This window comes from Meriones unguiculatus, chromosome 1 (assembly GCF_030254825.1).
Source record: "Meriones unguiculatus strain TT.TT164.6M chromosome 1, Bangor_MerUng_6.1, whole genome shotgun sequence".
Lineage (NCBI taxonomy): Eukaryota > Metazoa > Chordata > Mammalia > Rodentia > Muridae > Meriones > Meriones unguiculatus.
This window is the reverse complement of record NC_083349.1, coordinates 175,685,754-175,757,842: the sequence shown is the minus strand read 5'-3', so window position 1 is coordinate 175,757,842 and position 72,089 is coordinate 175,685,754. Positions and strand designations below refer to the sequence as shown.

The 72,089-nt window shown below is 39.2% G+C and overlaps 5 protein-coding genes and 1 pseudogene across 5 annotated transcripts; 4 read left to right on the top strand and 2 right to left on the bottom strand.

Annotated features, from left to right (window-relative positions):
* Nucleotides 1–2,980: 2,980 nt before the first annotated feature.
* LOC110542905 (olfactory receptor 10D3-like) lies at nucleotides 2,981–4,325 on the top strand (annotated as a pseudogene).
* Nucleotides 4,326–14,802: 10,477 nt separating this feature from the next.
* LOC110542907 (olfactory receptor 10D3-like) lies at nucleotides 14,803–15,759 on the top strand. Its single transcript, XM_021629388.1, has one exon. It carries the CDS (start codon nucleotides 14,824–14,826, stop codon nucleotides 15,757–15,759), a length of 936 nt encoding a protein of 311 aa, XP_021485063.1. The 5' UTR covers nucleotides 14,803–14,823.
* A 9,565-nt stretch (nucleotides 15,760–25,324) lies between these two features.
* Nucleotides 25,325–26,284, top strand: LOC110542816 (olfactory receptor 10D1B-like). The gene has a single exon (XM_021629315.1). The coding sequence runs from the start codon at nucleotides 25,340–25,342 to the stop codon at nucleotides 26,282–26,284; it is 945 nt and encodes a 314-aa protein (XP_021484990.1). The 5' UTR covers nucleotides 25,325–25,339.
* Nucleotides 26,285–31,848: 5,564 nt separating this feature from the next.
* Nucleotides 31,849–32,781, top strand: LOC110542817 (olfactory receptor 10D3-like). The gene has a single exon (XM_021629316.1). It carries the CDS (start codon nucleotides 31,849–31,851, stop codon nucleotides 32,779–32,781), a length of 933 nt encoding a protein of 310 aa, XP_021484991.1.
* A 16,239-nt stretch (nucleotides 32,782–49,020) lies between these two features.
* Nucleotides 49,021–49,962, bottom strand: LOC110562678 (olfactory receptor 8D1-like). Its single transcript, XM_021659509.2, has one exon. The coding sequence runs from the start codon at nucleotides 49,960–49,962 to the stop codon at nucleotides 49,021–49,023; it is 942 nt and encodes a 313-aa protein (XP_021515184.1).
* Nucleotides 49,963–70,068: 20,106 nt separating this feature from the next.
* On the bottom strand, nucleotides 70,069–70,992 carry LOC110562669 (putative olfactory receptor 8G3). The gene has a single exon (XM_021659498.1). The coding sequence runs from the start codon at nucleotides 70,990–70,992 to the stop codon at nucleotides 70,069–70,071; it is 924 nt and encodes a 307-aa protein (XP_021515173.1).
* Between the last annotated feature and the right edge of the window lie 1,097 nt (nucleotides 70,993–72,089).

The window sequence follows — 72,089 nt, the reverse complement described above, 5'->3', positions numbered from 1 at the left end:
TTGAATCTAAGACCCAGACCACACACTCATCCCTGTTATACTTCCAGCATAATTTAAATGGTTAGTAATTTTCAAAACTATGAATGAGTATGAGGGGTAAATTAAAAAGGTTCATAAACAGTTTCCAAGAACAGGTTTAGAATTTGATTGAATGGAGCATCTAGTTCTCCATCTTTGCCAAAGAATGGCTTAAACTCACAAAGATCCTCTTGCTTCTGCCCTGTAAGCATTGAGATTAAAGGCATGGCCTTAGATGCTTTCTTGAAAAGAGCTGTGCATTGAGGGGCTAAGCAGAGGATCTTGAAAGTGTAGTTAGGTGATTTGTGCATTTGACTTGGCCCAGAGCAGAGTGCAGTAAACAACTTTGCCATTTATCATTGTGCATTTATTCAGAAATAGAAAAGTACAAATTAAAGGAAGAGTTTAGGAACTGGTACTTTACAAAGAAACAAAACAATACCAAACAAAACAACTTGTGGTGTATTAAAATAAAACACTGTTTAGAGTCCAAATAACACTTTTTTAAACCTGTGTGAATTACCCTGTTCTCTAACAGTCTCACAGATCTTTAAATTTCTTTTCTAATTTTGTAGTGACCCCATCTGCAACATTTATTACCACTGTATTATCACCCCTACTTCTGACTTAGATGCAGGAGGTTTGTTTTTAGACTGCAAACAACACTGACAGGATCTCGTTGTATTACGACAGCCCTTCCACCAAGGACAGGGATGGAATTCAGAATTCATGCTTCCTTCCCTCTTCCATCTTGCCAGTAATTGTACCAAGATTTTTATTCAATGTAAAGGCTGTTTACCCAGGTCAAAGTGTGATAAAGCAGGAAATGATCAGAGTAACCATTTATAATACAGCATGGATAAATTTATCACTTTTTTTCCTGTAGAAAAATATGATTAGAGATAAGGAAAGTCAGTTATGTATTGTAGCACCACACGAAGGATCAAGATCAGATGTGATGCAAAACTTGAGAAGTTGGGGATCAGAAATCATAATTCAGTTTATGCATTAGTATTATTTAATATGTTGGTTACTACATTTAAGTAACATTAATGCTACTGCAATTTGCTGTTAATGAGTTGTACAACTTCCAAACAAAACCTCACATAGAATGTCTGGTGGTGTCAAAGTTACTTCTATCCTTGTGAACAACACTCCTCCTAGACTCCATTCTCTTTTGGTATCTGAGTGGGAGGATTATAAGTAAAAATTGACAATTTGCATGCCTTTCTATTAAATGTAAATGGAGATGAAGGAAATAGTGTGAAAAGCAATTATACATATATTTATATAAATGTATTATATTTTAAAATTACACAGATAATTTCTAATTAGGTTCAACTTCCTGTTTCTGAGGACCTGCTTAATCACGAACAAATGTGAGTTGTCTGATAATTTGCTGGGGGCCTTCCCGGGGTGGGGAAGCTGCTCTGGCACGGGAGAGGAGTCTTTGCTGACAGGGCAGGCCTCAGAGGAGATGAGGAGTCGGCCAGGCGTGGGAGTGAGCCAGGTGCAATGGACAGGGGAATCTCGCTCGCAGCTGTGTGTTTGGCAATCAGGCCACTTCTGTTCTGTGGCTCTGACGTCTAGCAATCAGGCTGTTTCTGTGGCTCTGATTAACTAGTAATCAGGTGCTTCTTTATTTATACAAGTTTCACAGAACAGAGACTTATGATTATCCACATGGTACAGAGAATGTGTTAGATTTTTTCATTACAAGTACAGGGTCACAAGTTCAGTTACAATTAGAAAATACAAACAGTACAGATCTTCTTCTTCTTCTTCGTCTTGTTATTATTATTATTATCCCTATAACTCCCACGTAAAGAATATAAAGTATATGTCCTCCAAAGCAAAAACATTTAATATATGACAGCTTACTTTGTAATATGAGAGCATTCCAGACGAACAGAAAATATTTGAAGTAATCTTTTAATGAATAGCAGATACTAATACTTACCTTCTCTTACTATATGTATCATCATCTATGCTATAAAGTAGGAAAAGTTTATTTTAGTCAATCTATCTTACTTACTGAGTTTTATTCCTTCAGGAGGGTACCCTGTGCCACCCCTCTTATCTTTAAACCACACATTTAGAGACCTTTAAGCCTATAATAAAAAGAGGCCTTAAATCTGTGACCTATTCTCCTGGCCAGTCAGGGTCTGTCAATTGTCTCTGTGTACCCTGCACCAAAATACTGCTTGAGTTAGCTCAGGGGCAGATACTTCCAGAAGATCCCTCAAGTAATGGACTCATCTAGCCGTGTGCTTATCTGTGCTTAATGATCTCCAGGGCATAAGGAAGACTTCCAAATAGTGGCCAGATAAAGGTAATTTTAGGATTTTCCTAAAAAACAAACAAACAAACAACAACAACAACAACAACAACAACAAAACAGACATTTTTTCTCAGGAAAAGATATAAATTGGATCACAGTGCAGAAAATCCCCAATAATGCAACATGCAGAGACCAGAACACAAAAGTCAGAGATAGAAGGACAGCGATTGTATCAGTCTGCTTAGCTTTGCTGGAACTGCGTCAAGCAGCTGTGACTCTGACCATTTCCAGGGGATATGGCAGTGCCATTTACAGATGGAAGGAAAGTGTTTGTAGCAATCCTCTCAGCCTTGCTGGAACTGTGTCAAGCAGCTGTGCTGGCTTCATGACTCTTGCCACTTCCAGTGAATACGGCTGTGCCAATATTAAATTTAGTTGTCACCTGACCAAAAATAATCATGGATATCAAATAGCCAGCATAATTACTGGTTAGCCAGATTTAGGAAAACTGGATCTGTGATAACAGGTGGTTACTGTAACGTATTTACCAACTACAAACTACTCTGTTATCTAGCTTACTGTTTGAGGAAACTGAGGCTGAATGTGAAGCAGTATTTGAAGTAGATTCATCACTGGTCCCCTTTCCGTCATTGGCTTTATTTTGTTCTCAGTTACTAATGGATGCCCTTGCCTTCCTTCTCCAGAGCTGCCTGTGCCATGAGCATGAGGAACTACTCCTCGGTAGCAGAGTTCATCCTGCTGGGAATCTCTCACAGTGAAGGACTAGAAAGCATGCTGTTTGTCCTGTTCCTGGTCTTCTATGTCTTCGCCTTGCTGGGGAACCTGCTCATCTTCCTCACCATCCTGGCTTCCCCCAACCTCCACACCCCCATGTATTTCTTCCTGGGGAACCTGGCAGTGTTTGACATATTCTTCCCTTCTGTGAACTTCCCTAAGATGATGGACTACCTAGTAGGGCAGAGACGCACCATCTCATACCGGGGCGTACCTCCCAGGTCGTTTTTTTTAATATCACAGATGCTCTTTTCCTTCAATGTTTATTTTTTCTTGGCTTTCTTTAAGGGCTTTATTTATTTCTTCCGTTATTTTTTGTTTGTCCCCACCCCCCATTTTTCCTGGATTTCTTTAAGGGATTCATTCACTTCCTTTAAAAAGACCTTTATTATCTTCATAAAGTTTGTTTTAAGGTCTTTTTCTTAGGCTTCAGCTGTGTTGGGATATTCAGGGCCTTCTGTAGTAGGATAGCTGGGCTCTATTGATGACATATTGCTCTGTCTGTTGTTGAGTTAGTTCTTATGTTGGCGTTTAGGCGTCTGGGTTTGGGTGAGTATAGGTCGAGGTGCTGATTTGTGGGGTTGTCTAGGTTGGATGGGTGTTTTGTTCCTTGGTTTCTTCTTCCTCTCTCCCTTCTGGCCTGGGGGGCCTGGGGTCGAACAGGGCTCTCCACCTGAGTTGGAGACTGGCCTTCTTGTGGCCAGGGTGGTCTCTTTTCGAGCAGGGGATCTCTGCCTAAGTTGGGCGCTGGAGTTCTGGTGGGCTGTGTGGCCTCTGATCCAGGACGGCGTCTCCATCTGAGTTGGAGGCTGCTATAGGGTGATGAAGCGGGAAGAGGGGATTGGGGATAGGGGGACACCAGGAGCGCCTACATGAAGTTCTGGTGGTTGGGCTGGAGGATGTAATATTGAGAAGAGGAGGGGAGAGGGGATTGGACACTGAGTGTTTACTGTATACAGTGGTTGTCCGTGACTGGAGAGTCCTTATTTGTCACCCTATGAGGACACAATCATCACTTAACCGCAGGTGTGCACCTGCTGCACAGCAGGCACTTGGCTGGGGGGCTTTGTACGTGGGAGCATCCTCGCGTTTCTTATTTTTAAGGTACCTTGCTGTGACCCCAGTGAGGTGGACAGTTTTTTTCTGTAACATTCCTGTGGTGCTGTCTCTGCCTTGTGCACACATCTCCTTCGCACAGATTGTTGTTTTACCATCACATCAGGATACATGAAACTCGGTATTGTCTTAAAATGTAATAGTTAGCAGTTAAAGATACCTTATTTTAATGTTAAGATGAATCTTGACAATGTTATGCTAATTTCAAAGGCTATGTTCAACTGGTTGTATACTACGTCAAATGTCTAAAAGAGACATATCTGTGCTGACCTTAGAAGAGCTGTTGCTTTCTAGGGAAGAGTCCAGGAGTCAGAACTGACTGTTCATAGTTTCAGAAATCCTGATGATGTTGTAAATATTCTGGGTCTGAGCAGTGTTTGTAGGAAACTATAAATATTCTGAATATGATTTATTTTTTATTTTAAATAGGTAAATTTTATGGCTTATAAATTATTTTTTGAGAAAATATTGACAAGAAAAAGCAAGTGAGTCCTGGACAGAGTGTACATCATTATTGTTCCAGACATTATTGTTCTAGATTCATGATAACAGGGATATTCCCCCTCCACCTTTTATTGAAAATAGATTCTTTTCTTAAACATATATCCTGACTACAAATTTCCTCCCTCTACTCCGCCCAGTTCCTCCGATCTCCCCTTCCATTTGGGTCCCCTCCTTTTCTGTTTCTCATTAGAAAAGAAGAGTCTCCTAAGAGACAACAACAAAACATATCTATATGTATGTATATAGATATACATATGTATAGGACATATAGATATACATATATATAGGACAAAAAAAATCATGACACTGAAATTAGACAAGGCAAACCTTGTCAAACAGAAGGAAAAGGCCCAAGAGAAGGCCCAGGAATCAGAGACCCACTCATTCACACACTCAGGAGTCCCACTAAAACACTAAACTGAAAGCTGTAACATATGTGCAGAGGACCTGGCGCAGGCCCATGCAGGCCCAGTGCTTGCTGCCTCATAGAAAGTGTACTAAGATGTTGAAGGAAAGTGAGTCAGAAAGGGAATATTTAAATGTAATAATTAATTTCATCTTGCCTTAACTTTATACTCTCAAAGAAGCCTCCTTGGGGTGGGTTTTACATTTTATGTTTACTTAGAATAAATTATGGGTACTCACTAATGTGTGTGTGCTTGTGAGTATAGTGGCATGTCCATCTTTGTCTTTTATTATTGTTTTCAATCTATATATGCACAAATAACACAATCATAAATTCTTAACATGAATTACACATAGGTCTTGGTAAGCAATGTTCCATGACTCAATTTCATTCTGGCTGTCTGACAAATAAAACATTTAGAGAGGAAACTTGCTTAATGCATGAAGGATCTGAGACTGAGAAATGAAATTGTAACAAATGATACCATTTCCATCTGTTGTGTCACATTACTTAATGGCTCAGAGTTTTGCCAAGAATTCCAATTCCAGAAAAGTAATAAGACAAAACAGATAAGCTCGTTGCTCTCTCTCTCTCTCTCTCTCTCTCTCTGTATGTATGTATGTGTGTGCAATCACAAGTATGTGTTAGTGGTAGTAATTACTAGATCTGAGTTAGTTTCTTAGAATTACTTAAAGGACAATTACAAAATATAATTTATAATAAGAGCAACTGAAAAAGAGATGATTATAAATTATATTAGTGTTGGGTTGATTTTTCCTAACTCACGGTTGCTTTTTATAGTGAGCCAGTAGGAAGAAATTAAGATAATTAGCTTGAACTGGATAATTATTGATAAACATGTTAATTTCTACAATCACTTATGTAACTATTTAATATATAATACAACAATCTAAAATAACTAGTTTTTGACTAGATGTTGATAATGATTTTGAAATCAGAAAAGTGTTGTAAGTTTGTATCAAGGGGCATAGGAGGAGAAGAGGGAGGGAGGAAATGGGGGAAGGAATTGGGAGGAGACGCAGGAGAGAGCCACAGCCAGGATACAGAATGAATAAATAGTAATAAATAATTAATAAAACATTAAAAAAATAAGTTTGTACCAAGAATCCCCTAGGGACCTATACATGAAATTACAGTGTTAGCATATGGTTTAGGAAATAAAAATGCTCTTGCACTATGAAGAGCAAAACAAAATACTGGTTCTATATACGCAAAAATAAGGTTTAAAAAAAAGTCAGCTCAAGCTGCAGGTGGTGGGGCATGCTTTTAATCCCAGCCCTCAGGGAGGCAGAGGCAGGCAGATCAATGTGAGTTTGAAGCCAGCCTGGTCTACCAAGTGAGTCCAGGATATCCACGGATACCCAGAGAAACCCTGTCTCAAAACAAACAAATGAACAAACAAACAAGCAAACAGTCAGCTCAGAGCAGTGCACATTTTATAATGCCACAGAAAATAATTCCCTGATAATGCAAGTATGTAGAGGTGGGGAATGAGCTGATAATTCCCTGAAGCTGGCGGTATGAAGGACTGTAAAAAGGAGTGAGTTTTGTCAGTGTGAAGGAAATAGTTTTTCCAGCAATATTGTGTAGATTTATAAGTTCAGTGCTGTGAATTCTACATTTTTCTTCTTTCCATGTGTCTGTGTGTATGATGTACACACATATGTGTTTTCATGTGGAACTCCATGTTGCTGTTGAGAATCTTTCTTGATGGGTCTTAACCTTTTCACTGAGGTAGGGTCTCCCAATCAAACCCATAGTCTACTGATAAAGCAACCATATCTTTCAATCCTCATTTCTATGTTTAAAATGGATTAGTTTTACAGTACTGTAAATTATGTTAGAAATGCTTTTTTAAATACTTGTAATTATTTCTATTTAAAAAGATGTTTTTAAGAGAAATAGTATTATAAGAGATTTCACTCATATGGGACATTCACACACACATACATAAGTAAATAAAATACATAAATAAAAAAATAAAATTAAAAACCCAGTGCCCGGAATGGGTTGTGAGTTTCCATAGAACCTAAACAATACAGGCTATTATCAATGCTAAAGATTGCCTTCAAAGTGGTCAGTAAGACTCTTTTGCTGCAGACAACACACACTTCAATCATAGAACACAGGAAAATCAATCGAGCTGGTACTGACCTGGAATCTCCATCTTTACTGATTAGCTTTCATAGTGCTGGAAGGTGCTATGTATGGGAGTAATAATAATTTTACATGGCTATGAACTCTGTGAACTACAAAAATAACTGCCCTGAAAACACATGCTCAGTAGGGCAATTGTGGAATAAACATTGTGAGAGTAACCAATTACTGATTAGATTTAAATAATACCCCACAAGATGAAATCCATACCTTGAACTATTTTTCAGGACAGGAACCTATGGCTAGGCAGGTCTTAGCCCCTAGAAAAAAACCCTACTATTATTTTTCTAAATATAAATAGCATTAAGCATAATCCCTATTTAAAAAAATAAATAATAATAAAATGAATAAGAATTAATAACCAAGCATGTTACTACTTTCAGAGTTAAGTCTGAAAAGGTTTTCTATTTCCTTAGACTTGAGCATGAGTTTTAAACTCATGTAGGCTAAAATTCAAATCCAATTACTAGGACTTACTTTTGAAACAAACATTTAAATTAATTATTTCTATTTTTGAAAGCTGTCTGCTGTTTAAAAACAAAATCAATGGAGCGCCAAGATGGCAGCATCAACTACGCAGGGAATCTGAACAGCAGTGCATCAGTGAGAGCAGGGTTAGTGGCAGGCTGTACTGTGGATCCCAAACCCCAGCATCTGTGTTTCTCAGGTGAGAGAAGAATCCACGGGGATATTCAAATGTCCATCTTTAGGCCACCCAGAAAATACCGGGAAAAATTCCCAGTGAAAATGGCTGTCCTGCCAAAAGCAATCTACAGATTCAATGCAATTCCCAAATTCCCATCAAATAACAACCCTTTTTTTTTTTTTTTACAGACCTTGAAAGAATAATTCTCAATTTCTTATGGAAAGACAAAAAATCCAGAATACCTAACACAATCCTGTACAATATAAGATCTTCTGGCGGTACCTCCATCCCTGATCTCAAGCTGTACTATAGAGCAAAAGCAATAAAAACAGCATGGTACTGGCATAGAAACTGACTGGTGGATCAATGGAATTGAATTGAAGACCCAGAAATAAACCCACACACCTATGGTAACTTAATTTTTGACAAAGAAGCCAAAACCATACAATGGAAAAAAATATAGCATCTTCAACAAATGGTGCTGGTCTAACTGGATGTCCACATGTATAAAAATGAAAACAGATCCATATTTATCACCCCTCTCAAGAGTAAAGTCCAAGTGGATCAAAGGCCTCAACATAAAACCAGACACACTATATCAGTAGGAAGAAAAAGTGGGGAAGAGCCTTGACGTCATTGACATAGGGGACAACTTCCTGAACCAACAGCACAGTCTCTAAGCTCAACAATCAATAAATGGGACCTCATGAAACTGATAAGCAAAGGGCACTGTCATCAGAACAAAATGAAGCTTACAGATTGCGAAAAGATCTTCATCAACCCTACATCTGACAGAGGGCTAATATCCAGAATATATAAAGAACTAAAGAAGTTAAATACCAACCAACCAAGTAATCATCTTATGAAAGAAGGGGGAGATAGAAATACCTGGAAGGGTCTGGAGCTCCACAAGAACAACAGAACCAAATATCTTGGCCCAGGGGTCTTTTCTGAGACTGATATTCTAACCAAAGACTATTCATCTAGGTAACCTGGAACCTCTGCACATAGTTAGCCCTTGGCAGCTCAGTCTTCAAATGGGTTCCCTAATAAGGGGACCACGGGCTGTCTCTGACATAAACTCAATGGCTGGCTTTTGATCACCTATCTCTGAGGAGCCTGACCAGGCCACAGAGGAAGACTATGAAAGACAGTCCTGATGAGACCTCATATGCTGGGGTCAGATGGAAGGGGAGGAGGTTCTCCACTATCAGTGGACTGGGGAAGGGGTATGGGAGGGGATGAGGGAGGGAAGGAGGGCAGAATTGGGAGGGAATGAGGGTGGGGCTACAGCTGGGATACAAAGTGAATAAATTGTAATAAATAAAAAGTTATATTAAAAATAATAAAATACATTTTCCCAGCAAAGAAAAAAAATAAAAAAATGAGGTACATATCTAAACAGAGAACTCTCAACAGAGGAATATCCAATGACAGAGAAGCACTTAAAGAAAAGCTCAAAGTCATTAGTCATACAAAAAATTCAAATCTAAACAACCCTGAGATTTCACCTCACAACATCAGAATGTCTAAGATCAAAAACTCAAGGGATGATGCATGCTGGAGAGGTTGTGGAGAAAGGGGAACCCTCCTCCACAACAAGGAGGACCCTAGGGAAGAGGCTGAAACCTCATTCAGAAGGGCAAACAGGATAGATAGCAGAAGTAGAAGACAAGGAATAAGACAGGAGCCTTCCACAGGGGGCCTCTGAAAGACCCTTTCCATCAGGGTATTGAAGGAGATACTGAGACTCATAACCAAGCTTTGAGCAGAGTACAGGAAACCTTATGGAAGAAGAGGGAGACAAAAAGATCTGGAGGGGACAGGAACCTCACAAGGAGACCAACAGAGCCAAAGAACCTGAGCCCAGAGGGGCCTGCAGAGACTGATACTCCAAATAAGGATCATGCATGGAGAGAACCTAGACCCCCTGCTCAGTTTCCAAGTGGGTTCTTTAGTAAGGGGGGCAGGGGCTGTTTCTGATATGAACTCAGTGGCCTGTTCTTTGTTCAGCTTTCCCTGGGGGGTGCAGCTTTACCAGGCCAGAGAGGAAGACAATGCAGCCAGTCCTGATGAGATCTGATAAGTTAGGGTCAGATAGAAGGATGGGGAGGTCCTCCCTTATCAGTGGACTAGGGAAGGGGCATAGGGGGATAAGGGGGAGGGTGAGTGGGACTGGGAGGAAATGAAGGGGGCTACAGACTGGATATAAAGTGAATAAATAAATAAATAAATGAATAAATAAATACAAAATCAATATTGAATAAAGGTGTAAGTAAGAAGTGAAAGTGTCTATAACTATGTGATTAGAGGAAGGTTATTGAAATATGATAATTATTATTTCAAACTGGGGACATTAAGGTCTATTCTGTATCTTTTTCTTCCCCTAACCAAGACAACGATAATAAAATGTTGTTAAGATTATTTTAAATCTGTTGTCCTTGTCACATTTTATACCTGCAATATTCAAAAGGCAGGACAGCCAAGAGTTTTCATGTGCCTATGAGCATGCTGTGTGAACATCTGTAAAAAGTGTTTATATAGACCTACTAGAGTTATTTTTATGAATTGTGAGCAAATTCTAAGCCTTTAAAAAATGTTTGTAACTGATAAACAAAACCACAAAATTATAATGTTAATGGAATACTATGCAATGTTTTGATGTATGCATGCATTATATAAGCTTAACCCAGGTGAACATACCTATTTGTGGTGAAAACTTTCATATTAGTTTTTCTTAGCCTTTTGAAATGTTAAGCAATTAATTTTGTTAGTCAGTCATCTTACTTTGCTGCATAGCATGCCTACTTTGCGCACACAGACTGTCTTACTCTATCTAACTCTAACTTAGACTTCACCGATCACTCTTTCCTCATACCTTCTCCTGTCTCTGGCTTCTTGCAAACAACATTGAACTCTTTGAGGCTGATATCTGTAGGCCTTACCTACAAGTGATCCCATGCAGTACTTGTCTCTTAGTCCCTGGCTTATTTCACCTAACAGAAGGATCTTCACTTCTATCTCTGTTGTTACATAAAACAGACTATTTTTTTTTTTTTTGTTTTTTTTTTTTTTTTTTTTTTTTTTCAATGCAGTTTATTCAGGAACATTGAACAATCCTCGGACCCCGGGGAAAGCCAGCCCACAGCTTAAATAGCCTCTGGGTAGCCAACCCAGGCGTGCCACGGGGGCAATGCAGATAGGTCCACATACATGGAAGCAAGCCAGATCCTCGGCCTTAGCCAAATGTGGAGTTGTTCGTGACAGAGCGCACTTACCATCGGGAAGGTGGGAGGCGGAAACCAGCTCCATCTTTAAGGCATAGCATTCCGCAGCTCTCTACAGTTCCCCCTTTTTGTTTTAGACACATCAGGCAAGAGTAGAGGTCTGATCTCTGATATTAGAAATAAATTGGGACTTTGTACAGATGTTCATTTAGGTGTCATCCACCCAAAGAGCATCAGACCGTCCGATACCTTTTTCTCAGAGGCGGGACCTGGGGCATCAACCCGCATGCAATCAGACATGCTCTTCTCTGGGTCCAAAGCGGCTGACCCTGAGTGCAGTGCTTAGCCTCGCATCCTGAGCGTATCATTTTAGCTTTTTATGGTATCCAACCATGCTTGGGGAGAATGTCCTGCTTCAATGGCTGTAAAGGCCTGAATGATCATGGCTGCATCACACTGTTGTGAGACTCTAATCTTGCATATATACCACAGGCAAACCAAGGAGACCAACACCAGAAGGCCTGCTAACACTCCCATGCCCGCCCATTCCTTCAGATGATTCATGGCTGCAGCAATCCATGTTGATAATCCTCTGGCTAGTCCTGCGTCCACTCTGGTAGAATTTACTGTGACAATGGCCACTCTCAGCTGCTCCATCATAGTATCGAATTCTCCAGTCCAATTACCTAAAATATAGCTCGACAATTGTTTAGACAGATTTGCAGCGCAGGAAAAATTCTCATGTTGTATGCTAGTGACACAAAGTCCAGTGGCGCAATCGGTTAGCGCGCGGTACTTATACAGACTATTTTTTTAATCAATGAGAACTAGTTTATTGTGTATGTCTACCACATTTCCTTTATCTACTCATTAATTGATGATGTTTCTATTGTGACTAGTTCTATAATGGACATGGGAGGGCAGATATATCTTTGACATAGACTTCTTTGTATATATACTGATGAATATACATTCATCAGTATATATACAAATGCTAGATCATATGGTAGTTCTATTTTTAACTTTAGATAAACTTACAAGCTGACTGTTGTAACAGCTGTACTAATTTATATTTCTAGCAATGCACAGAATTTCTCATTTTTTACATCTTTGCTCATACCTGTTACCCTTAGTCTATTTAATAATAGTCATTCTTAATAGTAAAAGTTGACAGTAGGTACTGAAGTAGAACTAGATCAGTTTTGCTGTACTATTGATGGTAGGATGACTACAGATAATAATTGCATATTTCTATAAAAGGATAATAACATATTTTCATAATATTTCCATGATTAATAGATTATAACATTATAAAAATGGTAATGGAGACATTATATAGCAAGAGATGAAAGCCTATAATTATACTCTCTGTTCCTTCATGTTTCTTTCATCTAGGGATGGATCCCTTGGGGACATTGTCTCAAAATAAATCATGTACAACAACACTCTCCAGCTCAAACATATTATAAAGTCATACATTTGAGGCCATACTAGAAGTAAAGTTGTATATAATCAATGCCTTGGATTCAAGAGGAGAAGATGCAATGTTTTGCATTTCCATCCATCCAATCTTATTCAAAATAAAATTTTGGATTAGAAACATATCCTTCTACCCTAAAGACTTTACGAAAAACTTTACGTGTTTTCAATCAGCTGGTATGTGGTTGGGGTTCTTCCTGTTTCTGATTGTTACTGGTTGCTCTCCTTATATGGCTCTTCTCCTCTACACTATAGAAACATAGCTGCTGTCTGGTCATTTGATCTGAGTAAGCAATGGAAGGAGGAGAAATCAGAGGACTGCAGAGAACTCTTACCTGTGGCCAGATTTTCTGATATATTATGAAGCCCTTACCATAGAAGGCAGACATGTTGGGAATAAAGTGGTGTTGTATACATAGAATGGCTACTAGAGAAAGGTGGGAGACAAAGAAGGAGGTAAGGCAGAATCTTTGGTTAGAAATCTTAGTTTTCAATTATAAAATTAGAAGTATTTTTTCTTGTTCATTCTTCTATTCATGTTATGTACATGAATATGATCATAGGCATCAGGCACCAAACAATTATCAGTGAATAGGGTGATAGTGAAACCTTGCAAGCGGAAGTCAGAGTTTTTACCCTCTTTGTACAAAAATGGCAACCACTTTTGTGTCCCTGAGACAGTCTAGTAGTTTGAACCATCTGAGATGGATATTCACTACTTTCTCAAGTGACTCACTCATGTTGACAAAGAGCTGGTCTGGGATGTTTTTCCACTGGGGGAATGTCAGAGTCTTTTTTTCTTGAGAAGGGTGTGCATGAAACTGCAATACTGAGTCAGACTACAGGAGGTGAGGATTTAGTGAGGAGATTGAGTTGTCTGCACTTGGCTCCATGAAATATGTAGGAGAAACTTGTCATTTGATCTGAGTAAGCAACTGAAGGAAGAGAATCAGAGGACTGTAGAGAACTTTTACATGTTAGATGCTATGATATGTTACCAAGCCCTTAGCATAGAAAGCACACATTTTGGGAAATAAAGGTATGGGTGTGTGCATGTGTGTTTGTGTGCATGCATGTAGCATGGCTAGTAGGGGAAGGTGGGAGATGTTCACCATTGCTTATCTGCTTCTTGACCTAGAAACATAAAGATGCAGATTAAAGAGAGAGCTTACCATGTTTTAGCATACACAATGGCCTTTTATTTCTGCTGGCGTAATCATAGCAGATGTTAAGAGTCTGAGGGAAATAGCACTTTCCTGACATGTGTGCCTTACTCAATGATCTTCAATAGCAATCAGACCCCACAAACACACAGTTTTTGACATGCCAGTCAAAAACTACATAAGTAGACTGGGTTCCTATGTAGCACATGCTACCCATGTAGCAAATGTCTATTACCCCAGCTACTGGGGAGGCCGATGTAGAGCTTTGAATAAAGGGAAAGGCTCGAGGACCCAGCAAGACCTCTTTGGAAAATCAGACTGATGAACTAACACCCCTACATAAACAAAAAACAAACAAACAAATAAGTTTTAAAAGCTATAAACACTGTAGCATCCATTTCTAATTGCATTGTTATAGAATATGAAGTTTTTCTGTTTTTACCGTGTCGTCACTTAGTGTTATATGCACAAGATGCAGTTGTTAAAAGTAGCCTTATTGTGTTTGTGCTCATTTGTGAGAAAGGCTAATGGAAGCATCTTACCCTCAACCAGTCTTCTCAAAGAAGCTTATAGTTTTTTTAAAAAAATATATTTTTTAACCCCAGGAAGGTGCTTAAAGTTCCAGAGGAAGCAGACACCTTTCAGGTCAAGGTTGGATGGTAATTGAGAGGTTTGTCTGACAAAATTTTCACGGGAAAGATAGTAACATCTGAATTATACCTGATGTTAGGCCAGGATGGAAGAGAGTAAACAGAATTAGTGATCAGTGTTGATCACTGTAAGACATTTGAAACTATGAAGAAGAGCTATTCCGTCATATAATTTAACACATGAGTCTAATGAGGCCAGATGTGGCACATCAGTTTACTGAATGCAAAGGGCAGATTCATCACTTGTTCCTTTTCCGGCATTGGCTTTGCAGCCATTACATAAGATAGGAGTGAGTAGCTGTTCTCAGTTACTAATGGACACCCTTGCCTTTCTTCTCCAGAGGTGCCTGTGCCACAAACATGAGGAACTACTCCTCAGTGACAGAGTTCATTCTGCTGGGAATCTCTCACAGTGAAGGACTAGGGAGCATGCTGTTCGTCCTGTTCCTGGTCTTCTATGTCTTCGCCTTGCTGGGGAACCTGCTCATCTTCCTCACCATCCTGGCTTCCCCCAACCTCCACACCCCCATGTATTTCTTCCTGGGGAACCTGGCAGTGTTTGACATATTCTTCCCTTCTGTCAACTCCCCTAAGATGATGGACTACCTAGTAGGGCAGAGACACACCATCTCATACCAGGGCTGTGCCTCCCAGGTCTTCTTTTACCACACCCTGGGTGGTACTGAGTGTTTCCTGTATGCAGTGATGGCTTATGACCGCTTTGTGGCTATTTGTTATCCCATGAGATACACGATCATCATGAACCACAAGGTCTGTACCTGCCTCACAGTGGGCACTTGGCTGTGGGGCTTTGCACATGGGAGCATCCTCACATTTCTCATCTTCAGGTTGACCTACTGTGGCCCCAATGAGGTGGACAGTTTCTTCTGTGACATTCCTGTGGTGTTGTCCCTGGCGTGTGCTGACACTTCTCTGGCACGGACTGTGAGTTTTACTAACATTGGTGTTGTTGCACTTGTGTGTTTTCTTCTCATTCTCATGTCTTACACTCGTATTGTTATCTCCATCTTGAAAATCCGTTCCTCAGAAGGCAGGTGTAGAGCCTTCTCCACCTGCAGTGCCCACCTGACATCCATCATCTTGGTCTACGGTCCCGTGATTCTTGTTTATCTCAGACCTGCTTCTAGTCCTTGGCTGGATTCTGTTGTCCAGGTGTTTAATAATGTTGTCACTCCCTCCTTCAATCCTCTGATTTACACCTTGAGAAACAAGGAAGTGAAGTTAGCCCTGAAGAAGATGCTAACTCAAGTGGCCCACCCAGCCTCTCAGGTATAAGGACTAGGAGAAATTCCTCTCTGAGGTTTCTTGGAGCTGCTTCTGGCCCACTGTCTTTACCACTCTTTCTTCCAAAAAGTCTTACCAGTTATGTCATTGAAATTGTGTGGATGGCCGGGTTTCAGACTTATAACTTTGGCAATGCTCTCTAGATTATGCCTTAAGTTTCTCCATTTTTAGTTTGCTAAATTTATATATCTTATCTGCTCCATGTACCATTTCAAGTGATTATCATGAAACTGTTTCTACTTCATGTATTGCATGGGGCCTTCATGTTGTGTTTCTTTTTTTCTTTCTAGTTCCATCCCCTTCTTTCCTTTGCATGAAGAAAAACTGTGTTTTGTACTTGGTACTTTATCTTTCAAGAGAGGAAGTAGCCATTGAGTTGTGTTTCAACATGTCAGAATAGAGACTGTAAATTCATAAATTCATAAAGACAGAATTTTCTACCCATTGCAGGCGTTCTTTATTCTGGAAAATGTAATATGTGCAACTAATTAAAATTAAAGCAGGAACAGTATTTATTCTTTATTTGGGGTTGCTTTATCATTTGGGGTTTCTCATTACAGTATTTTTAAAACTATAGCTCTTATATTGAGATCCATCTACTCAAATACTTAGAATAATTAACATTGAATTCCCCATTGATTTGTACATGACAGTGTTTGAAATATTTTACATTTATTGACTATAAATCATGATATAAGTGATATAAATCAAACAAGTACAAGTCACCTTGCTTATGTTACTACATTGTCTGTCATTGGTAGCTTAATACTCATCATTTGGAAGTTCTTGGGTTCTCCACTTTATCTATAGTATGGTATTTGATGCTTACTTTACTCCAACAATTTAGTGTAAAAGTTGGCAGTTTAGAACCGAATTGTTTTAGATTGTCAAAGGTGGCCAAGAACATGGGGTGGGGGATAGACAGGGTTCTTATGTCAAGATCTGATAGGGAGTCACTGTCACATTGTCAGCTGGGCGGTAGTCCTCTAATGTAGCTTTTCATTGCATAGTAGCTCAATGCAAGCCCATTGTCAGGAGGCCTCTGTCCTTCACTCACGTGGGCACTTCCATTTACCCACATATATGTGTTCACACTCACATGTGAGAGTGTGTGGATCCTGTCTGTAAGCATAGCAGAGTATCGTTAATTGTGTCACAGGTTGGCTCTCTCCCGTGGGATGGGTCTAAATTTGGGATAGTCATTGGTTCAACATCTCCTCATTCTCTGTTCCATTCTTATTCCTGCACTTCTTGTAGGCAAAACAATTTGGGGTTGAAGGTTTTATGGGTGGGTTAGTGTCCCCCTCCCTCCACTGGAAGTTCCACCTGGCTAAAAGAGGTGGCCACTTCAGGCCCCATCCCCTGCTGCTAGGATGTCTCAACTAGCGTCACCTCAATAGACTCCCAGGAGCTTCCATTTTTCTATGTGTTCAGTGTTTAAAATCTTTGCTTTAAAATCTCATTATGAGAATGGAAAGAGTCAAACAAGGACAACAATCATTTTAAATAATTTTTGTCTAGATTTTCAACTCAGAATGTTGAACTATTATTTCAAGAGGATATCTTAGTACACGCTGAGTTTTCCCTAGTGATTAGTGTAACTAATGTGCCTGCATGTTATTTTTCTGGCTCATTCCCTTGGTGGTAATAGAAACTCACAGTGTAAAAGAAATGCTGAACCCTTAGAAAACACACAAATTGCCCTTATACCGATGGGATGTTTCTACTGACTTTCAAATTCCACGAAGAGGAAAATTCATATTAGTATGTTCACTGTGCCTTAGATGAGGAGACCAGAACAATTGGAAATGTCATTTGCCCATTCAGCACAGTGTAAAAAGCCCTGGTTTAGGAATCCACATAGCCTCAGGGTTTCATCTGTGGCCCTCCTTACATGGCAGTATCTGCCTGAATAAGCTGTTTTACCAGTAGGGTAAAACAGTAGGGGTTTGGTTCCTCACACCAAACATGAAGATGAAAAATTTGTTGCAAGTTTTTTTTTTATTTGTTTGTTTGTTTTGTTTTTGTTTTTTTTTTTCAGTATAATCATTGCAAATACTTTGAAAAGATTTTACTTTTAATTTAATTTAAAAAAATGGAGTTAGTGAGACAGGTCTATGATGAGTTGTCCAGGAGGATCTGAAATAGTTGTGGTAGGTATTGATGAAGCTGATACTGATGATGACAACGGTAATGATGGTGATGATGGTGAAGGTGATGATGACGATGGTGATGACTGCGATGGTGATGCTGTGGGAGTGATCAACGATGCCCCTGGTATCTACAGGCAACTTTGTCCAACATCTTTCCAAGGAACAGTCTACATTGTCTGGAGATGGTTGCTGGCTACAGAACCCAGTATGATGTTTGAAGAGTGCCTGAGGACAGCTTTACACTGCGGCTCTGGTCTACTTCAGCATACCCTCTCTTTATTCCTCTAGGCAGGAAAAAAGTTGAAGATTTGTTTTTTTTTCTTTCCTTTTTCCTTCTTTCCTTCCTTTCTTCCTTTCTTCCTTCCTTCCTTCCTCTCTCTTTTTCTCCTCCCCATCTGATGAAAATAACTTGCTTTCTTTATCAAGAAGCCCCAGGGATAATTTTAGTTTAAGAAATTTTGCAGTGTAAGTTTTAGACTCAACAACAACAAAACAGGTTTTCTTGCTTCCAAATATTAGGGCTGTTTCTTGACATCAGTGTTGACAAGGCATTTTAGTTTGATGTGAATACATAAATCTCATTTATGAAACCCTCTTACCTCCTATGTTTAGAGACACTCTACACTGCACTGGAAGTTACATCTTTGTGGTTTCCTTACTTTCCTTGCTCTTTCATCTTTGAGTTCCATTTACTAGTTTTTTATTTTCCAAACTAGAAACAATACTCTCTTGAAATGCTAATTTAGGAAGTTAGCTCCTATTTAATATTTTCAAACTATTTTATTATTAATCTTTAAATTTTAAATTCCCATTCTTAAATTCCCATCTTCTTTACATAAACTTATGGCTGCTCCTCTTTTTAGATTATATAGGCGTGAAATATTTATATAATGATGTGGGTCTTTTTAAGCACCCATTATGGCCGTTCTTTCTCATAACTGCATTTATTGCTACTCATCTGTTTGTTGTTCTGAGATTGGTAAGATCATTCATGTGAATGAAGAAACAGAACCTTTCCTTAATCAAAACAGATCAACAGTGACATTTGTTGCATTTTTGTCTTTGTTAAGAATAAGGAAAAATATTCATGCCTCTTGCCGGAGTAAATGTTGCAACTTAGCTAAAGGACTTACTAATCATTGAAACATTTTTGGCTATTCGCTAGACATTTTGTATAGATGAACACATTGTCTAAAAATCCATTTTACTTCTTTTAAAAATATTTCTTTTACTTTTTAAAATACTTCATTGTTTTATGCAGAAAAATTTCAACATTAGTAGAAAAGAGTTGTTAACTTGGTTCCTAATTCTAGATAGTAAATAACCAGGTTATTATCAGTCAATATAACATTAGCTTGTGGGATTTTTTTGGTCTTGTTTTGTTTTTGACATTTGGGCATGACTCCATTTATCCTTAGTTAGCCAAAATTCTTGGCTAACTAAATTTGTCAAATTGGTTTTAGGCATGAATCAAGATGGTCATGTATTTTCCTTATTAAATTTTCTATGCTACAGGAATCATGCTACTGGAATTTTAAATGTTGCAGCCAATTTACATGCTAAGAATCACTCTTATTTTATCACCATGTAAGACATTTTTCATGAGTATTGGATTCTACTTCATACACTTTTTAAGTATAATTTTATTATTATATTAATTACAGTTTATTCACTTTACATCCCAGCTCTAGCCCCTCCCACATTCCCTCCCAAACCCACCCTCCCTCCCTCATTTCCTTCCACTCCCCTTTCCAAGTACACTTATAGGGGAGGTCCTTCTCCCTGTCCATCTGACCGTACCCTATCAGATCTCATCAGGGCTGGCTGCATTGTCCTCCTCTGTGGCCTAGCAAGGCTGCTCCCCCATTAGGGAGAGACAGTCAAAGCCACTGAATTCATGTCAGAGACAGTTCCTGTTCCCCTTCCTAGAAAACCTACTTGGATACTGAGCTGCCATGGGCTATATCTGAGCAGGGGTTCTAGGTTATCTCCATGAATGGTCCTTGGTTGGAGTATGTCCAGATATTTCTGTTCTGTTGCTCTCTTTGTGGAGCTCCTGTCCTCTCCAGGTCTTACTATCTCCCCCTTCTTTTGTAAGATTCCTTGCACTCTGCCCAAAGTGTATATATATATATGAGTCTCAGTATCTGCTTTGATACACTGCTGGGTAGAGTCTTTCAGAGGCCCTCTGTGGTAGGCTCCTGTCATGTTTCCTGTTTTCTCCTTCTTCCAATGTCTGTCCAGTTTGTCTTTCTGAGTGAGGATTGGTCATCTTACCCATGGAGTTTTTGTATATTTATTTATAAATAATATAAGTCATGAGCTCTTTACCTATAATGTTTTGTATAATATTTCAAAATACACATTTTTATATTTTGGTGGACTTTTGTATGTATTTAGAGGAGGCAAGGTAGATAAATCCAGTCCCTGTTGTTGTACCATGAACTTGGATGAAAATATCTCTATATCAGCTATTTTTTTAATTTATTTATTTACTTTATTAATTACAGTTTATTCACTTTGTACCCCAGCTGTAGCCCGCTCCCTTTTCCTCTTTTTTTAAAAAATTTTTTATTTAACTTTTATTAATTACACTTTATTCCTTTTGTATCACCCCATAGGACCCTCCCTCCTTCCCTCCCGGTCCCACCCTCCCCCCCTTTCTGCATGCATGCCTCTCCCCAAGTCCACTGATAGGGGAGGTCCTCCTCTCCTTCTTTCTGATCTTTTTTTTTGTTTGTTTGTTCTTCTCAATGCAGTTTATTCAGGAACTTTGAACAATCTTCTGACCCTGGGGAAAGCCAGCCCACAGCTTAAAATAGCCTCTGGGTAGCCAACCCCAGCGTACCTTGTGGGCAATGCAGATAGGTCCACATACATGGAAGCAAGCCAGATCCTCAGCCTTAGCCAAATATGGAGTTGCTTGTGACAGAGAGCACTCATCATCGGGAAGGTGGAAGGCGGAAACCAGCTCCATCTTTAAGGTGTGGCATTACGCAGCTCTCTACAGTTCCCCCTTTTTGTTTTAGATGCATCAGGCAAGAGTAGAGGTCTGATCTCTGATATTAGAAATAAATTGGGACTTTGTACCAATGTTCATTTAGGTGTCATCCACCCAAAGAGCATCAGACCCGTCTGATACCTTTTTCTCAGAGGCGGGACCTGGGGCATCAACCTGCATGCAATCAGACATGCTCTTCTCTGGGTCCAAAGCGGCTGACCCTGAGTGCAGTGCTTAGCTTCGCATCCATTTTAGCTTTTTATGGTATCCAACCATGCTTTGGGAGACTGTCCTGCTTCAATGGCTGTAAAGGCCTGAATGATCATGGCTGCTTTTATTTTAGTCATTTTCTTGTGTTGTGTAACTTCAAATAGTGTTTAGTAATAAACATATTATAGAAAATTAATGTAAACCAAATAATTATGCTGCCATCACTCACATTAAGAAATAAATCTTTGCCAGCTAGATTTGATCTCTCTCAACTCTTACTGTAAATGTGTTATTCTCCCATATACTATCATAAAATTAGTTCATTTATCTGTTTATCTATTTTATTGAAACTACTTCTGTTTTTGTTTCTACAAAGAAAATAATGAACAGTAATTTTATATATAGTTAACTACAGATAACTAACAATGAATATTAAAAATACTTTGTTTTCATTGTATTATGAAACCTAATATTTGCTTTTACAGGCACTATAATTTGACAGTTGACTTCAAAATTGTAGTACTCATTAATTTTATAGAATTTCTACTTTGGAAAAGTCATCTTTAATATAGTCTTAAGAGTAGACAACTAATAGGCTAGGGTCAGATAGAAGGGGAGGAGTTCCTCCTCTATCAGTGGACTAGGGGAAGGAAATGGGGGAGAAGAGGGAGGGAGATAAGGAAGGGGGATACAGCTGGGATAAAAAATGAATAAATTGTAATAAATAATAGTTAAATAAAAATTTTAAATGAAAATAAAAATAAATACATAAATAGATTAATTAAATTTTAAAAAATAAAGAGATTCTGTATTATATACTTCTTTAGCTGAAATGAAGACATGAGCTAGCTCAAAATGCATGGAAATTGTAGGCTACTCTAAGTATTTTAAACCTGAGTAAAAATATGTCATATGGAAAAAAGTTAATTTGAATAGAATTTGCTTTATCACTCTGATATTTCTTAATCAATAAAATTAATTTTATTCATTAAAAATGTGAATTAAAAACTAGGTTAAGCAAAAGAAAAACAACTACTCATGTATCCAGCGTGACTAATAATACTTAAGAATAGATCAGAATTGTGGTAGGGTGGTTGGGAAAATGACCCCAGGGTCTCAAAATTGATTAGAAAAAGAAAACACAGTTTTATGTATTTCCCAGATAAGTTACAAATTGTCATGTTACTTCCATAGTGTGTATAGTAATGAGAGAGGGATTAGGAAAGGGTAGAATGTATAAGGAAAGAAATAAAAACCTTTAATTATTCCCTGTGCTTATTCATTTGTCATGGGTCTGGTGACTGGGTCTGTAGGGATATTGTCCCAAAAGAAAACAGGTTATTGAACACTTTCTGGTTTAAAAACATTATAAATTCATTGCTTCAAGGTCAGACTAACAGCAGAACTGGCTGTCAGATCTACATCGTAGATTCAAGAGGGAATGAGGGACATCTTGTCTCTGTGCCAAGACAGCTCGCACAATACATTTTTTTTTTTAGAAACACATTCTTTCTGACTAGAAACTTCAAAAACATCTGTCTGCACACACACCTTAGATGTGTTTCCCAGCTGTGGGTATGTGTATAAAGCTCTGACTGCTTCTCTTTACTCTTGGTTATGCATTGCTCTCTTCTGTTCTTCTTCTTGTGTGTTGGTCAGATCGTCTCTGAAAACAAGAGAGAGAGAATTATAAAATCATAGCACTGAAGAGAAAGGTTTTTTTGTTTGTTTGTCTGTTTGTTTTGTTTTTGAGAAGTTTATGTTACTGAGCTTGGTTTGTAACGTGTGAAGTCAAGCAACCTTTCCATTTCACCTCCATAGTGCTAAAGCTGCTGCTCATTACAAATATCTGAGGTCACTGATCTATTATTAAAGTGACAAGGAAAATGAATGGGAGAAGAATGGATCGTTTATATGCTCATGTGTGTATGTGTATCTTATTTTCATTTATCATAGGTACTAGAAATTACCTTTATTTATCTTTATCTATCCATATGCTACATTTCCTTACCTTATCCATGGGTACTTCCTTTAATGAGCATATGTTTATTTGGTCACATGATTTATTTATTTATTTTTACTGACCCCTAAATATAAGTGAAGGTAGTGATTGTGAGATTGGGATATTCAAAAAAGTTAGTGTGAAATACTAGAATTTGCTGTTTGTTGAAACAAAGATCAAATTTTTTAAAAAATATTTATTTATTTTTATCAACTACAGTTTATTCACTTTGTATCCCAATGGTAGCCCCTTCCCTCACCCCCTCCTAATTTTACACTCGTCTCAGAAGAGTGATTTTTCTCTTCTGTTTTCCTGAGAGGCGAGCATATAGGTTCTAACTTGAGATCTATCGTAGGAACTTAAGTGACACGTAGTTCCAGACAGCTTTCCTGATATCAGATCCTTTCTTAGGATGTTCATACATGACGTTTGGCATTGAAATCTGACTGCAGAAAGCCGGGGATCAAGATTCTGAACATGTGTCTAAAACAGCTGTGAGCTTTGTAAGTTGCCTGTGGCAGGTCAGGGCCAGACAAGTTGTGTTGTTCTGCAGTGTGGATCTGGCTACAGAGTTACACACTCTCTAAATAAGAGAGCACCTGAACACTGCTAACCTCCTAACACTTTTTAAGTGAGACGAAAATAATGTTTCCCACGTCATTGTACCTTGTTTTGCCTTAAATCACAGCTCCATAAATATGTATGGGAAAATAAATAAACAAAGAGAATAGTAATAAAATACTTCATAGCTTCTTCACAAGCTGTAGGTTTTCATCTTGCTAGCAAGGCTTTTGTTGTTACTGCACAGTCACTCTTACCTCAGGGTTAATTAGAGGTAACTTGTTAAGCTAATTTCATTATGTATTTGCTATTAAATAATCATCACACACCACAGGATTATAATTTTATCTCACTCAGTTCTCACATGAGGCAAAAAAAAAAAAATCAATTTTCTTAGAGTATAGGTGAGATCCCATGAAGTTGCTCAGGGCTCAGAGGTAGAAGCTGATGGAGGCAGGTAATGCTCAGAAACCAATTTTATATTTCTTTGTATTCAAGGCATGGGGCTTTTAATTATTTTTATATTTTTGGTAGGCTGATTAAAATGAATATGTGATATTGCATTGATTGCTAAGGTTCAGAGTCAATGTCTGAACCACTAGACTGGAGTCTTTTTAATGCTTGTCTATGTGTTTGCTGGGATTTTAATTTAATCACACAAGCTGAATAAGACTGTGTTTAGACAGGACCTGGCTCCTACCATAAGGACAATAATGATCTGAAACCTTCTTCTTCATGCCTGCCATTAATTATGCTTTCTGGGATTAGCAAGGACTTTACCTTGATCAAAACCCAAGTAACACAGATCTGCAATCTATTAAGCACTGTGAATGGAGTTATCAGACTATTTCCATGAACAAATATTACTTACAGTAGAGCAAAATCAACAACTGCTGGCCACACATATAAGCACAACACAAAACAGAAGAAATTCCTTGGATTATTACTTAGTGATTAGGATCCTAATGAGTGATGCTAAGATAATGATATTTGAATATATATTTGTGAGATTTTTAGTATAGAAATAAAACTTAACTGAAGAAATAGAACACAGGAAGAGAGGAATTATTCCCATCATCACACAGCTTCTACTTCTAGATTCAGTCTACATTCTGCCTGTGTGTGACCAGATTCTGAGTACAAACAACATGGAATTTTTCTAAGTGTGAGTAATAAAGAATGGAAAGCACATTGTTGGAGGCAAACGTCAAAAAGAAGAGTCTGAATTTCCTTTCACTGTCACATTTTTTTACTTGCATATTTTGGGGCAATTGGTTTAAGTACGATCCAAGCAGGGCTTGCCCATCTAAAGTAAGGTCGTCATCTAATGTAGTTTCCAGAAGAACAATGGATACCCTGAAATGTTCCAGTTATTAACATTAGCCAGATGTGAAGAAAATAAACCAAATTGGTGGCAAGAAGCAATTGCTGCCAATTATATTCTTTTCTGCCACCTAACATTCAAAGAAATGGAGACCAAATGTGGCACATCACTTAAACAAACGTCAAGGGCAGATTCATCACCTGTCCCCTTTCTGGCATTGGCTTAATTTCCTTTGCAGCCATTGCCTTAGATAGGAGTGAGTAGCTGTTCTCAGTTACTAATGGACGCCCTTGTCTTCCTTCTCCAGAGCTGCCTGTGCCATGAGCATGAGGAACTACTCCTTGGTGACAGAGTTCATCCTGCTGGGAATCTCTCACAGTGAAGGACTAGAGAGCATGCTGTTTGTCCTGTTCCTGGTCTTCTATGTCTTCGCCTTGCTGGGGAACCTGCTTATCTTCCTCACCATCCTGGCTTCCTCCAACCTCCACACCCCCATGTATTTCTTCCTGGGGAACCTGGCAGTGTTTGACATATTCTTCCCTTCTGTGAACTCCCCCAAGATGATGGACTACCTAGTAGGGCAGAAGCGCACCATCTCATACCACGGCTGTGCCTCCCAGATCTTTTTCTATCACACCCTGGGGTGTACTGAGTGTTTCCTGTATACAGTGATGGCCTATGACCGCTTTGTGGCTATATGTTATCCCATGAGATACACGATCATCATGAACCACAGGGTCTGTACCTGCCTCACAGTGGGCACTTGGCTGGGGGGCTTTGCACATGGGAGCATCCTCACATTTCTCATCTTCAAGTTGCCCTACTGTGGCCCCAATGAGGTGGACAGTTTCTTCTGTGACATTCCCGTGGTGTTGTCCCTGGCGTGTGCTGACACTTCTCTGGCACGGACTGTGAGTTTTACTAACGTTGGTGTTGTTGCACTCACGTGTTTTCTCCTTGTTCTCACTTCTTACACTCGTATTGTTATCTCCATCTTGAAAATCCGTTCCTCAGAAGGCAGGCGTAGAGCCTTCTCCACCTGCAGTGCTCACTTCACGTCCATCCTATTGTTCTATGGTCCCGTGATTCTTGTTTATCTCAGACCTGCTTCCAGTCCTTGGCTGGATTCTGTTGTCCAGGTGTTTAATAATGTTGTCACCCCTTCCTTGAATCCTCTGATTTATTCTTTGAGGAACAAGGAAGTAAAATTAGCCCTGAGGAAGGTGTTAAGTCAAGCTATGCAACCTTTGGGATATAAGGAATAGAAGCAATAATTCCCCAAATTTTTAATATTGTTTCAAGTTTTTCTCTTTATCAGTACTGTTGCCAAAAGCTGTTGTCCCCCAGTTCTTGAAAGTCCTCATAAGGCAGGGATTACTTGGGCTGAATGTGGGTTTAATCCTATAGAGAAAATTATCAGATAAAGCCAGTGCTTTTAATTGTAATTTGCCAAAACAATGAGTCTTTCTGCTCTGCAAAGTTGAAGTGTGGACTTCAGTTTTGATTGGTTTTTATGAAACTAAACCTTTCTAGAAGCTGTTGAATATTTTATACTTCCCTCAATTTCTCTTATCACTCCTTTTCAATATGATCACTTTGGCCACTCAGTTAACCTCATTGCCATTAATAAGGTATGGAATTTGAAGTTAGGATTGAAGTTAGTAAATGTTAGTAAAGGATTGAAGTTAGTAAATAATCCTGTTAATCATGATGAAAATTACCAAATTTAGAACAAAAAAGAATCCATGCAGAGAAGACACCAAGATCAAATAATATCTTCAAGAATGTTCTTTATTGTCTGACAATACGCTACCTTATTAGATTAAGTCCAAGCATGTTGATTTTCTTTTTATGAACGGTTTTGTATAATAGAGTGCCCAGGCACTCTCTGGGAAGCAAGAGGAATTGATTGAGGATCCTGCCAGACTAGTCCCTGCTCAAAATCCAATATTCACGACACAAATATTGATGTTAAAGAAATCAATTTAATTCAAGAGCCAGACCCTGAGAAGGCGGGCTCCATTCTCCTGATGACCATCTTAGGGGCTCAGGTGGGCCAATGGACTTACATGAGACAACAACAGTGGGACCATATGCAGGGACTTAATAATGGTGTGGTTTTGCCACCACAGGTCTATTATTTTCATATTTTTGTTACTGGAAAATTCATGGATATCAGTGAGTTGTTCATCTGACGCCATCCCCTTTAATTCTTTGGATGAACACCCCCTTTTCCAACAAGTTAAAGATTATTTCAACTTTAACTGAATTAGAAAGTTCTATGGTTATCTAAAGACCATCAATTTTCTTAGGATTTGTAAAACTACAAGAAGTTTATTGATTAAACAGTCTGGCATCTTTGTCTATCTGCTTCCTTTTCTTGAAATATTTGAATCCATGCCACAGTATTTTAACCATTCAAAGGTGATTTTAAAAATTACAATACTTGTGAAAAGAAAAAAAAAATACCCAAATGTAACAATTGTATAAGAAACAATTTACAGAGCAGTTAATCTGAAATGTGGTAGTGTGAGACATTGCTCATGTCGTTCTTACTCACAGTTACAGTAGCTAATGGATTTTAGACCAGAATATAGAGACTGACTCAACTCCAAGGCCATGTGCCTGGAGAAGAAGTCTGCACAGAAGGTTTAGTTGGAAATGTGGAAATGCCAGGTCTGGATACTTCTATTATCCTGTTTTAAAAGGCCAGTGAAATCTAATCTCAGTAACTGAGACAATGATATCACACACTGATTTTTTTTTTTTTATCTTTCTCCTTCTTACAACATGTTTACTTAGATAATTTTGTCCTTTGGTTATCAATGGAAGCTGTGATTATCAATGGGGATTCTTTCCTTATGTGCCATGAAAGGAGATAATCATTACCATTTATCTGTAAACGTGGAGAATAAGATTTTAAAAACTCAGGGCAAAGAATGTCACAGAGCCCGAAGTTCCTATTATATATAGCCACCTGCTAGTCTTGAAATGTAACAGAACTACAAATAAGAGACATGAAAACATGAATAATACACTGCTAATCTTGCAGACAGAAACTTGTCATAATTGTCCTCTGAGAGACTCTACCCAGCAACACCTCAAAACAGATGCTGAGATTCACAGCCAAACATTGGACAATGTGTAGGGAGCATTGCAGAAAAGTGGAAGGAAAGGGAAGAGGACCTGAAGGTGACAGCAGTTCCCCAAGAAGATCAACAGAGCCAACTAATCAGGGCCCAGAAGGGACTTGCTGAGACTGAATCATCAACTAAGGACCATGCAGCAACTGGACCTTTACCCCCTACATAGATGTAGCAGATGGGCAGCTTGGGCTTCATACGGGTCCTTTAGAAAGGGAATTGGGAACTGCATCTGACAGGGACCCCCTTGCCAGCTTTTGATCACTTCCTCCTCCCTCACAGGACTGCCTTGCCAGGCCACAGTGGAAGAGGACAAGCTCAGTCCTGATGCAACTTGATGAACTGGATGGGAAAGAGATCTCCTCTTTTCTGAGGAGTAGGGGAGGAGGGAAGTGGGGTACAAGGGAGTGAGGGTGGGTCTGCGAGGGGAGGAGGGATGGGGCTACAAGTCAGGCATAAAGTGAATGAAAAGGAAATAAAAATCATAAAAAACCAGCCATCTGGGAAGAGGTCACTAGCAAAATTATGTGATAAATTTTAAAATTATTAAGCCTGCAGAAGTTCTTATGTGTGAATCAAAATCTTTAGCCTAAATGGTAATACTACTAAAAATATTATTGCAAAAACATGAACAAATTTACTATTTATTTTTGTAATATTCAAAATGCATTTTCTTAACATTTAATCAAACAATTTTATGATTAGAATCATCTAGTTAGACTACAGAAATACCTAGAATAAGACACATACATATGAGAGCCATCTGTATGTCCATCCAGATACAATGTGCTCTTCTAACTACTTTGCATATACTGAAAATGAGATTTGAATCACGTCTCTCTCCCTTGTAGCAGCTCTCAATTGCTAACAGCTTCTTAGGTACTTATGGAATCTTTCCTATCCAAGCTAAGATTTTAAGTGGTTTGATCTTGTCTTATGCACATAACCAATCTGCCGAGTTCATGTTTCTAACATCTATTTCACAGTGTGCTTTGACATCTACTGGCTATTGCATTCATTCTGCCTCTTCTTCTATGATGTTTCCTAAAATTTAGGAGTTATGGGGGTGTTGATATAAACATTCCTTCTATGTTTGAACATTCACAATCAAACCTTATGAAGCTTTGCATTAATCCCTGCCCATTGCAAAAATAAGTTTCTATGACCAAGTCTGAGAATAGCAGAAATCTATGGACATAAACCTTAAATATTAACAAACAAGAACAACATGGATTTCTGCTTAAGGCTTAAGTGCTCTCAAACCATGATTTTTTTTTTTGCCTAGATTTAAGATACCAGACATGAATTCTTTCTTGTAATGTAGAGGTTATATCCAATCAGAAGGCATCTAGTTAACCCCATAAGAGTTATGCCATTACTGCATAGTGGGATCAAGGTATCCACAAAGTCCATTAAAATGATTAAAATATACCCTGATAAATATTGTCTTAAGGGCAGATAAAATGAGTTTTCCAGTAAGAAATAAGATATTAATTCAAGCATTTAAAGGAATAGTAATGGATATTAAATCAAATTTTTGTAGAATAAAGTACAGCAGTCACTTTTCTGGCATGGTGATAAAATACCATGATAAAAAGTAATTAGGGAAGAAAAAGCTTATTTAAGCATACAGTTCCAAAGGGATGGAGTCCATGACGGCTGCGGAGGCATGGTAGAAGGAATAAGAAGTAGTCTGATCAGATTTCATTCCCACACAGCAAGCAGCGGAGAGAGAATGGGAAACAGAGATCAAAGTCCTCTCCCAGTGTAGTACTTTCTTCAAATAGTCTGTACCTCCTAAAGATTCTATATTCCTCCCTCAAACTAGCACAAACTGGGGACCAAGTACGCAAATGTATGAGCCTATGGGGGTATTTCTCATCAAACCCACAACAAACGGTTATGCAATAGGTTGTATTCTCCACCCCCCCTTTCTTCTTGAAATCAGTACAATGTTAGGTGTTTCCCACCTTTCCCTAAGTAGTTGTCTAATCTCCACTTGGTCTTTGGTGGGATTCCCAGAGTTTTGAGTAACTGCAAACAGTTGGACCCAAGAGATTGCAGGCCCCTGGGGAAAATTTGGGATTTGTAATAATGAAGGAGTTTTTACAAAAATAGCCAGCTTTAAAACTGCTAGGTGAGTACATCCTGTTACTCTAGGGAGTATCAGAAGAAAAGCAGAGATGAGAAGGAGGTAAAGAACAGAAGCAGAGGTCCTCACAGCTAATTGATCCCTCTGTTCTACAATTTCCAGTCAGGGTCACAGGGGAAAAGAGTCCCAAAGGAGACTAACACCATTTATTACTCCTAGTGGCTGGCTAGCTGCTGATCTTTCACTCAGAGGATGAGTCCTGCTGGGTCACAAATTGCAGGCTTCATCATGTGGGTCTTATGCTGAAAAGATTCTTTCCCCCTCTGGCTTCACAGCCAGGCTGTTCTGTTTCATCCTTCCAATAACCGAGGGTGGCTGTGGGCATAGGTTTTAGCCCCATTTTGCCATAATTGCCTTCAGTGTGTAAGTGCTCGTTTTCTGGAATGCTTTCTTCTCTTAACGTCCTATCTTCTGAAGTGTGTGTCTCCTTGAAGGAGTGAGAGCTTGTGAATCCTTAGCTCTGCTTGAGTTTGTGTGTTCATGTTACTCCATGCATTTATGATCTGAGGACTGGTCCTGTATCTTTCAGGCACTCAAATGGATAGTGCAGTCACAGCTTGGATCATGGCTTCTGAGAGCATAAACTCTGTAATGAAGCAGTTCATACTGCTGGCAGTGTGAATGGCTTTTCCCATTGAGTATAAAATAAAATTGAGTATTTTATTTTTTCTGTGCCCACCAGGTAGATTTCAGTTTTCAGTTGTGTTAATTTTGAAGGAAAAAAAAGAGGTTTTATGAATCATTCACCTCAATAGGACACTTAAATAGATTCTACTCAGTGTGTGGTCATGGTTTAGGGTGAAGGTCTATTATTCAGAATATTAGAGCTTAAAATTATTTCTTTTTAAAAATAAGATGTGTAGGGACATAATTGCATAGATAGTTTATGCACATTTGAAGATTATGTCTGATAAGAAACTCAAGGTACTAATGTCTTTCACAGAGAATAAATTAAATTCAGAGATAACTGACAAAACTACTAGTCTTCAGAGTGAGGGGTTGATGCGACATTTGAACACAGATGTACAGAACGGAACGGTGAGTATTAATCTATACCAGTGATTCCCAACCTATGCGTCACGACACTGTTGGAGGCTGAACTACCCTTTCACGGGGGTTGCATATCAGATACTTACATTCTGATTCACAACAGTAGCAAATTACAGGAATGGAGTAGCATTGGAAGTAATTTTTGTTATTGTTGTTGTTGTTGTTGGAGGTCAACACAACACGAGGAGGTATACTAAAGGGTTGTTGCCTGGGGAAGGTTGAGGACCACTTCTCTACACTATCTATTTGATGATAAATTCTAAATTCAGGTTCACCTCTTTAAGTCTTAGGGAACAGTGAAAAATAAAGAGATGGATAATTCAACATCAAATAATAGTTAGTGGCAGTATTAGATGAAGCCCCATTTTGGAAATCTTTCCAATAAATAGGTTTCCAGTGGAGTCTGTAAAGGCTTTGCTTTCTTTGGGAAGTTCGGCTAAGTGTGTCCATCTTTTTCATCTTCCAGGAGTAAGTGAACTTGAAAATGAGGAATTGCACTTTAGTGACTGAATTCTTCCTGATGGGAATCCCACATACAGCCGGGATGGAAAGATTGCTCTTTGCCCTCTTTCTGTTCTTCTACCTACTCACTCTTCCAGGAAACCTACTCATTCTCCTGGCCATCCTTACCTCCTCCAGCCTTCACACACCTATGTATTTCTTCTTGGGAAACCTGTCAGTGCTTGATATATTTTTCCCTTCTGTGAGTTCTCCAAAGATGATGCTCTACCTCACTGGACACAGCCACACCATCTCATACCAGGGCTGTGCCTCTCAGCTCTTCTTCTACCATTTCCTGGGTTGTGCTGAGTGTTTCCTATACACTGTGATGGCCTATGACCGCTTTGCAGCCATCTGTCACCCTCTGAGGTACACAGCCATCATGAGTTCATGGGTGTGTAGCTCCATGACTGTGGCCACCTGGATGGGGAGCTGTTTGCACGCATCTGTTCTTACATTTCTCATCTTCAAGTTACCCTACTGTGGGCCCAATGAAGTGGACAACTTTTTTTGTGACATCCCTGTGGTGTTGCCCCTGGCTTGTGCAGACACCTCTCTGGCTCAGGCTGTGAGTTTCATCAATGTAGGTCTTGTTGCGCTGGTGTGTTTCCTCCTTATCCTCATGTCCTACTCTCGCATAGTTATCGCCATATTGAAAATCCGCTCTTCTGCAGGCAGGCGAAGGGCCTTCTCCACCTGCAGTGCCCACCTGACATCCATCCTGCTCTTCTATGGCCCAGTGGTTCTCATTTACCTCAGACCTGCCTCCAGTCCTTGGCTGGATTCAGTGGTTCAAGTGTTGAATAACATCGTCACTCCTTCCCTCAATCCTTTGATATACTCCTTGAGAAACAAGGAGGTAAAGGTGGCTTTGAGAAAAGTGTTGACACAAGGAATGCACACTCCTGGGGAATAAGCTTTATGTCATAATCTCTCTTCACAGACTTATCTCTATTACCTGATAGAAGATGAGCTTATTTTTATATGATATTAAAAGGCATTTGTGGCAAACTTGATACTGAGTAGATATTTGTCTAATTGAAGTCTATATTTGTATATTCTTTATTTTTTGAGATTATAATTATATGTCTTCCTTTCCTTTTCTTCCCCCAAAACCTCACATATACACCCTTCTGCTCTTCTTCAAAATCATGACCCTTTTTTCACTAATTTTATTGTGTGCACATGCACATGCATATCTCCCTATATATATTTGTATATACCTGTTTAATTCATATAATTTCAGTTGTATGTATGATTTCAGGACTGACCTTTTGTCAATGGACAAGTAATGAGTGGACCCTTTACTGGAGAATATGTCCTCTTGAGATGTCCCCTTTCATTCTTATTCTTAACACTTTTCTTTTATACTCCTTTTTCTTTTTTTTCTTTTAGAATTTATTAATATTTATCCATATATATATATATGCATCTATGCATTCCAGGTTTGTTTTTAGTATCAGGGTAATTTCTAATACAGTGAGTTTAGATACCTTCAAATTCATTTTACAGTTATGTTTGTAGCCCATTTGGAGAAAACTTGAATTCTACAGTCATTTACTTCCATGGTCTTGATGTGATTAGATTACTTTGTCCATTGTCTAGATTTCTGCTCATAATAACTGAAAAGGGAAGTTCATATTGAGCTTATGTTACTATGACAGAATTGCAGTATGTCTAAGATATATGATGCTAAGACTTATTTTTTAAAAAGTAAAAGTAGCTAGAAAATACTTGCTAGTAAAAAACATACAAAAGAAATAAGAACTAACAAATATTAAAATACAATCATTCCAAAATTTTAGAAAAGGCTATAACTGCATCAAACACAGTGTGTGCCATGGGACATAACATCCAGAAACAGAATCGTGATTGAGGTATATAAACGTCATCTAAAACAGCTGAGAAGACATGGCGTCTTTTAATAAAGGAGACTACCAGTCTCAGATTGCTATCAGATAAAGAAGGATAAAGGGATTTGATAAAAAAAACACCACACACAGGAATATACCTCTACACTCAATCTATAGAAGGGACCAATATGTTAGCAAACAAGAAGTAACACAAAACAAGGAGTTGGTATCTATAACTGGCTGTGGGATGTAGTTGGGATAAAACTTCTCTATATTTCAGGGCATTAAAATGAAACTGTATCTCCAGGTGTGGTGGCACACAGCTTTAGTCCCAACACTCAGGAGGCAGTAGAAGGCAGATCTATATGTGTCTGAGGCAAGCCTGACCTACAAAGCAAGTTCCAGGACAGCCAGGGATACACAGAGAAACCCTGTCATGAAAAACAAACAAAGAAACAAACAAAGAAACAAGAAACCTCAATAAATGAATTAACTATTAGGATGAAAACATTAACAGCGGTAACACAAGCAATCAGTGTTACTGACCATGATCTCCAGTGGTTCCTTGTGCTATTCTTTCTTTTCTGCTTGCAAATGTTATCTGTGAAGAGTCTTTAACTTGTGTGCCATATATTCTGAAGAGAGTTATGTTTGGATTCAGTACTAAAAAGAATCTCAGGAATTTACTTGTGCAATCAAAAATAAAATATTAATAAGAGTATGAGTAAAAATGACCGTATGCACTATTTGTTGAGAACAGACATTTTAAAAAGTGGCATAGAGGAATTCAGCAGTATCTAATACAATCATCTACAGTTCCTTTAAGGAATTTTGCATTGTTTATTTATTTTGTGTGTGTATGTATGTGCGTGTGAGTGTATGTGAATATGTGTGGAGGTCAGAGGACACCTTGACTGAGTTGGTCCTCTCATCCCGCTCTATGGATTCTGGGGACTCACCTCAGGTTGTTAGAGGTAGATGCCCTTTCTTGCTGAGCTGTCTCTTCAGCCCCACTGCTTACTTTTTGATGGAGGAGTTTATTTATTAGTCTAATGCAGAAGTTGTTGCTCAAACAAAATGAAACTCTATGAACACAGATTTCATATCTGAGGTTTTGAGTAGGACATTTAAAATGTTTACGCAGAGCATATAAATGCTGAGATACAAGAGAATTCTATTTGTCTAGCTTTACAGACTCACAGGAGTATTTAAAAAAGGTATAGCACAGGCACAAAATAATTTTTAATTTAGGAATTATTCACATTTGTATAGTCAATAAGAGAAAAACAACCCATAAGGATGGAAACAAAACTATTTAGGAAAAATTAACATAATTCTGATTTCAGGTTATCTTTTAAAAAATTTAATTTTTACAATTTATTCCTTTTATATCCCTATTCTTTCTTCCTCCCCCATCTTCTTCTGGTCCTACACTCCCTCCCTCTTTCCCCCATCCCCTTCCTTAGTTTACTGAAAGGAGGAGTTCTTCTCCCCTGCCGTCTGACCCTAGCTTATCAAATATCATCAGGACTGCCTGGATCCTCTTCTTCTGTGGTCTTGTCAAAGAGCAGGCCACTAAGTTCATGTCAGAGACAAACCCTGGTCCCCTTACTTGGGAACCCACATGGAGACTGAACTGGGTATTGACTACCTCTGAGCAGGGGGTCTAGGTCCTTTCCATACATAGACCTTGGTTGGTGCATCAATCTCTGCAGGCACTGCTGGGGCCAGATTTGTTGGTTTGTTGGTATTCTTGTGGAGCTCCTGTCCCTTCCAGGTCCCTCTATCCCCCCTTCTTCCATGAGACTCCCTGCACTCTGCCTAAAGTTTGTCTGTGAGTCTTTGCATCTGCTTTGATCTCCTTTTGGGTGGAGCCTTTCAGAGGACATCTATGGTAGGCTTCTGTCCTGTTCCTTCTCTTCCACTGCTTCTAGTGTCTATCTTGTTTCCATTCTGAAGGAAATTTAAGCATCCTGCCTAGGGTTCTCCTTGTTGTTTAGTTTCTTTAGGTCTGTAGTTTTTAATATGGTTATCCTATATTATATGGCTAATCTCTGCTAATGAGTGAGTATATGCTATGTGTGTCTTTCTGCTTCTTGGTTATCTCACTCAGGATGATCTTTCCTACTTCAGCCAACTTGCCTGCAAATTTCATGATTTCCTTATTTTTAATAGCTAAGTAGTAGTCCATTGTGTAAATGTGTTTTTTTATCCATTCTTTGATTGAGGGACATCTAGGCTGTTTCCAGATTTTGGTTATTATGAATAAAATTGCTATGAACATAGTTGAACAAATGTCCTTGTTGAATGGTGGAGCATATTTCAGGTATATTCCCAAGAGTGGTATAGCTGGATCTTGAGGTAGCATGAGTCCTAATTTTTTGAGAAAGCATCAGATTGATTTCCAAGGTGGTTGTACAAGTTTGTATTTCCACCAGCAATGGAGGGTTCCTCTTTCTCCACATCCTCTCCAGCATGTGTTGTCACTTGAATTTTGATCTTAGCCATTCTGGTGGGTGTCAGATGGAATCTCAAGAGTTGTTTTGATTTGCATTTCCCTGATGACTAAGTATGCTGAGCATTTCTTTAAGTGTTTCTCTGTCATTAGTTTTATATTTGTTTATGCATTTATTTTTGTTTTGTTTGAGATAAGGTCTGCTCTATAGCTCAAACTGGCCTTAAACTTATGCAACTATCCCGTTTCAGCCTCTTTAATGTTCATATTACAGGCAAGTGTTACCATGCATGGCTGGCTGTAATTTAAATTAATAGCATATGCACAGTAATGATAGAGCTAACTTTGCATTGGAACTATGGTCTTGTCATTTTGACTTTGTATCTTCAAAACATATTAACAGCCTTATCAAAAAATATAGAAGTTTCTTAAAATATTTTTATTTAAAGGGTTTTGCAGTATTATAGGCTATTAAAGTCCTTAAATCAGGTTGGAGAGATGACTCAGCCATTAAAGACTTGGCTCACAACTAAAGGCCTTAAATCAGTAAGTTAGATTCAAATGACAAACCTGAAAAATAAGAGAAAAAAAGCAGCCAATGAAGCAGGAAAATGGAAATAATAATAAATACCAGAGTAGAAAATAATAAAGTATAACTTAATGAATAGAAAAATAATCAATTAAATTAGACCAAAAAGAAATTAACCAAGAGCAAATGTGAACAAGAAAATACCAACAAAACAAAAGCACAAACCACTTTCAGCTCTGTCAGATGGATGGAATGATTAACTAGGTCCACCATGGGAAAAAAGATGAAATTTCTCCAGCTACTAAGAGAATGGCAACATCTAGAAAAAATGTTCTAGGACCACTGTCAGTGCACAGATGTGCTCTAGGATGAGGCTAAGGCTGCATCTGCACCTTGCAGCTGAACTTTGCAATATGAAAATGTCTGTTTGATACTGTTTTTCTAAATTAATTTTTTAATATTAATTATAGTTTCTTCACTTTGTATCCCAGCTGTAGCCCCTTCCCTCACTCCCTCCCAATCCCGCCTTCCCTCCATCATCTCCTTCCATGCCCCTCTCCAAGTCCACTGATAGGGGCGGTCCTCTGCCCCTTCCATCTGACCTTAGCTTATCAGGTCTCATCAGAACTGGCTGCATTGTCCTCCTCTGTGTCCTCATCTGGTAAGGCTGCTCCCCCATCTGGGAGAGGCAGTCAAAGAGCCAGCCACTGAGTTAATGTTAGAGACAATCCCTGTTCCCCTAACTAGGGAACCACTTGGACACTGGGCTGCCATGGGCTACATCTGAGCAGGGGTTCTAGGTTATCTCCATGAATGGTCCTTGGTTGGAGTATCAGTCTCAGAAAAGACCCCTGTGCCAAGATAATTTGGTTCTGTTGCTCTCTTTGTGGCGCTCCTGTCCTCTTTTGAAGGCAAGAAGGGATCATGGAGAAGAGGCTTGGAATTATGCAGCATAGTTGTTCCTAAAGCGAGGCTCTGTTCTTTTTTTTTTTCATATTCTTTTTTATTAATTATTTTTATTTTTTATATTAATTACAGTTTATTTACTTTATATCCCAGCTATAGCCCCCTCCCTCATTCTCTCCCAATCCTACCCTCCCTCCCTCATCTCCTCCCTGCCCCTCTTTAAGTCCACTGATAGGGCAGGTCCTCCTCCCCTTCCATCTGACCCTAGCTTATCAGTTCCCACCAGGATCGGCTGCAATGTCCCCCTCTGTGGCCTAGCTAGGTTGTTCCTCCCAGGGGGAGTGGGAAGGTCAAAGGAGAGGCTCCATTCTTGAAGTTGCAGCTTCACTTGCAGTGGAGACTCAGGGTATGGTGGGCCCCAAGAGTGTGGGATGAAAACCAAAGACAGTGGCAGGTATGCAGTTGGGTCAGCAGGCATCTGTGAGATAAGCTGTGCGCACCCATGTTTTCTGGAGCCCAGAAGATCATGGGTGAGACCAATACACTAAGCTTTAGGCCACAAGATTTGATTTACATTGCTTGATGTTAGATTTGATTGTAGCTGTGCCCTGATTCTGTGCACTTGTAATAAGAAGGTATCTGAGTTGTCTGATTTTATAGGAACACAGGATTAGATATTTTGTTTATATATAATTATATGTACTATATAATTATGTATTTTACATATTTATTTGTAATATTTATATATTTTATTTATAATATATAAAATAAATCCAAAATATATGATTTTTATACAATATGTATTTATAACATGTATATAATTTATACATAATATATTTATAGTTTATATAGTAGAATATATAATATATTATTATACATTTTATATATTCTGTGTAATTAATTATAAATTACATATAATTACAAACCACATATAATATATTAGTAACATATAATATATAAAATATATAATACAAATTTGTATTTATTTTTTTCAATGCACTTTATTCAGGAACATTGAACAATCCTCGGACCCCGGGGAAAGCCAGCCCACAGCTTAAATACCCTCTGGGTAGCCAACCCCAGCGTGCCACGGGGGCAATGCAGATAGGTCCACATACATGGAAGCAAGCCAGATCCTCGGCCTTAGCCAAATGTGGAGTTGTTCGTGACAGAGAGCACTCACCATCGGGAAGGTGGAAGGCGGAAACCAGCTCCATCTTTAAGGCATAGCATTCCGCAGCTCTCTACAGTTCCCCCTTTTTGTTTTAGACGCATCAGGCAAGAGTAGAGGTCTGATCTCTGATATTAGAAATAAATTGGGACTTTGTACAGATGTTCATTTAGGTGTCATCCACCCAAAGAGCATCAGACCCGTCTGATACCTTTTTCTCAGAGGCGGGACCTGGGGCATCAACCCGCATGCAATCAGACATGCTCTTCTCTGGGTCCAAAGCAGCTGACCCTGAGTGCAGTGCTTAGCCTCGCATCCTGAGCGTATCATTTTAGCTTTTTATGGTATCCAACCATGCTTGGGGAGAATGTCCTGCTTCAATGGCTGTAAAGGCCTGAATGATCATGGCTGCATCACACTGTTGTGAGACTCTAATCTTGCATATATACCACAGGCAAACCAAGGAGACCAACACCAGAAGGCCTGCTAACGCTCCCATGCCCGCCCATTCCTTCAGATGATTCATGGCTGCAGCAATCCATGTTGATAATCCTGTGGCTAGTCCTGCATCCACTCCGGTAGAATTTACTGTGACCATGGCCACTCTCAGCTGCTCCATCGTAGTATCGAATTCTCCAGTCCAATTACCTAAAATATAGCTCGACAATTGTTTAGACAGATTTGCAGCACAGGAAAAATTCTCATGTTGTATGCTAGTGACACGAAGTCCAGCATACTTTCATTGACAGCCAGGTTGAGCGATTTGCCATAGGGTATCAATTTGCTCCTGCAAGAGGTCAATCCTCTGATTCAACACCATCAAGCTTCCTTTTAGTTGAGCATTAATTCCTTTATGTACAACTAAGGCATGAGCTACATTGGCTAAATGATTATTCAGGGTATGAGCAGTCTGCACAGTATGACTCATGGCTAATGCCCTGGTGGTAGCTCCAACAGCCGCCAATGAGATGGTAGTAACAATGGTGGCTGTAGTTCCAAGATCCCTTTTCTGTCTGAAGAGAGTCATAGCGTGAGGGGCATCAATGGGCACAGGCACCCAGTGAGGCATGCGAGTAACCAGGGCATACCTAAATTTACTAGCATTTCAGCATTGGGCAAAAAAGCAAGTATCATTACCACAATTACTTGGCTCTATCTGGCTAATAATGAATAAAAATGGGGGATATAGACAAACAGGTGTGGGCTTATAGGAAATATTATGAGAAGCCTTAACCCCTCGTTGGAACATCCTGCGTCAGTTCTAGAACTAGCAGTGGTGGTGTCCGAGGTCTGAGTAGGTTCAGGAGACCATTGCCCCCAGGGGCGAGACGTGCTCCATGCCAATTGACTAACTCCATGTTTTCCTCCAATTTTGAAAGTCATTTAAGGTTCTTAAATTATTTTTTTCCCTTTTTTCTTAAATTTTTCATCAATTACACTTTATTCATTCTGCATCCCCCCATAAGCCCCTCCCTCCTCTCCTCCCAATCCCACCCTCCCTCTTCCCTCTGCTTGCATGCCACTCCCCAAGTCCACTAATAGGGGAGGTTCTCCTCTCCTTTCTGATCTTAGTCTGTCAGTTCACATCAAAAATGGCTGTATTGTCCTCTACTGTGGCCTGGTAAGGCTGCTCCCCCCCCAGAGGGAGGTGATCAAAGAGCAGGCCAATCAGATTATGTCAGTGGCAGTCCCTCTTCACATTACTATGTAACCCAATTGGACTCTGAACTGCCCTGGGCTACATCTGTGCAGGGGTTCTAGGTTATCTCCATGAATAGTCCTTGGTTGGAGTATGAGTCTCTGGGAAGTTCCCTATGTTCAAATTTTCTTGTTCTGTTGCTCTCCTTGTGGAGACCCTGTCCTCTCCAGCTCTTACTATTTCCCAGAAAAATTCCATTCACCTGCCCAACAGTTGCCCATCCGGCTCAGCATCTGCTTTGATAGTCTGAAGGGCAGAGGCTTTCAGAGGCCCTCTGTGGTAGGTTCCTAGGTTGTTTCCTGTTTTCTTCTTCTTCTGATGTCCATCCTCTTTGCCTTTCTGGATGGGGATTGGATGTTTTAGTTAGGGTCCTCTCTCTTGCTTAGTTTCTTTAGATGCACAGGTTTTAGTGGGTTTGTCCTATGTTGTATGTCTATATGAGTGAGTATATACCATGTGTGTCTTTTTGCTTCTGGGATAACTCACTCAGGATGATCCTTTCCAGATCCCACCATTTACCTGCAAATTTCATGATTTCCTTATTTTTCATTGCTGAGTAATATTCCATTGTGTAGATGTACCACAATTTCTGCATCCATTCTTCAGTTGAGGGGCATCTGGGTTGTTTCCAGCTTCTGGCTATTACAAATAAAGCTGCTACAAACATGGTTGAGCAAATGTCCTTTTTGTGTACTTGAGCCTCTTTTGGATATATGCCCAGTAGTGGTATGGCTGGATCTTGAGGAAGCGCTATTCCTAGTTGTCTGAGAAAGCGCCAGATTGATTTCCAGAGTGGTTGTACAAGTTTACATTCCCACCAGCAGTGGAGAAGGGTTCCCCTTTCTCCACAACCTCTCCAGCATGTGTTGTCACTTGATTTTTTGATCTTGGCCATTCTCATGGGTGTAAGGTGAAATCTCAGGGTTGTTTTGATTTGCATTTCCCTAATGGCTAGTGAGGTTGAGCATTTCTTTAAGTGCTTCTCTGCCATTCGGTATTCCTCTACAGAGAATTCTCTGTTTAGCTCTGTTCCCCATTTTTTAAGTGGATTACTTGGTTTGCTGCTTTTCAGCTTCTTTAGTTCTTTATATATACTGGATATGAGTCCTCTGTCAGATAAAGGGTTGGTGAAGATTCTTTCCCAATCTGTAGGTGGTCGCTTTGTTTTGATGATGGTGTCCTTTGCTTTACAGAAGCTTTTCAGTTTCATGAGGTCCCATTTATTGGTTGTTGCTCTTAGAGCCTGTGCTGTTGGTGTTCTGTTCAGGAAGTTTTCCCCTGTACCAATGAGTTCTAGGGTATTTCCCATTTTTTTTTCAAGCCGATTTAATGTGTCTGGTTTTATGTTGAGGTCTTTGATCCACTTGGACTTCAGTTTTGTGCAGGGTGACAAGTATGGATCTATTTTCATTTTTCTACATGTAGACATCCAGTTAGACCAGCACCATTTGTTGAAGATGCTATCTTTTTTCCATTGTATGGTTTTGGCGTCTTTGTCAAAGATCAGGTGTCCATAAGTGTGTGGGTTTATTTCTGGGTCCTCTGTTCGGTTCCATTGATCCACCATTCTGTTTCTATGCCAGTACCATGCAGTTTTTAAAACTGTTGCTCTATAGTACAACTTAAGATCAGGGATGGAGATACCTCCAGAAGATCTTTTATTGTAGAGGATTGTTTTAGCAATTCCGGGTTTCTTGTTATTCCATATGAAGTTGAGAATTTTCCTTTCCAGGTCTGTAAAGAATTGTGTTGGTAATTTGATGGGCATTGCATTGAATCTGTAGATTGCTTTTGGTAAGATGGCCATTTTTACTATGTTAATCCTACCAAGCCATGAGCATGGGAGATCTTTCCATCTTCTCATATCTTCTTCTAATTCTTTCTTCAGAGATTTGAAATTTTTTTCATACAAGTCTTTGACTTCCTTGGTTAGGGTTACTCCGAGGTACCTTATGTCATTTGTGGCTATTGTGAAGGGTGTTGTTTCCTTAATTTCTTTCTCAGCCCTTTTGTCTTTTGTATACAGGAGGGCTACTGATTTTTTTGAGTTAATTTTGTATCCTGCCACTTTGCTGAAGGTGTTTATCAGCTGTAGGAGTTCCCTGGTAGAGTTTTTGGGGTCACTCACGTATACTATCATATCATCTGCAAATAGTGATAATTTGACTTCTTCCTTTCCAATTTGTATCCCCTTGATCTCCTTCAACTGTCTTATTGCTCTAGCAAGGACTTCCAGCACTATGTTGAAGAGATATGGAGAGAGTGGGCAGCCTTGTCTTGTCCCTGATTTCAGTGGGATTGCTTTAAGTTTCTCTCCATTCAGTTTGATGTTGGCTATAGGCTTGCTGTATATCGCCTTTACTAAGTTTAGATATGTGCCTTGTATCCCTGATCTCTCCAATACTTTGAACATGAATGGATGTTGGATTTTGTCAAAGGCTTTTTCAGCATCTAGGGAGATTATCATGTGGTTTTTTTCTTTCAGTTTGTTAATATGGTGGATCACATTGATGGATTTCTGTATATTGAACCACCCCTGCATACCTGGGATGAAGCCTACTTGGTCATAGTGGATAATGTCTTTGATGTGTTCTTGGATTCAGTTTGCAAGTATTTAATTAAGTATTTTTGCATCAATGTTCATAAGGGAGATTGGCCGGAAATTCTCTTTCTTTGTTGAGTCTTTGTGAGGTTTAGGTACCAAGGTGACTGTGGCTTCATAGAATGAATTTGGTAATATTCCTTCTGTTTCTATTTTGTGGAATAGTTTGAAGAGAATTGGTGTTAGCTCTTCTTTGAAGGTCTGGTAGAATTCTGCGCTGAAGCCATCTGGTCCTGGGCTTTTTTTGGATGGGAGACTTTTGATGACCGCTTCTATTTCTTTGGGGGATATAGGACTATTTAGTTGATTTACCTGGTCCTGATTCAGCTTTGGTAAGTCAAATCGATCAAGAAAATTGTCCATTTCATTTAGATTTTCAAATTTTGTGGCATATAGACTTTTGAAGTAAGTCCTAATGATTGTTTGGATTTCCTCAGTGTCTGTAGTTATATCCTCCTTTTCATTTCTGATTTTGTTGATTTGGGTGGTGTCTCTCTGCCTTTTAGTTAGCCTGGCTAAGGGTTTGTCGATCTTGTTGATTTTCTCAAAGAACCAGCTCTTGGTTTCATTGATTCTTTGAATTGTTTTATTTGTTTCCAATTGATTGATTTCAGCCCTGAGTTTGATTATTTCCAGCCGTCTACTCCTTCTTGGTGTGTCTGCTTCTTCTTTTTCTAGGGTTTTTAAGTGAGCCATTAAGGTGCTTGAATGAGCTGTCTCGAATTTCTTCTTGAAGGCACTTAGTGCTATGAACTTTCCTCTTAGCACTGCTTTCATTGTGTCCCACAAGTTCGGGTATGTTGTGTCTTCATTTTCATTGATTTCTAGAAAGACTTTAATTTCTTTCTTTATTTCTTCCCTGACCCAGCTGTCATTTAGTAATAAGTTGTTCAGTTTCCATGTGTGTGTAGGCTTTTTGTTATTTCTGTTATTGTTGAGGTCCAGCTTTATTCCATGGTGATCAGACAAGATACATGGGATTATTTCAATCTTCTTGTATCTGTTGAGGCTTGCTTTGTGACCCACTATATGGTCTATTTTGGAGAAGGTTCCATGAGGTGCTGAGAAGAAGGTAAATTCTTTTGTGTTTGGGTGTAAAGTTCTGTAAATGTCTGTTAGGTCCATTTGATTCATGACCTCTGTCAGAGACATTGTTTCTTTGTTTAATTTCTGTTTTGTTGACCTGTCCTTTGTTGAGAGTGGGGTGTTGAAGTCTCCCACTATTAATGTGTGGGGATCTATATGTGCTTTAAATTTTATCAATGTTTCTTTCATAAATGTGGGTGCCCTTGTATTTGGGGCATAGATGTTCAGGATTGTGATGTCTTCCTGGTGGAATTTTCCCTTGATGAGTATGAAGTGTCCTTCCCCATCTCTTTTGATTAATTTTGGTTGAAAGTCTATTTTATCAGATATTAGAATGGCTACTCCTGCTTGCTTCTTGGGTAATTAATTTATTTTTTATTCACTTTACATCTGGTTGTAGCCCCATCCCACCTCAGGCTGGCTCACCAGCGCCCTTTCCACCAGGGCCAGCTTTAATGTATACCCAGATGAGATTCAGGGATTGCTCTCAAAAGTGTTGCCCCGGGTGAGAGACATGGCAAGCTCACCCATGCTCTCGCCCTCAGGGCTGGTTCATGTGCCTGTGGCCCCTGACAAGCGAAGGCCCTACTGTGCTGTCCAGGCGAGGTGCAGAGCCAGCTCACCAGCTCACCAGCTCACCAGCTCACCAGCTCACCAGCTCTCATGACCTCAGGGTCAGCTTTCCTGACTGCCTCAGGTGGGGAGGGGTGAGGGGGCAGAGGGCATCTCCCTCTCACGTCAGGTTGCTTCACGGCAGAGGAGTAGTGGGGTCAGCTTTCCAGGGCCTTCACCTTCAGGGCCAGCTCTACTGTGCTGCCCAGTGAGGTGCAGGGGCCACTTTCCCTAGTGCTATAACCATTGAGGGACAGCCCCAGCTCGTTTGCTCTCATGACCCAGGGCCAGTTCTCCTGACTGCTGCAGGTGGTGAGGGGTGAGGGCATCACCCACTGCACCCAGACCACCTCACAACAGATGAGTAGTAGAGACAGCTTCCCCTTGCTCTGTCCTTGGGGCTGGCTTACCTGATCCCCCTTCACCAGAGCCAGTACTAGTGTGTTGCCCTGGCAAGGTTCAGGGCTGCTCTCCTGAGGACTGCTGCTGGAGAGGGACAGGGCCAGCTCTCCCACTCTCACGGCTCTGGGACCAGCTCTCCTGACTGTTTGCAGGTGGTGAGAAGTAAGACATCAACCCTCTACCCCCACCTCACACCCAGGCCACTTCATGGAAGATGAGTGGTGGGGCCAGCTCTCTAATGCCACTTCATGGAAGATGGTGGCGGTGCCAGCTCTCTAATGCTCTCACCCTTGGAGCTGGCTTCTCTACTCCTTATCTACTCTTTATCTCTGCTGTCTTGCCCAGGTGAGGCTCAGAGCCCTCTCCCCTGAGTGCTGCAAGAGGCAGCACTAGCTCTCCTGAGCTCATGGCAGACAAATGGTAGGATCAGCTCTCCCACAATCGGGCCCGGGGCTGTCTCACCAACACACACACTGCCAGGATAAGCTCCACCGTGCTGCCTGGCAAGGTGCAAGGCCTACTTTCTTGAACAATGCTGCATAATCCAGTGGGTGATTGGGCCAGTTATGCACGGCCACAGCTCCTGGACATTCATGTGGTTTTCTGTGGCTGTCCCCACAGAGACATCCTCATGTCCTCTAGTAGTAATATGAGCTGCAGACATCAGCGCTACTATCCCCTGCAGCTGTGTAGCCACAGACTCAGACATGGCCCTCAGTGGCAGCTTGGGCTGGGACTTCCCCATGGATTCAGGTCATAGAGCTGGCCACTCAGAACACCCTCATGTCTCCACTTCCATCTCTCTTCAAAATGCTCAAGCTGTTACACTTCTCTTTCCCTCTCATCTGACCAACACATACTCATATATTGAGGTGGCTCCTGCTGTAGGCTGGTCATGTGGCTGATGGATACTTACGCAACATTCTCCACTTGTGCTACGTGGAATGGCATGTCAGCAGGCGGGTGTCTGTGGCTTGCCTGTGCCATATGCTGGAAGTCAGCTCTGTGGGTAGCATAGTGGTCTACAGGTCTCTCTGTCTTCCTTCTTCTGTGCTGTGCTGCCTGCCTTGGACTTTATTTTACTTGATATTTATGAATCCTAGGCATAAGACAGCTTTGGCCATTAAGCTGGGCACCAAGCTAGGATGAACATAGGATTGCCATCTGCTCTGTCTCTGACTGATAGAAGAACACCACCACCAGTCAGACTTCGTATTTTAAAAGACCCTTGAACATTTAATGTGTTTTGAAATTTTTAAAGACTGTGGGTCTAGGGTCAGTGAGAAGTAATAAAGAGAATAGAGTTGGCCTGGAAGGAATGGCTGATGAAGACAGTGGAGGAAGAACTAAGGCCCATATCATCCATGCTTGTTGTTGCTCTAGCCATAGTAGCCAGAATCCAGAAACAACATAGATGTCCGTCAGCTGATGAATGGATAATAAAAACACGGTACACTTACACAATAAAATATTACTCAGGTTGGTAGAGGAGAAGATATATATATATATATATATATATATATATATATACACATATATATATTTTTTAGTTTTTTATTCTTTATTAATTACACTTTATTCACTTTGTATCCCCCCTGTGGTTCCCTCCCTCCTCCCATCCCAATCCCTCCCTTCCTCCACCCTCTGCATGCATGCCCCTCCCCAAGTCCACTGATAGGGGAGGTCTTCTTTTCCTTCCATCTGAACCTAGTCAATTAGGTCTCATCAGGAGTGGCTGCATTGTAACAGCTTGGGAACACTGTTTCCCCCTCAGGGGGAGGTAATTAAAGAGCAGGCCAATCAGTTCATGTCAGAGACAGTCCCTGTTCCTATTACAATGGATCCCACTTGGATACCGAACTGCCATGGGCTACATCTGTGCAGGGGTCTTAGGTTATCTCCATGCATAGTCCTTGGTTGGAATATCAGTCTCAGAAAAGACCCCTGTGCTCAGATTTTTTGGTTCTGTTGCTCTCCTTGTGGAGTGAGGAGAAGATATTTTTAACTAAAAGGCTCTTAAAGGGTGACATAAGCCAATTTTATGGCAATTAATAAGAAGTTATTAATCTTCATGATTAATTACTCAGTTACACAGTTTCCCTTTTATTCTAGTGTCTTCTTTGTCATGTAGTATTAGAATAATCTACAACCAGCTAGATAAATTCATTTGGATAATTATAAAATAACATAAGAAACAGAGTTCAAAGACATTTATTCTCAGAGGAATGTAGTGTATGTGACTAAGCTTTTGGCTGCAAATACACCTTTTTTGGATTTATTTCTGTTTATATTTTTATGCACAGAAGTTCATTTATTCATCTGTCAGTGTTTGAGGAGCTTTGCATCATTTAATGTTCTAGGAATTGGGCGGAGAATGTAAAAGACACACATATCCATGGTTATCAGATACCTTATCTTCTATTTAGACAGACAGATATGCCTAACTCTCATCAGAAATAGTGTTATGTTACAGCTAAAATATGTGTCATGAAGGAGGTACATAGGTTTTCTTCCCATGAGCATCATAAGAGGGTATATGCTGGACGACCTCATTTATTTTGTTTCTATGATGTTATACCCAAGAAGACATTTGTTCAGGGAAATAAATGACTACAGAGAGACTGCATAGAAACCGACCATGGCTGATAGGGCTGTTTTGAAAAATATTGATGTGGATTTCCTAAATCCAAGTCTAATAACTCTGTTCTGATACTCTCAGATATGGCACAAAACAGGAAACAGCACATTATTTTGATGCCAAATCTTGGTGTTTTTTTTCCAACTCTGGATCATCTTTTTGGTTTTTATCTTAATGTTGATTCCAATCTCACAGGCATAAGGCTCTGTGTGAAACATGGAAGTTATTTAGGTAATATATACTCCTCAGTGCCCTGTTCTCACTCACTCCCTATAGTTTTATTAATGCGAACTAGTATTTTCTTTTCTGCGATTCTTTTGGAAAAATATTTGCTTCACTAATATATGCTGGTGTATGTACAAAGTGAAGTACATGCTATTTTTTAAAGTGAAGTTTTGGGGGAAGAAGATCTGACTATCATCGTTATTAACTGAATGTGTTCTCACACAAACAGGCTCATCCACAATTTCCTGGGTCATTGGAAATTCTAACATTATAGTCTCAAAGTCATAAACATTGAAGTGGTTTTCCATTGTGACCCTTTTCTTGCAATCAAAGACATGAGCATATACAGTCTCTTCAGGATATAATCAGAATTCTCTCCTTTCACTGCCTTTGAATTTTCTTTTCCCTCTTCACTTTCATGTTCTTGTTCCCCAGTCTTCAGGTTTGTGTATTTGTCACTTAAAATATGGTTGTAGGCTATTGAGATGGTTTAGAGAGTCAGGAAGCCACATGGGAGAAGAGAGCCAATTCTCTCACCTTGTTTTCTGATACTCCTCTTGTGACAACCCTCCTCCACAGATCAATAAATGTAGTTTTTAAAATTTGTAAAATAGACCTAGCTTTTTTCACAGAAGATCTCTCAGTTTTTATTTGTCTTATTTTTTTTTCTTAGCAGTATTTGGTGAGCACACGCGCATGCGCGCGCGCGCGCGCGCGCACACACACACACACACACACACACTCATGTATACCTATACATTTATAAGAACATAGGCTAGAGAGACCAGGAAGAGGGAAAAGCACTAAAGCACCAAGTTGGTAGTAGGCACACTAAAACTGGGAAGCAGGGTTCACCAAAAACAAACACACATTTTATTTTGAGGTGTCACTTCAACTTGAAATAGTTATTATTCCCAACAATACAGTTTAAAAGACAAAAATGAATGTTTAAATTTCTAGCTTAAAGATGTTTTTTTCTACACAGACTGAGAGAGTAGCCCCCTGTTCATAGCCTTTTTAATGGCTTCTTTGACGTCTTTGTTCCTAAGACTATATATAAGGGGATTAAGCATGGGAATCACTGTGGTGTAAAAGACAGAAGCCACTTTCTCCTGGGTTGTGTCACCTGTAGATGGTTTAAAATACATGAAGATGATGGAGCCATAGAAGACTCCAACAGCTGCAAGGTGGGAACTGCAGGTACTGAAGGCTTTGGACCTACCTTCAGCTGAGCGAATTCGCAGGATGCTGGCAAGGATGAAGGCATAAGAAATGAAAATGGCAAACACACTTGCAAAAACATTAAATCCAACCAGTACCATCACCCCAAACTCCTTGGTGTAGTCTCTAGAGCAAGCTATGTTCAGAAGAGGGAGGATGTCACAGAAGTAATGGTGAATGACATTAGTTCCACAGAAGGAACGGCTGGATATGTAGCTGGTATGAACTGTGGCCCCAAAGGCCCCCATTGCATACACAGCAATGGAGAGTAGCACACAGACTCTGTGGGACATGGTGACATTGTAGAGCAAGGGGTTGCAAATGGCCACGTAACGATCATATGCCATGGCTGTCAGCATGTAGGAGTCATCAATGCCAAAGAAAGAGAACAGAAATAGCTGGGCCATGCATTCAGGAAAGAAGGTGAAATTCTTCTCTGATACAAAGTTCACCAACATCTTGGGGATTATAACAGAGGAGTAGCAGAGATCTATGAAGGACAAATTACTGAGGAAATAATACATGGCTGTGTGAAGCTGAGAGCTAATCCTGATTAAGAAGATTAAACCCAAGTTTCCTGCCATACAGACCACATAGATCAATAGAAACAGGAAGAAGAGTGGGATTTGGAGCCTTGGCTGGTCTGTTAGCCCCTCAAGGACAAATAAGGCTGCTGCAGAGTGATTTCCTGGGCTCATTCTTCTCCCAGCTAGATGAGATGAGTGGTTCAATGGAGAGAGACAACCATTATCAATTGATAGTATTTAGCAATTTGCAATTTGACAAATGAAATATATTTTCAGTAGCATCAAAGTTTTGAATGTAAATAGTACTGTTTTGAGTGTTGTCTATCATCGAGATTACACTTCATTTGGCTTCATTTTTATTACAAGCGTTGAGAAGTGAAAGTCATCTGGTTTCTGTTTTATTTCCTCTTGTGACATTTAAGCATGAGCCTCATGCTGTCTCTACAAACAAAGCTCTAGCTTTTCCTGAAAAAGATGAATAACTCTGTTATTCAAGCACCCTGTAAAAGAGCCTGCCTGGAAATGTTCTTCCAGCTGGAGGGTTCTGTCTGCACCAGCTCTCGTCTCTGATGACTCAGACACTGAACTTTCCTTATTGATGACCCCTGAGTTTCCTTCTACTTAGCTCACTCAGCCCCTGACACCAATCACAAGGGCTTTGCTTCCTTCTAAGCTTTTCTTCTTCCCTCTGCTTTTTTTGGTTGTGAATTTGATTTTTTTTTCTGCTACTTCTGACTCATAGAGATGTGAGAAGAACAAAGCCCCTTTGAGCTCCCTGTGATCAGGGAGCTGTTTTCCTGTGCTGAAGAGAAGTGGGAAAAAGAAAAGAGAACACAATGGTTCTCCCATGGAAGGCATAGTGCTGTGGCACACTTACAATGTGACAGAGGCTGCAGAAGAACACTGTCTGCCTCACAGATGAGAAACTAGAGAATGTTAGTTTTGCTTGAAGGTAACATTATCCCCCCCACTCTACATGTATTTATATAAATTTCCCCAAATCTCCTAGTGAATGAATGTTAAGTCTAGGTCTTATGTCTGTGCCTGTTGTATTTAAAAAAAATAATAAAAAAAAATACCTACCCTACAACAGTTTCCCTCTGAGACTGAGCACAGAATGGATGGTAACTTCTGTATTATGCTCATTCTTAATTCTCAATAGTTTCCTCTAACACTGTTTTTCTTGTGGTCTATGACAGCATTAATGCCAGCCTATTGAACACTTTTCCTAAATAATAACAAAATTTTGGCCTCTTATTTGTTTAAATAAGATTGCATTGACCCTTACATCACCTTAAGGTAGAAAACATGGTAGCAGAAAAGGCATGTGGACACATTTACATACGGAAGTTAACCTGTGGCAAAAAAGTACTCCATGCCCTGCAATAGGAACTTGTTATAGAATGATGGTGACCTGGACACGAAAACCTGAAGTGAGATTTGTTTTCTCCTACGTCCAGTGCCCATTGCACTTGAGGAGCCTACCGCAGAGGGCCTCTGAAAGACTCTACCCAGCAGTCTATCAAAGCAGATACTAAGACTCATAACCAAACCTTTGGCAGAGTGCAGGGAATCATATGAAAGAAGGGGAGTTAGTATGACATGGAGAGGACAGAGCTCCACAAGGACCAAATATATCTGGGCACAGGGTCTTTTCTGAGACTGACACTCCACCAAGGACCATGTATAGATATAACCTAGAACCTCTGCTCAGATGTAGCCCATGGTAGCTCAGTATCCAAATGGGTTCCCTAGTAAGGGGAACAGGGACTATTTCTGACATGAACTCAATGTCAGGCTCTTTGACCTCCCCACCTCCCAAGGGAAGAGCAGTCCTGCTAGGCCACAGAGGAGGACTTTGCAGCCAGTCCTGAAGATTCCTGATAAACCAGGGTCAGATGAAAAGGGAGGAGGTCCTCCCTATCAGTGGACGTGGAAAGGGGCAGGGAGGAGATGAGGGAGGGAATAAGGGAGCAGGATACAGCTGGGATACAGAGTTAATAAAATGTAACGAATAATAAAAATAAAAAATTTAAAAAAAGAAGTGAGATTTGGCCCTGAGTCTCAGCATCTGCTTTGATTCCCTGTCGGATGAACCCTTTCAGAGCCCCTCTATAGTAGACTCCCATAGTGTTTCCTCTCTTCCACAGCTTCTGGTGTCTATCCTGTTTGCCATTCTGAATGAGCTTTCAACATCCTCCCTAGGGTCCTCCTTAGTGTTTAGTTTCTTTAGGTCTGTAGATGGCTGCCCTATATTATACGGCTAATATCTGCTTATTAGTGAGTGTATACCCGGTCAGTCTTTCTGTTTCTGGGTTAACTCACTCAGGACAATCTCTTTTAATTCCATCCATTTGCCTGAAACCACAGGGAGACCAACAAAACTAAAAGATTTGAGTCCAGGCGGTTCTGCAGAGACTGATATATAGATTGCACATACTCAGTTTGAGGTCAATTACTGGACTGAATAGATATGTTGAGTAGGAAAATATATATGAGTTTAGAGTTCAAGGAAGACATCTGCCTGGGATCTGGCTTTCTGAGTCATCAGAACAAATTTGGTATTTAGACCCTGGATGGAGACTTTAGAACAGTGTCAGTAGATGCTAGACTATCAATAAAGCTTTGACAGTGCTCTTCACCGTCATTACCAGGACTCCTGCTGGACAGTAAGGATGCTCCACACCTCTTCTCTTTTCTTCTATTTATTTTACAAATTTACCCTCTAACTGCTTCCCATTGCTGTTGTCTAGAGTTAACAGTCTGAGCATTTATTGTAGAGAGCTGGAAGCTTCTAGACATAATATGTGTCATAGCAGAGGAGATATCCTGTGCTGACTTCTTCTCTGTCCTCTCTTCCCTCAAGTCTGTTTACATATTGACTTCCTCACACATCCCAACTCTTCTCAGGAGAGTCAAGTAACAGAACCAGCAACACACAAACCATCTTTTCTTTCTGTTCTTATCCCAAACGTAACTCTTCTGTAAAGTATTAAAAATATACTGTGACACTGGTATGCATCATTTAGAAATTTTCTTCAAGACAGGGTATTAAATACAAATATCATTTTTCAATATATTTGGAACTCTGATTATGGTAATTCTGGGAATACAGGTGTTTGAAGAGGGAGATCAGGGTAATGTTCAAGGCTTAAAATACTTCAGTAGTTTTCCTTAAAACATCCAGGATTTGATATGAGAATTGCAATCAAGGGAGAAAAGTACAGATAGAAAAATCATGTGGAGTAAAGGAGTTTTAGACAATGTCAAGAATGACTTGCTGTTTTTTAAGATTATTTTTAAGAACTCTGAATTCTTCATTGTCAGCAGAGAAGAGTGTTCTTTCTGGCCTTTAATAATAGGCTATTAAGTATACTAAGAGTTATGAGTATTTGTGTTAATTTACAGACCAACTAAGCTCTTTGGAAATGTAGGCTAAGTAGGTTAATGTCAGTGTCTCTTGGTTAAAGGGGTTTCGGACTTTACCAAGCACTGTAATGTGTGTTATAATGCACCTGAAAGTGCTCTGTAAACGTCACTGCCAATGATGGATATTAACGCAAATGTGCTTGTAATGGGGAAGAAAGCAAAGAATTGGCAATGAAGACAGATACAGAGCCTGTGGGAGCAGTGCTCTGCCTGCACTATACTTTGTATTCTCTGTCAGGAAGCATATGGCACCTCCTCCTCCGCTGCACATAAACAATAGTTCCATCAACATAGATAATAATAATGTTTGATCATCTTCTGAAGTTAAATCTCAACTACCATATCTTATCAAAGCCATGACTCACCTGATTATTATCAGCAGGGAAAGTGTAGCTGGTCATATACAATTTTAATTTTATTTTCATGAAGTGTTTGCTTGCAAACACACACAATTACCAAATAACTCGGTCATCATATACAGAGTCCAATTTCTTCCAGATCTGAATAATATGCTGGAGTTGACTTGGAGTAAGATTTCATAGATTTGGCTGAAGGAAAAGAGCACTCAGCTAAGCAGAGAAAGAAAAGCGATCCTGTGGCTTTCTAATCTTCTATATTAAGAGAAAATTCCATTCAGATCTATTTGAACTAGAGAAGATGACTGTGAACTATTGTTTTCCTTAGGGGCTTGTCATGTCAGCGGTTGTACTCTAAAGGGAAAATAATTACCAGATCCATACCTGCTACCAATATAGAAACAGCTGTCCTCTTAATCCCTCAGGTGTGTAAAACAAAGAGAAACCTTCCCCATTAAATGTCAGGGATATTAATAATGCTTCAATAATAAATAGTAAGCATTTGTTGATGTGTGTCTATGATGTAAGTATATATATATATATGACAAACGTACAATGATTGTCAGTGATATATAGTCATTGTGCATAGCATTGAGTAAAATGTGGACAATTTCAAATGGAGATATTTCAAGAATATCATGTACTTTAGCATATTCACTGCCTTCAATATAAGTATAAAAATTTTAATAACTTTTGAACAATCAAGTTGCTTTATAAAAATCAAAATTAAGCATTTGTCCTTGGAATTTTAAGTGTTCTTCACATAATTTCACTTCACTATTTCCATATTTGGGGAGTATCCTATTTTACTTTCGGTCTGCTTGGTACTTGGGAATATAGTAGGTAGTGATAAAGAGAACATAGTCTTCTTTCTTCCTGTGATTAAATGATATATTCTGAAATCATTTCCCCAAATACTTGCCTATGGAAGGACTACTTGTACATGTGGTTTCCAGCTAGGACCTAAATATGAATTTCCAAGCTATTCCTTGGCAGTCTTCAAAACCATTGTGAATTTGATCATTTCTCCATCAAAATTTTAACAGTTTTCTCAGTATGCAGCTGCTAAACAACAAACAGTACATTTTGAGTATCTATTAGACAACTGTGATTTTCATATTTGCCCAGGAAGTCATTTTCCTAATAAGGAAACAAACATGTCTTCCTGTCAGCAATGTTTATCAAGTATCTTCCCATCCTTTCTATCACCTGTCCTCTACTGCATCCCTAAGCAATATGGAACCCACTTTTGTCTCTGCAAATTAGAATTTCAAGAATTTTATGGTAATTTTTGTGTATGACTTTTTTTTGGCTTCTTTGTTCAACTTAAATACTTTGAGATTCACTCATGGTCCTGTGTATGTTGTGTCATCAGATGGACCTGACTAGAAGCTTTGTTGATATAAATTGACACCCCTATGTGGACCTATTTTTGTTTATCTTGATTCTGATATGGCATTGTCTTGTTAGCTACAACTTTATATGTTTTAAATTACTCAATATATATCGTTCATCTTATTTGCAAATGTATGTGTATGGTGTGCATGTGTGTATGTGGTTTAGCAGATGTGTGCTTGAATGTATGTCTACAGGTTAACATACATAAATATGTGTGTCATGTCATGGAGGCCTGTGGCTGAAGATCAGTGTCTTCTTCCAATGCTGTTTGCCTTTTATACTGAGGCAGAGTCTCTGGCCAAAATTGGAGCTTGCTAGTGTAGCCGGCCAGCCCACTCTGGGAGTTCCTGTCTCTATTCCTAGAAAGCTGCTCTTACAAGCTGACCATTACGTCCACTTAGATTTTATGAGTTGATTTTTAGCATCTCCAACTCTGGTCCTAATGCTGGTGAGGCAAAGACTTTTCTTGCTGAGCTATATGCCCAACTCCTCAGCATTGTCTCCTCTTCTGAGTTTTTTCCCCTTTTCTCAAAAAAATTTCTTTATTAATTACACTTTATTCACTTTGTATCCTCCCTGTGGTTCTCTCCCTCCTCCCATCCCAATCCTCCCCTTCCTCCCCCCTCTGCACACATGCCCTGCCCCAAGTCCACTGATAGGGGAGGTCTTCTTTTCCTTCCTTTTGATCCTAGTCAAGTAGGTCTCATCAGAAGTGGCTGTATTGTCTTCTTTTGTGGCCTGGTAAAGCTGCTCCCCCCCCCCAGGGGGAGGTTATTAAAGAGCAGGCCAATCAGTTCATGTCAGAGACAGTCCCTGTTCTTATTATTATGGAACCCACTTGGACACTGAACTGCCATGGGCTACATCTGTGCAGGGGCCCTAGGTTATCTCCATGCATGGTCCTTGGTTGTAGTATCAGTCTCAGGAAAGACCCCTGTGCTCAGATTTTTTGGCTCTGTTACTCTCCTTGTGGAGTTCCTATAGTCTCTAGATCTTACTGTTTCCCACTTCTTTCATAAGATTCCATGCACTCTGCCCAAAGGTTGGCCATAAGTCTTAGCATCTGCTTTGATAGTCTGCAGGTCAGAGCCTTTCAGAGGTCCTCTGTGTCAGGTTCCTGACTTCTTCCCTCTTTTCTCCTTCTTCTGATGTCCATCCTCTTTGCCTTTCTGGATAAGAATTGAGCATTTTAGCAAGAGTCCTCCCTCTTGATTAGTTTCTTTAGGTGTACAGATTTTAGTAGGTTTATCCTATATTATATGTCTATATGAGTGAATATATACCATGTGTGTCTTTCTGCTTCTGGGATAGCTCACTCAGGATGATCTTTTCCAGTTTCCACCATTTACCTGCAAATTTCATGATTTACTTGTTTTTTATTGCTGAATAATATTCCATTGTGTAGATGTAACACAATTTCTGTATCCATTCCTTCGTTGTGGGGCATCTGGGTTGTTTCCAGGTTCTGGCTATTACAAATAAAGCTGCTACAAACATGGTTGAGCAAATGTTCTTATTGTGTATGTGAGTCTCTTTTGGGTATATGCCTAGGAGTGGTATAGCTGGATTTTGAGGAAGTGCTATTCCTAGTTGTCTGAGGAAGCACCAGATTGCTTTCCAGAGTGGTTGTACAAGTTTACATTCCCACCAGCAGTGGAGGAGAGTTCCCCTTTCTCCACAATCTCTCCAGCATGTGTTGTCACTTGAGTTTTTGATCTTAGCCATTCTGATGCATGTAAGATGAAATCTTAGGGTCATTTTGATTTGCATTTCCCTGATGACTAAGGAAGTTGAACATTACTTTAAGTGTTTCTCTGCCATTCGATATTCCTTTATTGAAAATTCTCTGTTTAGCTCTCTACCCCATTTTTTAATTAGATTACTTGATTTGTTGCTGTTTAACTTCTTGAGTTCTTTGTATAAATTAACTCAAGAAAATCAGTAACCCTCCTGTATACAAAAGACAAAAGGGCTGAGAAAGAAATTAGGGAAACAACACCCTTCACAATAGCCACAAAGGACATAAAGTACCTTGGTGTGAACCTAACCAAGCAATTAAAATTTTGTATGAAAAAAATTCCAGTCTCTGAGGAAAGAATTAGAAGACAATATCAGAAGAGGGAAAGATCTCCCATGCTCATGGCTTGGCGGGATCAATATAGTAAAAATGGCCATCTTACCTAAAGCAATCTACAGATTCAATGCAATTCCCATCAAATTACCAACACAATTCTTTACAGACCTTGAAAGAAAAATTCTCACCTTCATATGGAACAGCAAGAAACCCAGAATTGCTAAAACAATTATCTACAATAAAAGATCTTCAGGAGGTATCCCCATCCCTGATCTCAAGCTGTACTATAGAGCAACAATACTAAAAACTGCACGTTACTGGCGTAGAAACAGACTGGTGGATCAATGGAATCGAATAGAAGACCCTGACATAAATCCACACACTTATGGACACCTGATTTTTGACAAACACTAAAACTCTTCAATGGAAAAAAGACAGCATCTTCAAAAAATGGTGCTGGTCTAACTGGATGTCTACGTGTAGAAAAATGCAAATAGATCCATACTTATCACCCTGCACAAAACTAAAATCCAAGTGGATCAAAGACCTCAACATAAAACCAGACACACTAAACCTGTTAGAAGAAAAAGTGGAGAAGAGCCTGAACTCATTGGCATAGGATACAACTTCTGAATAGAACACCAACAGCACAGGCTCTAAGAGCAGCAATCAATAAATGGGACCTCATGAAACTGAAAAGCAAAGGACACTGTCATCAGAACAAAACGATTGGGAAAGGATCTTCACCAACCCTATAGTTGACAGAGGACTCTTCTGAGTTTTTGCATTCTCAGTTTTTGATATTGAATTTTCTAAAAATGTCTGCTAAAGTTTGGTTGCTAATATAATGAATTTATGAGTAAAATTTGGCAGAAATTTGATCTTTTTAATCAATGATGCAGGAACACAGAGTTGCACTTTTGCTTCTGAAAGTGTTATATGTTTCATCAGATTTATCAGTGCAGAGCTCACATGTTTGAATTCCCAATTTTCTTTCTCTTCCCCACATATACAACTTCCACATGGTGCTGCTCACATATATACTTACTGACCTCTGTATCAGACTGCAGGAGACTGTAGAATATTTTTAGTGTATTTCTCAGACTATGAGCACTTTATCAAGTCAAATTGAGGAGAATTGTCAGATTCCACAAGGGTAAACTTCCAGAAACTAAGCTGTAAATTTAACAGAACTGAGCTTTCTTCTGGTTAGTCTAACTTTCTTACACCCTTGATGCTACTTGACACTGACTATTGTAATTTCCTGTAAATACATTATTTACAAAACAGACAGTGAAAAATGGAGATTTATGGCTTTATTCTCATAAATAAATTGAAATGTAGCTAATACTTAATATACTACCATATTAAAATGGATTTTAATGTCCTTTTAATTATTAAAAGAAGCGCCAATGCCAAGTATCAAGCTAACTGTTTAAAGTAAGAAAATCAAGGAACAGTTGAGTTTATACAACCAGACCAAGAAACAGACAAGGTATTCCCAAAACAGTATTGCAGACTGATGTAGTTTATGGACTTAAAAGCAAAAAATTTTGACAAAGTATCAGTGAACTGAATCCAGCAATACTCAAGAGATACTATATGCCATTATTATACGATGTATATTGGTACTGAAAGTTCAATTTAATGTTTGAAAATAATCAAGGCATTCATGTCAACAGTGCAAAAAGTGAAAAACCAGTAATAGTGTTAGCAGACCTAGTCCAAGTAATTACTAAACCACCACCCCCATTCATAACTCATACATTAACTAAATAAAGAATGGTTTTCCTCAATTAAATGAAGGGTAAAAAAGGGACGGGGTGTGAGGGTGGGACTGGGAGGAGAGGAGCGAAGGGGCTGGATCAGGCTGTAAAACAATTAAATAAATTAATTAATGAGAAAAAGCCCAGTTGCTGGCATTATGATTACTGTGGAAACACTGAAGGTGTTTTATGAGTTTCAGAGAAAAAGCAACCATACACATTTTTCTAATCATATTCAACATTAGATCAGGGATTTGTAGATGATGAAGAGTAAAGGAAATAAGCATAAATATTTTTCCTATTTTATAATTGCTATTGTTCTAAACATGAAACATTGAAAGTCATCTCCCCCAAATCTTCTTAAATTAATGAGGGAATTTAGCAAAGGTTGATCTTAAAACTCAATATGTGACAAAATTGTATAGGAAATAAAATTAAATACAATAATACAATACCATCCACGAAGGCTAGTGCCAGTTGTCAACTTGACAGAATCTAGAAACATCCAAGAATTGGGCCTTTGGGCATGCCTGTGTAGGATCATCTTAGTTAGAGCAACTTATGTGGGAGAACTGATCTTATCTGTGGCCTGTCCCTGTCCCTGGATCTGGGTTTCCCGTTGTTTATGGTGGGGAAAGTGAGCCAAAAACAAGCATGCATCCATTTGCTGCTCTCTGTTTCCAATGATAGATACTCTCTGATCAGCTCCCTTGGGCTCCTGCTGCCTTGACTTCCTTATAATGATTGATTGTCCTTTGAATTGAAAGACAGAAAAAGTCCTTTCTCCCTTAAAGTGTTTTGGTTAAATTATGTTATCATAGCGAATGTGAAAACAATCCACAAGAACATCAAAACCACAGAGTATTTAAAAATAAATTTTACCAAATATATAAATAAAACCTTGAACATCCTTGAGAAAAATTAAAGGAAATAAATAAATGGAGAAGTACATCATGTGTGAAGTGATTTTTCAATACTTGGAACTGATTGGATGGATTTCTTCCTCCAAATGCTGAACCTGACACCACTTTCTTACAACACAGACACACAGACACACACACACTGCTAGAACTCAATTACAGAAAAATTAGGAGAGAATATTACTGGGTCTGGGAGGAAGGCAAGCTTTTATTAGGAAGAATACAAGGAAAATGATAAGCATGATTAAGATTTGGCATTTCTAAGCAAAAGACATCATCTTTAAAACACAATGTGATATGGCTAAAAAAATAGAATGTATAAACACACAAAATCTGTCTGTCAAAGGACTCATTCCATTTACTGCAAGCAATTAATACAAAAACTATAAAAGTGTAACTAAAAGGGAATATAATAGTGTTTTAAATGAAGAATATACGGGAATTAACAAAGCATTAATCTATTTTCAGCATCAGTAGTCACAAAGAAAAGGCTACTTTTAATCAAATTGCGTATTCACCAAGAAGATGAAAAATAATAACAGAGAGATTTTACAGCACTGATACCTCTTGAGTATGTGTCAGGTCCTGTACAAATTAAAGTACAAGCTGTCTGTTGTGATTGCATTCATAATAGCAAACAAAGGAAAAAAAAACCCCGATAATAAATGCCATTGATGTCCTTGTCAATAAAATGAGCCATACATATAAGAGAAGTTCTCTGATGATTGGACTTAATGTATTTTGACTCTTTGATGGTTCAAAGGTAATGTACAATATTGTAGAAATTTTATTTCAGACAATGAAATTCTGTATCATCCCGGGCTAATAATGTTGCAGCATTCTTTGTGTTGCTAGGCAGCAGCAGTTAGCTGCAGCTCCCAGGCAGCCACATGATCACAAGTGCAAACAGCTGATGCTGTACCAGTGCTACGTTCTCTGCTTAATGTAGACAAGGAATGCTACTGCTTCCTTGATATATTTAATATTTTAATATACAATAATCTTAGTGTTAGATGATTCTTCTCCCCAAGTAAAGTTAATTCAGACTTTCAGAGCACGTTTAAGATCTGCCAGGCTAGCTACTGCTGTTCTGTAATATATAGATATCAAATGCATTTTCAACATGCAGCATTTTCCACTTTGAAAATCTTATTAGGGGTTGGCCTTATCAGAAGAACAGTCTGCATATTCTATTTGATGCAACTTAATCCAAGAATGACTGTTTATAAAAAAAGTATTCATAATATTTGTCTTTGTGGATAAACTACATATAGTTGGAGACAAAACACACACACACACACACACACACACACACACACACACACACACACACAGAGAAAACTTCCTGGGGTGTATCAGGAATTCGCTCACTTTGTTCCATAAAGAACCATATAGAGAATATATTAGGTTGTATAGATTATAACATCTCTTTGCAGTCAGTCAGTTAATTGTCAACCTTTAGAGTCAACAGCTTCAAAAATGTTGTAATGAAGGTGTGTGGCTATGTTGGGCAAAATTCAATTTATGAATACTGAAATTTAAATTGAACATTTGTTTATTGTTTTTTTTTCTTCTTAAAATATTTGAAATGTATAAAAAACTTGGTGTAGTGGCACACAACTGTAATCCCAGCACTCAGGTAGGCAAAGGCAGGTAGATCTCTGGTTTACAAAGTGAGTCCCAGACAGCCAAGGCTACACAGAGAAAACCAGTCTCGAAAAACAAAAAAACTGAAACCAAACCAAACCAAATCAAAAGTAAAATCAAAACCAAAACCAACCAAAAAATATTAAAAACAAATAAAAAACTAAAGGTAACCAAACAAAAAGAATAAATGGAAATAATTTCCTTTAAGAACTCATTCCATGGGGTGGTTGGAGAGATGGTTCAGCATTTAAGAGGATTGGCTGCTCTTCTGGAGGACCAGGGTTCAATTCCCAGCACCTACATGGCAGCTCACTACTGTTTGTAACCCCGCTTCCAGAGGATCTGGCACTCTCACACAGACCTACATGCAGGCAAAATACCAATGCACATAAAATTAAAAAAAATTATTCCACAATCCAATAACAGATGACATCAAAATCCAAATACATGAAACATCTTCTGATCATACCTACTTTTAAGAATCTCCCTATGCCCCTGCTTTGTTAATGAGAATAGATTATGTCTTGAGTGATTAGTATGTCCTTGGGAAGAAGCCAGAAGACATAGATGCAAATTCAGTAGCGGCCTCCTTTGCTCTTCTAGTTGTATTTATTTGTCAACTTATGCATATTCTTATTGAAGGCACAAGAGCAAACCAGGAAGATGATCCAAGCCTACAAGTGACCACTTTGAACATATGACGCAAAAAGGCAAGATGGGAATATGCTTCTTACTGATCATGTGACAGCCATGTGTGTCTTTTCACTCCTTTGCTAAGGTAATCGTTTTCTTTTAGACCTACCTTATCTTATAAATGTGACAGTGGGTATCTCAACAGTGTGACGGTTCAGTGCTATCCCTGCAAGACTGTTGACCTGAATCCCATTCCTAAAGCTGGATGTGATCACATGCATCTATAGTTCCACCATTCTTATGGAGGTGAAACGGGAGGAAGAGAGAGAGAGTAATTGCCTGGAAGTTCATGTACAATTAACCTGGAGTAGACAGCTCAGTATGAAGCATCAACAAAGATCTTAGCTCCATAGAGTAGAAAGAGAGAACTGATTTCTGAAAACCCTGGCACGTTCACCCCGACACAAACACAGACGCATACATGCACGCACACACACATACAAGCATGCATATAAATAAATGCATAAGTAATAAGTAAATATTTTTTATGTCTTGGCTAGTAAGCATGGTAGGTTAGAGCTCTAATTCAAGTATTTAGTGGCTGAGGTCTTAATGTCTTGAGTTTAAAGACATTGTGAGTGATTCAGTGAGAGATTGACTTAAAGAAAGAACAATAAAAAAAAAAAAAGAAAAGAAAAACAACCCAAAAAGTAGCAATGGTGAAAAACCAGTGATTTTATACTGATTATTACATATATTCTGGGAAGCAGAATATAAAGTAAGGGTTTCCAAAGCTGCAGGAAGACTCATCTGTGTTTTTCCCTCTGCATTCCCGTTATCTTCCCATGGAGTTACTTCAGTGAAAGGTTGGAAACAAAAGAGCCCAGGACCTGGATTCAAAATGCAGCAAAGGATCATCCTGAGTGAGCTATCCCAGAAGCAGAAAGACACACACGGTATATACTCACTCATATAGACATATAACATACGATAAACCTACTAAAATCTGTACATTTCAAGAGGGAGGACCCTGACTAAGATGCTCAATCCCCATCCCAAAAGGCAAAGAGGATTGACACCAGAAGAAAAAGAAAACAGGAAACAAGTTAGGAACCTACCACAGAGGGCCTCTGAAAGGCTCTGCCCTGCAGACTATCAAAGCAGACACTGAGACTTATGGCCAACTGTTGGGCAGAGTGCATGGAATCTTATGTAAGAAATGGGAAATAGTAAGATCTGGAGAGGACAGGAACTCCACAAGGAGAGGAACGGAACCAGAAAATTTGAACACAGGGGTCTTCCCAGAGACTCATACTCCAACTAAGTACCAGGCATGGAGATAACCTAGAATCCTGCACGGATGTAGCCCATGGCAGTTTAGTGTCCAAGTGGATTACAAAGTAATGGGAAGAGGGACTGCCTCTGACATAATCTGATTGGCCTGCTCTTCGATCACCCTCCCCCCTGAGGGGGGAGCAGCCTTACCAGGCCACAGAAGATGACAATGCAGCCACTCCTGATTGACTAGGATCAGAAGGAAGGAGAGGAGGATCTCCCCTATCAGTAGACTTGGGGAGGGGCATGAGTGAAGAAGGGGGAGGGAGGGGAAGATTGGGAGGGGAGGAAGGAGGGGTGTATGGGGGGATACAAAGTGAATAAAGCGTAATTAATAAAAGTTAAAAAACAAAACAAAACAAACAAACAAAAAACAAAAGACTCACAATAAAACCACTTTCCCCAGAGTGTGCACCCTCTGTTTCTCCAGCTCTGTCAGAGTAATTTTGGAGTGCTGCTGTACCACAGATATGTCAGTCCTTATCAGTAGAGGCTGGGAGACTGTCGCAGAGGCTCTGAGAATGACTTCAAGCAGTCGCCAGCTCTGCTTCTGCCCTGAAACCTCAGACTCCTCATTCTGTCTGCACACAGACAGGAACTTGTTCTTCTGGGAACAGGTTTTGACAGCAGCCCAACCTATTAAGCTGATTCACAGGAGCAGAATGCAATTTCTAAAAATGACAACACAATAAGGACACTAGAAGATGATATTCATCAGTTGATTCAGCCAAGCTCTGTGGACACAAATGGCAAGACAACGCAGTGATTAAATAAAATACTTTGCTAAAGGAACTTGTATAATTCTGTCTGCATGACTTCTCAATGTCCTGCAGAGTGACTGAAGCATAATAGTACAAATGGTTAGATTAGAAAATGAAACAAGATTAAAGACTATTTTTTTCTAATACTGAAAAGAGAATGTTTCAGGTGGAACCAATAAAAGAAGATTACAACAACTTTGAACATTTTTGGTTTTTTATTTTTATGACATCATCACATATTTCACATGACCCCAGTACATAATTTGGGAAAATTTAAGTTTTTCAATATAAACTTTACATATAACAAAACACATAACTCATTGGTGAATAAAATGTCTGTATATAGATAGTCACAGCAAAGAATATTTCTGTCTTAATAGAAGCTTCTTCCCACATTTCTTTATCCTCCAGCAGTCTGATTATTTTCTGATGCTGAGAAATAAGCTCAGGTCCTTGCGTCTATAAAGGAAGTGTTTTCCCTCACAGACTGACATTACATCAGCTTTACTTCACATAAAGATTCTTTTACTTCCAGCTGTGTAAGCTCACCATGATTTTGTTGCTCTCTCTCCTTTTTCTTTGTTCTTTTTGTGACAAAGTTCTTTTATGTAACAGCCCTGGCCTGGTCACCTTTTATACCAGGCTGGCCTTGAACTCACAGAGATCTTCCTGACTCTTCCTTTTGAGCTCACCATGATTTCCATGACATTTATTTACATGGCTATATGCAACCGTGCTGGAGTTTCAGCTCTAACTTAACCATGCCTGGTGGTTATCACATTTAAAATTATTTAATTCTGTATGTAATTTGTATATATGTGCGTGTGTGTGTGTGTGTGTGTGTGTGTGTGTGTGTGTGAATGTATATATGCCAGTGCTTTCACATAGAGGTCAGAGGATAGTCTTTCCTATCTTGGTAACATTTTTATAGCAGAAATATGACATCATTTTTAACCCCTCCACCTATTATTACATATTTACTTATCCTTCTACATCACTGTGAAGGAAGCTGTGAAAATCTTTGTGTGATTTTTGTAAGTACCTATTTTAATTTGTTATTTGTGAAAACTGGAACACCACATGTTGTCACTTCCTTGACTTCATAGGAAGTGAAATTAGAATGGTGTTTCCCAGAGCCAAAGGTGTGTGATGAAATTAGATAAGAGCAAGAATTTTTGGAGTTTAGTTGTGGAGTAGGATGATTACATATAATAATGACTAAGCTAAAAGAAGACATTTTAAAAGGCTTTACCATAAATAGATAACAAATACTTGAGGCTGTAGAAATATTTAACTTTATTTAAACATTGCACAGTATATACATGTATAATGTCAAGTTGGTGGGGGCCATTTTGCTGAGCAACAACTAAACCTCATTAAGGTTGATAGCAACAGGAACCTAAGGAATGGGTAGTCCTCTGCAAAATCAATTGAATGGAGAAACACTCTAATGTGGTTGTGTAGAGTTGTGTAGTGATTGAGTATTGTAGCAAAACAAACTAACAAAGAAACAACAACTCAGACCAACAAGGTCATGGAAAAATACTTGAAATTCAAATAATGAACAAATTAAAAATTGGTTCACTAAAAAAATGGATCTAAAGAGACCATAGCTAGGAGTCAGAAAATGTTATGTTTTGTCTCCCTTACAGAATGGTTTCTAAGAATATATTATGTTAGAGTTTAAGAGTTCTCTTTTATCTGTGTAGCCCTGGCTGTTCACGAACTCAATTTGTAGATCAGGATGGCCTTAGACTCACAGTCTGTTTGCTTCTGTCTCTGGAACCCTGAGATTAACCCCATTGTAGAGGGGAGGAAAGACTGCAGGAGTTAGAGGAGATAGAAGACACCAGGAGAACATGACCCACAGAATCAACTAAGGAGAGCTCATACAGGCTCATAGAGACTTACGTGGCAAGCATGGGACCTGCATGCCTGCATGGTCTGTACCAGGTCCTCTGTGTCTATGTTATGGCTGTCAGCTTGATGCTTTTATGGAGCTCCTAACAGTGGGAGCAGTTGATCTCTGATTCTTTTGCTGCTCTTGGGTCTCTTTCCCTCTCCTTCTGGGTTTCCTTGTCAAGCCTGAATATGAGAGCATTTGCATCATCTTAATGTGTCTCATTTTGTCTTATTTAGCTGTCATCTCTTGGAGGCCATCTTTTTCCCCGAGGAGGAAGAGGAGGGAGAATGGATCTTGGGGAGAGGGAAGGCAGGATGGGGGCACTGGGAGGAGTAGAGAAAGGGAAAACTGTTGGGATATATTATATGAGAGAAGAAGCTATTTTTAATAATATATAAAATTTTCATAATGAGTTAAATGGTTAAATAGCTTTTCAAGGGCTAGAGAAATGGCTCATTGATTAAGATCATCCCTCTATTCTTTCAGAGGATCTGGGTTCAGTTCCCAGCATCCATATGGCAGCTCCCAGCTGTTAGTAACTTCAGGAAAAGGAAATTCAACACTCTCTTCTGATCTTCAAGAGTACCAGACATGCATGTCGTGGCACACATATGGCCACTCCCCCAAGATTAATAAAAATTAAATTAGTTATCTTAAGTACTTTTATAAGTGAGCACTTAAAGAAACTTTATCTTGAGAATTGACCAATCATAGTGACAGTTGATGGGTTCCAAATTGATAGCTGAGAAGTAGCAATAGAGTTAGAAGATTTCAAGCTGCATTTAAATAAGATTCAGGGTCATAGTGAAAATAATGGTGATCCTGCCTTGCTAAAAGATGGTCACTTCAGTCTCTCAGCTAAAGTCACACACGTGCCCTCCCCGTGGAGTCTACCCTGTCACACGTCTCCAGCTTGTCAAAGAGATGCACTGCGCCTAGTTTCCCTTCTTTCTCTCAGCCCTCTCACCCCTCTCTGCTCTCCCCTCTTTTTATCTTCACCCTTGTTTCCCTCCCCACTCCACCTCCTACTCAGTTCCTGGGGACAGTGTTTTAGAGCTACATGTCCTTTGCCCGTCTTCCTTTTCAACTATGATCATACTACAGTTTGTATGCTTAGGAGGCATACAAACATACAGCTCGTACCACAGATAAAGTAGGTTGTGCTATCTGACAAATAGTCAAAATAATTTTACTAACCTTCAATGGTTAGTTTTTTCAACTTAACTGTGCCTCTGGGTGTGTATATAGGACATTTCCACAGCTAATTTACATGAAGGATAGTAACTGAAGGGATAGAAAAGACCCGTTGTTGCAAAAGTGAGATGCAGCCAGTCCTGATGAGACTTGATAGGCTGGGGTCTGTTAGTAGGGGAGGAGGTCTTCCCTTTTCTGAGGACTAGGGGAGGAAGGTAGGGGGGTAAAAGGGAGAGAGTGTGGGGCCAGGATGAGAGGAGGGAGGAGACTGGGATTGGTATAGAAAATGAATAAATAAATAAATAAAATAAATTTAAAAAGTGAGACACATAATCCAAAAGTGGTGTTCTAGGTGCAAAACAACTGGACGAGAGAAAGGCAGTATGAAACTGTTATGCTTTTTTTGATTGTGTCTTTTGCTGCTGTTACCATCAGTGCATTTCAGATTTCATCTCATTAGAACTTTTGATGTAGCACCAGTGACTCTCCGGGGAGCTTCCAGGATCTCTGTGAATATTTTTTTTTGATTGGTTTTGTTTTTACAGCAAACAGATGGTGTTTGTTGAACTATATAGCTAGCTTATTAAATCTCCTCATGATAGTTACAAAATTCAACACTGAATAAAATATATCTATTCTGTATTATATTTCTGTATCACCATGACACATGAATAAAGATATTAAAAAAATTAATATTGTCCCTAGGTGTTCTTCATTGTTAATAAAAAGATATTAAGATCTAGTTACCCTTTTACTGGGAATTATCACAGAAAGACTCAGGATTAAACCTTTAACGTTTTTGTACATAATCAGTAAGATGGTCCCCATTATCTTTCAGATCTTGAAAAATTTTCCAAAGCTGAACTTCATAGAATTTAGTAATACAATAAATTGTCATAGAATGTTTAAACATTCATCTTGAAAGACAGTATCCATATTTCCAGAATTGGAAACAGTAATGGACTTAACATAGCAGGAAGCATTTTATGTCCTAGAGGCATAAATGGAACCATGTGGGCAAAGAGAACCATAATGCTTCAATTAATTTTTAGTGAAGCTAGATAACAAACATAAAATACTGCATGGAAAAGCAAAGGGAAAGGCAGAGGTATATAGATTCATGCAATCTCAGCACGTAACCATATCTGTAGCTCATATCTTAAAGTTATGATTAAGTTGCCAAAGTAAGATATAGAGTTCAAACTAGAAATTAAAGATAGTATTCAGCTCCGATTTGTGCTATCTTTGACTGCATATAATAAAGGACTTTAGTATTTACACTGTATGATGGGATTTTCATTATGGTTGAATACATTCCCTTGAATTCATATCATTTGGTAGAAAAAGACAGGCAAATGAATGGATTTGGAATTAAGTCTCTCATGTAATTTTAATATTTATTCTAATATATGCCTCACTATTAAAGATAACTCAAAAGATAGCAAATGATCTCAATGTTCATTGGAAGAAAAAATAATGAAAACGAGAGACAATGTTAGCAATCTTAAGATATGCACCAATATGCAACAGATTATTCAGACAATATAATAGTCACTAACAGGTTTAGAAGGTCATCTTTTCTTTGACTATTTTCGTTAACAATAATAATATTTCTATCTTTTTAGGCAACACTGAAGCAGTTCTTCTTAATACTATAGGTCAGGGAATTCAGACACATGCCAAGATAGAATTAAACAGAGCCAATACTTTCTCTTTGTTTCTGAATCTGACTGATGATGGTCTTAAGTACATGAATGTTACAACAAAAAGAGATGTTAACCACCGTCATGAAGGTGATGCATTTGCTGAAGGCTTGACTTTCCCTCAGTGAGCTGCGCCGGACTGGTTCTGACTGTGATCACATTGTCAGTTGTTAGGGTTGCCACAGTGTAGGTAATTATGTCGATTGCAATCACATCCAGAAGCAGTGGTACATTGAAATAGGAAATGGAGAATGAGACTAATAGGAAAGGGATAACAACAAAATAGGGAAGGAATAAAATCACAGGTTGTAGTCAATCACATCCGATTTATATAATGAGTCCTAAACATGCAATTCATATGAACGGATGCAAAAGCAGTATAGTTCTCCCAAATCAGAGAAAGCAGGGCTGATGGGACACTCGGCATCCTGACCCAAAAACTACAGCTCGTACCACAGAAATCATGATATTTGGATGAATCTAGAGTGAAGTATTTTGTTATTTTTTATTATACTAAAAGAAATAAAAATGAAAATATCTCGGGAGTTATTAAACATATAAATACAGTCAGATAGGATACTATGTATACTTAATTCATACAGAAGGGGTTTTCAATATGCATTATATATATTCACAATTACCCTAACCCAACATTTTGAGAAATATCATGGCCCAGTATCAAAACTGTACATGCTCAATCACATCTTATGTTCAAGACACTGGGCATTCATTTATTTTTCATTTGTAAATGATGAATAAACACGAAAACTTACCCTGAGAGGTACTGGGGTTATTATATAAAGTATCCATTTGAAGTTCTGGGGTAAATTATATTTCGCAAAATCTCAAAGACGAATGTAATGACTATCACCATTACCCTCCTCCTCATAATTGGCCTCAGCACTACTACTACCATCATTGGCACTGCTAATAAAAAATAGAACTAGTGTTTCTTAAGCCTCAAGAATTTTTATCTATATGCTATTTTTTTTGGACCTTGCAGCATAGGTTCAAAGGCAGTATACACGAGGAGAATTGTGGAAAATCGTTACAGAGAAACATCATTATTGCTATTCTAATATTTCACAAACCTCATACATAGGCTAAATAAATACTTGTTTTTAGTATGACAACACTCCATTTATAAATCTGCCATGATTACCTGGTAAGAATATTCTTTATGGCAGTTTTGACATCCTTGTTTCTCAGGCTGTAGATCAATGGGTTCAGCATGGGGACAACAGTAGTATAAAACACAGAAGACACTTTCCCTTGGTCCATCGAACTCACTGATGATGGCTGTAAGTACATGAATGCAGCAGAACCATAGAAGATAGCAACAGCGGAGATGTGGGAGCTGCAGGTGCTGAAGGCTTTGGACCTGCCCTCAGTGGAGCGGATACGCAGAATGCTGGCGATGATGAAGATGTAAGACATAAGGATGGTCAAAGCAGGTGTCAGGATATTTAATGCACTCAAGAAAAGAACCAGCAGCTCATTGATGTATATACTGGAGCATGATAGCTCCAAGAGTGGAAAAAGATCACAAAAATAATGGTTGATCACATTGGTCTTGCAAAAAACCAATTTTAACATAAAGCCTGTGTGAACCGATGATCCAATAATACCCAATATGTAGACTCCCACTGTAAGCCAGAAGCAGAGATGATGAGACATGGTTACATTGTAAAGTAAAGGGTTAGAGATGGCAACATAGCGGTCATATGCCATTGCAGCCAACATGTGACACTCTGCAATAGCAAAGACAAGAAAGCAGAAGAGCTGAGTTATGCATTCAGGGTAAGAGATGATGTTCTTTTCTGACACAAAATTCACCAGCATCTTTGGGGTAATGATGGTGGAATGGCAGAGGTCAATGAAGGACAGACTGCTGAGGAAGAAGTACATGGGGGTGTGCAGGTGGGAGCTGAGCAGGATCAGGATGATCATGCCCAGGTTGCCCAGCACTGTAAGCAGGTAGATTGCAAGGAAGATGAGGAATAGGGGCAGCTGCAGCTCTGGTTTGCTTGAGAGTCCAGCCAAGATAAACTCGATTACCACGGAATGATTTGCAGACCCCATTATCTTCTCATTATATTGTCTGAAGGCTCTAAGTTTAAAGCAGAGAAATGAGTATATTTTTTGGCATCATCTATATTTTTTCTCTCTCCTTCTCTGCCTCTGTATCTTCTCTCTCTCTCTCTCTGTCTCTCTCTCTCTGTCTCTCTCTCTCGGTGTGTGTGTGTGTGTGTGTGTGTGGTGTGTGTGTGTGTGTGTGTGTGTGAGTATGTTTAGGAGAGACAGAAACTTAAAGATTTCTGTGGAGATCATCATCTCTCATCAAGGCAGACAAGCAAAACAAAAACAACTGGTTCTTCTGTTTCCTTGGGACAGCAGATGACTGCATGATCAAAGGAAGAACAAAAGACATCTAGGATTTTGGTATTAACACTGACAATAACCTTTTAGAATGAATACAAAATCTGTCCTTTAAATTCAGTTTAAAACAAAGTGTTTTATTTTTTCTTCCTCTCTCAAATTCTCTATAATATATGTTGTCATACATATTACTGTTTATAACACATAGTAATTAATTTTATCATACTTAGAATCAACAGGGTAAACAAATGTTTTCTTCCCTATCAATTTGAAGCTGGATTCACAGAACTGTTTTCTTGCTGTAATTCTGACTCTAGTGGATCTACTGGCTGACTGATCAATATAGTTGTTTCCATTTTGAAACTGTTGCTCTGAGAATCTGACACAGGCACACAGTCCTACCAGCCTGCAAGGCAGAGCTCAATTCCTCACAGAAGCTGTGCTTGTGTTTCTACAGCAGCGTGATTGTGCTTTCTTGTTCTAACTTGGATAATTCCTGGGGAGAAATACAATAGTATAAGTTTAGTCACATAATTCACCACTGTGGTAAAGGAGCAATGGACCAAGAATGACTTCATTATTGAATTGGTAGATCTCAGAATAGTACTTCTATGAGAAGCGTTTTGTAAGACCAATACAAGATGCATTCATTCCTCTCTGGTCATATTCTGTGATCACTGAGTTTATATGTACCCTCTAATATATTTATGGATGGTGGCTCATGTATTATCAGAACACTTGCAAAATGCAGTTGGAAATATTTTTCAACTCACTACACCTAATGGTGTGATGTAAGTTTT

Coding starts and splice junctions, on each gene's coding strand:
- LOC110542907 (XM_021629388.1), top strand. CDS start 14,824: ATGAGGAACTACTCCTCAGTGACAGAGTTCATTCTGCTGGGAATCTCT.
- LOC110542816 (XM_021629315.1), top strand. CDS start 25,340: ATGAGCATGAGGAACTACTCCTTGGTGACAGAGTTCATCCTGCTGGGA.
- LOC110542817 (XM_021629316.1), top strand. CDS start 31,849: ATGAGGAATTGCACTTTAGTGACTGAATTCTTCCTGATGGGAATCCCA.
- LOC110562678 (XM_021659509.2), bottom strand. CDS start 49,962: ATGAGCCCAGGAAATCACTCTGCAGCAGCCTTATTTGTCCTTGAGGGG.
- LOC110562669 (XM_021659498.1), bottom strand. CDS start 70,992: ATGGGGTCTGCAAATCATTCCGTGGTAATCGAGTTTATCTTGGCTGGA.